General features: G+C 41.1%; 1 non-coding gene across 1 annotated transcript; it reads left to right on the forward strand.

Annotated features, from left to right (window-relative positions):
- Positions 1-26,362: 26,362 nt before the first annotated feature.
- trnae-cuc (transfer RNA glutamic acid (anticodon CUC)) lies at positions 26,363-26,434 on the forward strand. Its single transcript has one exon. It is a non-coding gene; the product is annotated as a tRNA-Glu (tRNA).
- Positions 26,435-72,089: the final 45,655 nt, after the last annotated feature.

Genomic DNA, 72,089 nt, shown 5'->3' on the forward strand with positions numbered 1-72,089 from the left:
AAAAGAACACACACATGCATAACCACACACAAAATGACTTAGTACCTATGCATGTTCTTAACTGTAACTAAACTATATATTTGTATATATTTACATTTATAGTAAGACAGCCGTAAAGTTCTGTAAGGTTTCTTTTCTGCCAACAAATGTTGCAACCTTTTTATGTGCGTTAAATAAAGTGCAATTGTAGATTGGTGATGAACGTATCCTTCAAAACCCGGAAGTTTCTTACTGAATCTTGTCGCCATTTACTCGATCCTTAACTCACACCTGCCTACGCTAGCTAAATTAACACATCAAACTATGTCATGTGTAAGTAATTATGCCCCTGTTAGTCTAACTCTGTTTTCATAAATGAATTAACTCCTTGGAAATAGCAACAAATATGTTTATTGCCTCAAATCAACTCTCTTTTCCACTTCCTGCCTGAGCTGAATCACTCGCCGTGTTACATATCGGCGAGTGCTGCTGCCAGGGTCGCCTTTACCTAAGGGGGGGCCTTAGGTAAAAAAAAAAAAATCAGGATTTTACACAAGAGAACAGCAACAATGCAAAAATATCAACCATCCATCCATTTACCACCACTTGTCCCTCTCGGGGATGCTGGAGCCTATCCCAGCTGCACTCAGGCAGAAGGTGGTGTACACCCTGGACAAGTCTCCACCGCGTCACAGGGCCAAACCCATCCATCCATCCATTTACTACCGCTTGTCCCTTTCGGGGTCGAGCTGGACAATGAAATAATTTTGTTTGTGAACACATCTCCACATCTGTGCAACTGTAACAGACACCAGTCGACTTGAAGAATCTGAGATCTTGGAAATCGCCTTTGCTTTTAGCTCAGTAGTCAGCAAGCTCGCCTCTCTCACCCGCGGCCAGCGTTTGCACCCCCGCTCGGAGCAGTAGGAAAAAACAACACATCTGAGACAGAGAGAGAGTACACATAGATTGACAACTATGAAAGCCAATCATTGCATTCCGCCGTCAAAATCGGTGCCCCCTTTTTGGTGAGGGGCCCCTCGGCTTCAGCTTAGGGAAGGCCGTGCTTGTCGACTCACTGATTGACAGATACTGGGTGAATGAACTAGGAAGTGAACAATGGATCACTGAATCATCGTTCATCACTGCGAAAACTTCAACACCCTTCACTATTTCGATGGAATTGGCGGAATGGAATCCCATCACCAGACTCCACAGGAAATAAATCAGAAGGTATTAAAATGACCAAAGTCTTATTATAATAAATATTATAATACATAATTATAATATAGTAGTGAATTTATGTATTTATCTATATGTCAAATAACGTCCGTTGTCTTAGCAAAATTGAAACAGTCAAACGCATCAGTTTTGTGCAGCAAAATAAAGACAGCCTCTCGCACACGCACACACACACACACACCCCCACACACATTCACTCTTGTATTTGTTACCTTCTTGAGACCTCCGAAAAATGCCTACCTCTGTAGGACCACCCTTTCTGGATATATAAAGATTTGTATTTACAAACCCGGTTTCCATATGAATTGGGAAATTGTGTTAGATGTAAATATAAACGGAATACAATGATTTGCAAATCATTTTCAACCCATATTCAGTTGAATATGCTACATTTTTTTTCAAATAATCATTAACTTTAGAATGTAATGCCAGCAACACGTGACAAAGAAGTTGGGAAAGGTGGCAATAAATACTGATAAATTTGAAGAATGTTCATCAAACACTCATTAGGAACATCCCACAGGTGTGTTGGCTAATTGGGAACAGGTGGGTGCCATGATTGGGTATAAAAACAGGTTCCCAAGAAATGCTTTCACAAGAAAGGATGGGGCGAGGTACAACCCTTTGTCCACAACTGCGTGAGCTAATAGTCAAACAGTTTAAGAACAACGTTTCTCAAAGTGCAATTGCAAGAAATTTAGGGATTTCAGCATCTACAGTCCATGATATCATCAAAAGGTTCAGAAAATTTGGAGAAATCACTCCACGTAAGCTGCATGGCCGGAAACCAACATTGAATGACCGTGATCTTCAATCCCTCGGACGACACTGTATCAAAAACTGACATCAATCTCCAAAGGATATCACCACATGGACTCAGAAACACTTCAGAAAACCACTGTCACTAAATACAGTTGGTCGCTACATCTGTAAGTGCAAGTTAATGCGCTACTGTGCAAAGCGAAAGCCATTCATCAACAACATCCAGAAACGCCGCCAGCTTCTCTGGGCCCGAGATCTTCTAAGATGGACATGTGCAAAGTGGAAAAGTGTTCTGTGGTTTGACGTGTCCACAATTCAAATTGCTTTTGGAAATATTCGACATTGTGTCATCCGGACCAAAGAGGAAGCTAACCATCCAGACTGTTATCGACGCAAAGTTAGAATGCCAACATCTGTGATGGTATGGGGGTGCATTAGTGCCCAAGGCATGGGTAACTTACACATCTTTGAAGGCACCATTAATGCTGAAAGGTACATACAGGTTTTGGAACAACATATGCTGCCATCTAAGCGCCGTCTTTTTCATGGACGCCCCTGCTTATTTCAGCAAGACAACTCCAAGCCACATTCAGCGCGTGTTACAACAGCATGGCTTCGTAAAAAAAAAGAGTGCGGGTACTTTCCTGGCCCGCCTGCAGTCCAGACCTGTCTCCCATCGAAAATGTGTGGCGCATTATAAAGCGTAAAATACGACAGCGGAGACCCCGGACTTTTGAACGACTGAAGCTCTACATAAAACAACAATGGGAAAGAATTCCACTTTTAAAGCTTCAACAATTAGTTTCCTCAGTTCCCAAAAATTTATTGGGTGTTGTTAAAAGAAAAGGTGATGTAACACAGTGGTGAATATGCCCTTTCCTAACTACTTTGGCACGTGTTGCAGCCTTTAAATTCTAAGTTAATTATTATTTGCAAAAAAAAAAAATGTTTATCAGTTTGAACATCAAACATGTTTTCTTTGTAGCATATTCAACTGAATATGGGTTGAAAATTATTTTCAAATCATCGTATTCTGTTTATATTTACATCTAACACAATTTCCCAACTCATATGGAAACAGGGTTTTTACATCATTGATAATATATACAAACTATGCAAATATAAAAAGGTAAAATTTTTGTTAGTTTTTTTTTATTATTAATTGGTTTTTAATCTTCGTTATTTACTTCAAGTTATTACAGTATGTCTCTATATACATTTATTTCTTATTTTTTATTGTTGGCTAGAGGGGGAGCATTTCAATTTCTTACCCACACTTGTTATTTCATATGTTGACCAGAGAGGGAGCACTTTTAAAACCGACATACAGTCAATTTGAAAAATCTTTCCTTTTTGGGACCACCCAAATTTTGATAGATTTCACCACCAGGGGTGCAAATGAGACATTCTCTATTACATTCAATGGTTTTTCCGTATTGGGACCATGATTTTGGTCCTAACTTGTTCACCGGTCCTCATATGGAAGGTACTTTTCCTTGTTGATGTCTCAAGAAGGGTAGAAACAAAATAACACACACACACACACACACACCAAAGTAAAGTACATTTTTCACCGAGAGTAACTAAACAATGTAAGATGATTTACATTACACAAACGTATTTAAAAGTGAAAAAACTAATACTATCAGAGTACATGTACATGTTAATATGTCAGTGTTAAAATATGCAGAACTAAAACTGTTGTGACTATATAGATGTGCTCTGCATATCATTGGAACAGGTGATTAATTAATGCACTGCAGTTGTCATTTTGTGTTATTAGGCGCAAAGCCTCTAATTAATGCATGCAAATAAGTGCAAGATCACACTTTGCCAAAGTATGAGACGGTGCAGTTGTGTGCCGCATATGTGTGTGTGTGTGTGTGTATGTTAATGAAGTAGTGTTGCACCTTTTTCCAAAGTGTGAACTGTAGATGTATGTTATCTGGGATCGCGATGGGAAGTAACGTGTCAAGCCAAGAACATGCATGGAAAAAAAAGGAGCTACCAATAAGTCACCTTAAGGTTAGGCATGACCATAAACAAGGAAATGTTTAATCAGATTGTCAGGGTGACACGCCACAGGCAGCTGGTAGGACATTGCAAGGGAATCTAAAACGCTAATTTTCCCAGTGGCCTTCTCACACCTCTGCCCTTCATATACAGACATTTCCATAAAGTGCACCCCCTGGGGAACCAACAATAATAAACAGTTATTAGTAAATGCATTATGCCAGCACGTCCCTTTTGCCCTCTTGCCTCTGCTCACCGCAGCACCCATCTGAACCTGAAACAAAAGTGTGTGTGTGTGTGTGTGTGTGTGTGTGTGTGCATGTGTGTGTGTGTGTGTGTGTTTCTGACCCATCTCGCTACTGCATCCGTGAGGGAATTGGGCTAATGCTTGTAATAGTGTCACCCATTACAGCAAAAAGCTTTGAATGCTGTGCATTTGCCAGATTCATAACCATTGTGATTTCCCTTGATTACATGGTGCTTTTAGTAATAAAACCATTTCACATGGCTGTTATTCATCCAGTTATTTTGTAGTCTGCATTAGTTTGTGCTTAATTGTTTTGATTAAAAATCTAAAATGTATGATGGCTGGTCATCACTAATTCAACTCTCATATCAGTGATGTGAGAATAGCTGCCTCAATAGCTAGAAAAGCACTCGGAGAGCGGAGAGGTCCTCCAGGCCCATCCATCCATCCATCCATTTTTCTACCGCTTATTCACTATTGGGTCGCGGGGGGCGCTCGTGCCTATCTCAGCTGCAATCGGGCGGAAGGCGGTGTACACCCTGGACAAGTCGCCATCTCATCGCAGGGCCAACACAGATAGACAGACAACATTCACAGCCACATTCACACACTAGGGCCAATTTAGTGTTGCCAATCAACCTATCCACAGGTGCATGTCTTTGGAAGTGGGAGGAAGCCAGAGTACCCGGAGGGCACCCACGCATTCACGGGGAGAACATGCAAACTCCACACAGAAAGATCCCGAGCCCGGGATTGAACCCTGACTACTCAGGACCTTTGTTTTGTGAGGCAGAATCCTGAATCCAGACGGTGATCCTGATCACCCCTAAAATCTAATCACCTGTACCTTACCCCATGTCTACCATTCCCTTAAAAGTTCAATCAAGATCTTCCCAGCGAAACCATAGCAAAACATAACTTACTCAGCTCAGTGGCCTAGTGGTTAGAGTGTCCGCCTTGTGATCGGTAGGTTGTGAGTTCAAATCCCAGCCGAGTCATACCAAAGACTATAAAAATGGGACCCCTGCTTGGCACTCAGCATCAAAGGTTGCAATTGGGCGTTGAATCACCAAAATGATTCCCTGGCACGGCCACCGCTGCTGCTCACTGCTCTCCTCACCTCTCAGGGGGTGAACAAGGGGATGGGTCAAATGCAGAGGACACTTTTCACCACACCTAGTGTGTGTGTGACAATCATTTGTACTTTAACTTTAACCCCCTGGTGGAGGTAATTAAAAAGGGCTATTGTCTAATTACATTTTTTAAACAAAAAATTACAAGAATTCCGCCGGCTAGCTTATGTCAATATTAGTGGTTAAACAGAATATCTATATTCTTAAATGTCTTAGAATTATGAATTAAATCTAATAAATATTGCTTGTCAACTCGAGGAATGTATCTGGTGTTCAGGCTAGTCAGTCACGTGTACACAAACGAAAACAGTCCAAGAGAAACAACTAACAATTCACAGTCCAGTTGTTATGATAGGTTGCATTCAACGAGGGCTGGGCAATGTGGCAAAAAAAATCACTATATTTGATCACTATTTATTTTTTCATATCATCTGACCTTGATTAATATCCTGATTTTTGTATTTAATTTATTGAAGGGGGTCGTCCCGCGCAGGATTATAGCGAGTATTGCATCTCTACTGTGTACTAAAGTAGTATTGCATCTCTACTGTGTACTAAAGTAGTGTCTTGTAACAAACATTTCCACCATGTTTGATTGAGGTAATATATGATAACAGCTGACAACTGTCATTTAGGTCAGGGGTAGGGGACCTATGGCTCTAGAGCCAAATGTGGCTCTTTTGATGACTGCATCTGGCTCTCAGATAAATCTTAGCTGACATTGCTTAACACGATAAGTAATGAATAATTCCGCTGGTTAAAAATAACGTTCAAATTATAAAACATTCTCATGCATTTTAATCCAACCATCCGTTTTCTATTGCACCTGTTCAAGAAGTCGCATTAATGGTAAGAAGTATTATATTTATTATTGGTTAGCTTTAGAATAACCATGTTGTTTAAAAAAATGAGAGACTTATTATACTCAAAATGTTGGTCTTACTTAAAAATGCAGGCATTTAGTTGTATTCAGTGTTAAAAAAATATTATATGGCTCTCATACATTTTGAAATATTTGGCTTTCATGGCTCTCTCAGCCAAAAAGGTTCCCGACCCCTGATTTAGGTGGTATATATAATCGTGCTTACAAGAGATGCAACAGTACAGGTCGCCCACACTATGGTACCTGGTTTTAGGGCCATGGTTTTGCTTCTTTTTCAGCACATTTTGTGGGGGTAAAGAGAACAACTTTTTTGCCTTTCAAAGTTATTTAGTTTTTTTGCTTGTCATCACAAACATTTTGCAGAAAAACAAAGCATAATTGGTGTAGTGAATACTATACGACTTTTAATTCAAGTAAACATTTACCAAACAACACTTTCAAATGGAAAATTTTGGTTTTTTATTATTCAATTACTTTATCAGTGCTTCTCACCTGTGCTTTGGCAAACAGCAGGTGGTGACCAAGATTGTGGAGTTTGCAAAACCCAAATTCTGTATCTTATATTGACTGAAAATACATTTAAGCGCAGTTTGAATTTGAGGTACCGTATTTTATGGACTATAAGGCGCACTTAAATTTTTTTGTCTCAAAACTTGACAGTGTCCCTAATAACCACCTCGAAGCAATTTAGTTTGGTACATGGTGTAATGATAAGTGTGACCAGTAGATGGCAGTCAAACATAAGAGATACGTGGTAAGATGTATGATGGCAATACGACTTAAGTAAACAACACCAACATTTTAAATGTTCCATTGAAAATATAGAACATTACACACGGCCCTCAAAAATCTATCAAAATGTTTGAGTACGACTTTGGTAAGATATGAAGCCGCACCGCTTGGTGGATTGTCGGCGCATCAAACATGAGCATTATTATGGTGTGTGTAAAAGTTAAGACATATTATCTGCCATTTTTTTTCGCAATATTATGCAAAATTTATACAAATTTACAAAAAAAATGTTTTTTTAATTTTTGTATTTTCCCCCACTTGTTTACCTGTATCTCACCTTTTTTGTACGGGGCGCCGGAAGTTGGCAGACCCGTCAGCAATCCTGTTCTGTCTCCCTGTAATGTTTGTCTGATCTTGAATGGGATTGTGCTGAAAATTTTAATTTCCCATCGGGGATTAATAAAGTATTTCTTAGTCTGAGTCAAAGGCTGAAAAGCAACTTTTATTACCTTCTGATCTGTATTTCGAATCTGCATAAATCCTTCGCCTTTGTAGTCGGTAGTCAATAAGCCTCTTATTTTTCTCTAACTTCTTGTTATGGGAAATTCATCCTCTACTGTTGCCATTTGTAATCTAAAGTAGTGTAAAGTTCTTACTTATATCTGTTAGTAAACTCGCCATGAAAGCACTAAAACATACTGGTGTAGTGAGTTTATATTATTCACCCAAGAAACTTTAGTTATTAGAGTTCCGGTCTGACGGTTTTTCACAGGTCACATTTCCGGCTTTTTTTTTTGTTTCCGGATGAGGAGATGCTGCTCCGTTATTGATTTAAGTAAAGTCTGAATGTCATTAAAACAGTTAGCTCCATCTTTTGACACTTCTTCCACTTCTTTTAGCAACATTTATGTAAAAAAAAAGGGGTAGGATTAAATAAGCTCTGCTTCTTCCTACTCCTTTTCGAACATGTTGAAAAGAGAAACTGGAAATTGTGATGTATCATGTTGTATGCTTGCATGTTTGAAATAAACTCAAACTCAACGCAACTCAACTCCCGCCCTTGCATTCTACACCACTACAACAAGGTGAACCACGTAAATAAGACCGCCCACAAAACAGCACATCTGGAAGCGACAGTCAGAAAGCGGCTTGAAGATAATCTGTAAAACATAATTTATGCAGCATTTTGACCAAAGAACCACCATTACATGTTATGTAGGCCACAACGAAGTGTTTTCAATTGAGAAAAAAGATAATAATAATATGACTCTGTTAATGCGCCTTATAATCCGGTGTGCCTCTTGTATGTAAAAAATACTGAATAGACCATTCATCGGCAGTGTGCTTTATAATCCGGTGCGCCCTAAGGTCCGGAAAATACAGTACTTTAAAATGATGTGCAGTATATCAACACATAAAACAAGTATAATGATTATTTCAGGAACAAAACGTTTTTGTTTTTTTTTCATCCAAAAACAAACAAAAAGAACACTAAGTGCCTGTGTGCAGAGGTTTTTTTTTTTTTTAGAACATGTTGTATCGGGCCTTGCAATGAGGTGGCGACTTGTCCAGAGTGTACCCCGCCTTCCGCCCGATTGTAGCTGAGATAGGCTCCAGCACCCCCCGGAACCCAGAAAGGGATAAGCTGCAGAAAATGGATGGATGGATGGATACTGTATCAGAGGAGTGGGATCTTTGAAGACACATAAACATAAAGTCTGAATAAAAATATTTAGATAAAACAATTTTCTGATTAAATAGGTCGGTGTGTGTATTCTCCCAGTTGGGACCAATACAGTCACATAGACATCCTGAGTGCCTGCAAGTCCGCATTCAGGGCAAGATTACTGGTGTGCTACAGCAGGTACTGAAACTAAAGCCGCTGCTCCTTTTAATTGTTGTGTTTCAACTTCTATGTTAGTGTTAGTCATATTTGTTTATTTTGTTCTTCTTGGCTGCACTTCCAGCTGTGTAAAGAGAAGAGGCACAACGCTGATTGAACATTGATTAGGTTGTGAGGAGACTGACTTGTGCGATGGTGGAACGGCAGGTCACGCACATCCACAAACTTTCACACAAACACACACACACACACACACACACACACACACTCACACACACACACACACACACACACACACACACACACACACACACACACACACACACACACACACACACACACACAACCATAAATCCACACACATAAAGGATCACGTGCAGGATTGTACCTAGCATTGGGGATGGCGTGGCGCAGTTGAGAGTGGCCGTGCCTGCAACCTGAGGGTTCCTGGTTCAATCCCCAACTTCTACCAACCTTGTCACGTCCATTGTGTCCTTGAGCAAGACACTTCCCCCTTGCACTTGATGGGTCGTGGTTAGGGCCTTGCATGGCAGCTCCCGCCATCAGTGTGTGAATGTGTGTGTGAATGGGTGAATGTGGAAATAGTGTCAAAGCACTTTGGGTACCTTGAAGGTAGAAAAGCGCTATACAAGTATAACCCATTTACCGTTGTTGTATTTCCACTGTTTACTACCGCAGTAATATCTAACAGACGTATCTGCCATGTTTGATCGAAGAAATATGCTACCAGCTGACCACCATGATCGAAATAAAATTAATCACGATCAACGATTACGACCATATAACTGCCCAGCCCTACATTCATTGAAAGGTAATTTTATTATCCAAATTTTGCCAAATCGCAATCAATAGCTGACAGACAACAAAGCAAAAGTGTGTGAGTTACATACGAGCGTAATTTTTAAAAGCTGAAAGAGGGCGGGATATAATGCTGGTAACTGTCAAACTAGGACTTGGACGTGGATTGTTTTCCCGAGGTGCAAAGCGAATGGAGTGGAAACGGCGTGAAGGTAAAGACATGTATTTATTTTAACACTAACTAAAAACAGGAAAAAACAAAAGGCGCGCACAATGGCGGTACACAAACTGGGCTATTAAAACAAAATACTATCACAAAAGCAATTAACTATGAACTATAAACAAAAACTTACATGACATGGAACTGTGACCGAGCCATGGATCTTTGCAAGGTGCGTAGCAGGTGGTAGACGTGAGAAGGAAGTGATGTTGCTAGAGTGAACAACAGAAACAGACAGGCTTAAATAATACTGTGGTGATTAGTGAAAACAGGTGTGAGACATGAGGACAGAGGCGTGACATGAGGACAAAGTGAAAACTAATGAGTTGCTAAGGTAATAAAAAAAAACAGGAACAGGAACTGAATGTCCAAAAAACAAAACCGAACATGATCGAAACAAAACATGATCCCATAGATGTGACAGTAACTCTTTGGAAAGTTAACATCCTCTTGGCAGCTGTGTGAAGTTTGCAAACATCTCCTTTAATTGAAAGATAATTGAATTTCTGCATGTTCGTCTGTCGTTTGTAAATAGGCTGCGAGACGGTTCAGTTTTTTGGTCTGAGCAGCTGAACGCGTTTGCTCTATAAAGGAAGGAAATAAACAAAGTGACCATCTTGCCAGTCATCCACTATCTTTAGCAAAAAAGTTCAGGCCTATAATGTGTGGTAATGTAGAAATGGTCCTATTTCGGACATTTCCTGAAAGTTTCATCAAAATTTGCCTGTAACCTTCCGGGTTATGTTGTTAACTAACAGACAAATCCCAGTGAATACATAACTTCCTGGCAGAGGTAATTACAATTGATTTGGCACCTGTAAGCCCTGATATGGTATCGTAAACACCGATACAATCATGTTGATTCCAAAACAAAAATACCCAGGCCTCTACAGGGAACAGGTGTAAACAGATGTCTCTAATAGTATTAACATATTTACATCTTCATTTTTTCTCGGCATAATCTTGGGAGTGTTGTCACAATGGTCCTGATGCATCCTGAAATAAGTTTGTCTATTTTATGTGTAATTAATGACTTCTTCCTGGTCATACATTGAATACGTTCCAAAAAAATAAATTTAGGTCGTAATCTCTCATTAGGTGTGATGGGTATGCGATTATGAAACCTGGCCTTATGGTTTTAAGTACAATTTACCAATATATACATTTCCTGACTAATTTACAACAATATCAGTTTTAATCATTTAGCTGTAAATGGAAAATTACCATTATTAATGGGTGTCCATTTTTTCTGTCTACTTAAAATATCTGAATACTTATTGGTGCAGAAATTATGTTGCTCCTAACATATGTAAATAACGCATTCTTCCACCCTACCAGGGGCGCGAACACAAATCCTCACTAGTTGAGATTTAAGCGCAGCAGCTCTAGGAAATGAGTTAAAAGCTCTTTGTCCAGCATTGCTCCTAAGGCAGTGGTTCTCAACCTTTTCTCAGTGATGTACCCCCTGTGAACATGTTTTTTATTCAAGTACCCCCTAATCAGAGCAAAGCATTTTTGATTGAAAAAAAGAGATAAAAGGGTAAATACAGCACTATGTCATCAGTTTCTGATTTAATAAATTGTATAACAGTGCAAAATATTGCTCATTTGTAGTGGTCTTTCTTGAAATATTTGGAAAAAAAGATATAAAGATAACTAAAAACTTATTGAAAAATAAACAAGTGATTCAATTATAAATGTAGATTTCTACACATAGAAGTAATCATCAATTTAAAGTTCCCTCTTTGGGGATTGTAATAGAGATCCATCTGGATTCATGAACTTAATTCTAAACATTTATTCACAAAAAAAGAAATCTTTAACATCAATATTTATTTAACATGTCCACAAAAAATATAGCGGTCAACACTAAATATTGCATTGCTGCTTTTCTTTTCACAGTTCCTATTTTGTTGAAGTATTATTCAATAAATATATTTATAAAGGATTTTTGAATTGTTGCTATTTTTAGAATGTTTTGAAAAAATCTCATGTACCCCTTGGCATACCTTCAAGTACCCCCAGGGGTACGCGTACCCCCATTTGAGAACCACTGTCCTAAGGTGTTGAAAGCTGACGTACACACCACATAGTCACTAGCCTCCATTACATTACATGTACACTCTATAAAAAGGTATATAACGTATTTTCGGACTATAAGTTGCAGTTTTTTTCACAGTTTGGAGCGACTTATGTGTGAAATTTTTAACACATTACCGTAAAATATCAAATAATATTATTTAGCTCATTCACGTAAGAGACTAGACGTATAAGATTTCATCGGATTTATCGATTAGGAGTGACAGCTTGTTTGGTAAACGTATAGCATGTTCTATATGTTATAGTTATTTGAATGACTCTTACCATAATATGTTACGTTAACATACCAGGCACCTTCTCAGTTAGTTATTTATGCGTCATATAACGTACACTTATTCAGCCTGTTGTTCACTATTCTTTATTTATTTTAAATTGCCTTTCAAATGTCTTTTCTTAGTGTTGGGTTTTATCAAATACATTTCCCTCAAAAATGCGACTTATACGCCAGTGCGACTTATATATGTTTTTTTCCTTCTTTATTATGCATTTTCGGCAGGTGCGACTTATACTGCGGAGCGACTTATACTCTGAAAAATACCGTACATATAATTTTGTTGTTATTACAGATCGTTATTTTTTTAATCACACTATGAAGTGATTTAATACCTAAATATTTAAACAGAATTTTTCATATTGGGTTAAGAGGTGGAGTTGCATGAACAGGTTAGGGTCCTCTTTCCTTCGCTGTGTAGTCATATATGTCATTGTGTATCAAAACCAGTAATTAAAATAAAAAAATCCAAATTACATACAATAAGCAATGCTCATTTAGTCATAGAAACGTGTACAAAGAACCAGCTTCATCTTTAAAGAAGTTAAAGCAAGTGACAGACAGATGGAGAGGGAGAGGTGAGCAGACTGTGCCTATAAATGAATGAAAGTTGGGGAGGGGGAGAGGGAGAGTGGCGTATAATTTGTACCCGGCTGCTAAGGAGAGCAGGCTAATTATTGGCTGAACGGGGCAGGCACAGGCTGCTCATGTCAAAAAGGACGGAGCCATTTATTAGGCATCAAAGTGCATGCATATCACAGCACAAAGGAGATTGAGGCCAAGGGGCTGCAAAAGAGGGGTACAGCGTGTGTAAATGGGGGTGGGTAGCTAATGAAAGACACTGAGTGACGCACGATGGGACACTCCTCAGGCCCTGCTTCTGTTCGGAACTGCAGTAATGTGTGCAGATGGTCCACAGTTGCTGCGCTCATAGATAAAAATAAAAAAAAAATAAAAAAAAGGAGACAGCAGTAAATTGTTGAGGAAGACAGCAAAGAATGGAAGGGAGTTCAGACTGAAGCTTGAAACAAAATGAAAATGTAGAGATTAAAAAGGGGCAAAAAAGTGGTTTTCTTGTTGCAGAAATATTTTGGATTCTTTGTGTCTAGCGTCAAAATAAATTGAATGTGTATTCAATTATCAGTATGAACCCATCAACAGTAAAATGTCTTTAAAGGCCTACTGAAATGAGATTTTCTTATTTAAACAGGGATAGCAGGTCCATTCTGTGTGTCATAGTTGATCATTTCACGATATTGCCATATTTTTGCTGAAGGGATTTAGTACGGAACATCCACGGTTATGTTTGCAACTTTTGGTGCTGACAAAAAAGCCCTGCCTCTACCAGAAGTTGCAGACGATGACATCACAAATGTGGAGGCTCCTCACACATTCACATTGATTTAAATGGGAGCCTCCAACAAAAAGTGCTATTCGGACCGAGAAAACGACAATTTCCCCATTAATTTGAGCGAGGATGAAAGATTCGTGTTTGAGGATATTGATAGCGACGGACTGGAAAAAAAAAAACGCGATTGCGTTGGGACGGATTCAGAGGTTTTTAGACACATTTACTAGGATAATTCTGAGAAATCCCTTATATTTCTATTGTGTTAGTGAGTTTAACAGTACCTGATGGTCGGAGGTGTGTCTCCACAGGTGTCTTGACGCCAGTGTCTCAGGGGAGTCGACGGCAGCTATGGACAGCACAAGTTTAGCTGATCTCCGGTAAGAAGCTACTTTTTACCACAATTTTCCCACCGAAACTTTCTGGTTGACAATCCGTTGTGATTCATGTTCGCTTGACCGCGCTCTGATCCATAGTAAGTTTCACCTCCAGGAATTTTAAACAAGGAATCACGGTGTGTTTGTGTGGCTAATGGCTAAAGCTTCCCAACTCCATCTTTCTACTGTGACTTCTCCAATATTAATTGAACAAATTGCAAAAGATTCAGCAACACAGATCTCCAAAATACTGTGTAATTATGCGGTTAGAGCAGACGACTTTTAGCTGTGAGTGTGCAGCTAAAACTCCCGGGAAATTTAAAATTGCAATTTAGTAATCTAAAAAGGCCGTATTGGCATGTGTTGCAATGTTAAGATTTCATCATTGATATATAAACTATCAGACTGCGTGGTGGGTAGTAGTGGGTTTCAGTAGGCCTTTAAATAAAATAATTTTACTTATTTGTCACACCTTCCAGTCAGGACCGAGTTTAGGATCTGATCTACTATGATCCAAATAGTAGTGTTAAACAGTGTGTATAAAATTGTCTATTCTCTTAGTGGGCGTGTTGCGGGTGATCTACTAAGACTGCATGTATGTACAATGTTAATAAGAGCAAAAGCGGTGCATATCGTCTTATTTTAATGAGGATTGTTCGTGTACTACCAGCTTTGCCCATAGAGACAATCATTCCCTTTGCCCACGTTTGCTCTTTACTACTTCCTGCTTTCAAGGACTACAGACGTGTCGGTTTGCTCCTGCTAGCTTACTGCTTTATTTGCTTTAAAATCATTCTTTAGGTCTTGGATTTCTTTTTCTTTTTTTTTCTTTGTGAACCAAGACTGAATATTTTTTTTACTCAATATGTAATTTTTTTTTTTTAATGCTTTTGCAACAACACAATTCTCAACATAGCTGAAGAAGTAACCCATGCAAAGGCTCCCCTTGAAAGCTGTTGGATAGGTCATCACAAAATTGGTGCGCTCCATGCAAGGATTTTTTTTTTCTTGGAAAGTGAAAAAGCACTGGAATATTCCCATTTTGAATACATTTGTAAGACGTCCACATTTACCTCCAGCTCAAAGGGTGAAAAATTTTCCAACGTACAACCACAAACTAAATGATGATAAGTCGTTTCCAAGACTTGGGAAAGACACCTGCAATGGTCTTGGTGCTAAGCATAATAGGCGACATGTACTTTCAGAATCAGCTTTATTGGCCAAGTAAGTTTAACACACATAATTTGACTTGGTAAAATGTGCTCTCTTGTTCAATGTCAATAATAAAAAATAATGATAAACTAAAATATAAGCAAGTACTTGAATAACTACAAACCCCGTTTCCTGAAGAGTTGAGAAATTGTGTTAGATGTAAATATAAACGGAATACATTGATTTGCAAATCCTTTTCAACCCATATTCAATTAAATGCACTACAAAGACAAGATATTTGATGTTCAAACTCATAAACTTTATTTTTTTTTGCAAATAATAATTAACTTAGAATTTCATGGCTGCTACACGTGCCAAAGTAGTTGGGAAAGGGCATGTTCACCACTGTGTTACATCACCTTTTCTTTTAACATCACTCAAACGTTTTGGAACCGAGGAAACTAATTGTTGAAGATTTGAAAGTGGAATTATTTCCCATTCTTGTTTTATGTAGAGCTTCAGTCGTTCAACAGTCCGGGGTCTCCGCTGTCGTATTTTACGCTTCATAATGCGCCACACATTTTCGTTGGGAGACAGGTCTGGACTGCAGGCGGGCGAGGAAAGTACCCTCACTCTTTTACTACGAAAACCACGCTGTTGTAACACATGGCTTGGCATTGTCTTGCTGAAATAAGCAGGGGAATCCATGATAACGTTGCTTGGATGACAACATATGTTGTTCCAAAACCTGTATGGACCATTCAGCATGAATGGTGCCTTCACAGAATAGTTACCCATGCTTTGGGCACTAATACACCCCCATACCATCACAGACGCTGGCTTCTGAACTTTGCGCCTATAACAATCCGGATGGTTATTTTCCTCTTTGTTCCGCAGAACACCACGTCCACAGTTTCCAAATATAATTTGAAATTTGGACTCGTAAGACCACAGAACACTTTTCTACTTTGCATCAGTCCATCTTAGACGAGCTCGGGCCCAGCCAAGCCGGCGGTGTTCCTTGGTGTTGTTGATAAATGGCTTTCGCTTTGCATAGCAGAGTTTTAACTTGCACTTACAGATGTAGCGACCGACTGTAGTTACTGACAGTGATTTTTCAAAGTCCTTCTGAGCCCATGTGGTGATATCCTTTACACACTGATGTCTGTTTTTGATGCAGTACCGCCTGAGGGATCAACGGTTCGTAATATCATCGCTTACGTGCAGTGATTTCTCCAGATTCTCTGAACCTTTTGATGATTTTACGGACCGTAGATGGTAAAATCCCTAAATTCCTTGCAATAGCTCGTTGAGAAATGTTGTTCTCAAACTGTTCGACAATTAGCTTACAAATTGATGACCCTCGCCCCATCCTTGTTTGTGAATTACTTAGCATTTCATGGAAGCTGCGTTTATACCCAATCATGGCACCCAACTGTTCCCAATTACCCTGCACACCCGTGGGAGGTTCCAAAGAAGTGTTTGATGAGCATTTCTCAACTTTATCAGTATTTATTGCCACCTTTCCCAACTTCTTTGTCATGTGTTGCTAGCATCAAATTCTAAAGTTAATGATTATTTGCAAAAAATGAAATGTTTATGAGTTTGAAAATCAAATATGTTGTCTTTGTATCATATTCAACTGAATATGGGTTGAAAATGTTTTGCAAATCATTGTATTCCGTTTATATTTACATCCAACACAATTTCCCAACTCATATGGAAACGGGGTTTGTAATATGTGCAACAGCATCAGTGATATTGTCTAGGATGCCAAGGGTGTCTGCGCCGATCAACATATCAACCAGAGGCCCAACAAGGAAGTACTTTCTTCCAAAACAATAACTACTATCAAGCACACAGATGAGTTAAGAGACGGACAGTTATATTGTCCGATCAGGGAAATCTAATCCACATTCCTTTGAAGAACACAATGTCCAGTGAAGTGAAGTGAATTATATTTATATAGCGCTTTTCTCTAGTGACTCAAAGCTCTTTACATAGTGAAACCCAATATCTAAGTCACATTTAAACCAGTGTGGGTGGCACTGGGAGCAGGTGGGGAAGCTGTCTTGCCCAAGGACACAACAGCAGTGACTAGGATGGCAGACGCAGGGATCGAACCTGCAACCCTCAAGTTGCTGGCATGGTCACTCTACCAACTGAGCTATGCTGCCCGGTGCAACTGTAACTAATCTCCAACACGCAGTACTCAATGTCAGATATTTGAGGAACAAATATTTTTGTTCCACAGGAAAGTTTCACCTCCAGGAATTTTAAACAAGGAATCACCGTGTGTTTGTGTGGCTAAAGGCTAAAGCTTCCCAACTCCATCATTCTACTGTGACTTCTCCAATATTAATTAAAAAAATGGCAAAGACTCAGCAACACAGATGTCCAAAAAACTGTGCAATTATGCAGTTAAAGCAGACGACTTTTAGCTGTGTGTGTGTGCAGCGCTCATACTTCCTAAAAAACCCGTGACGTCTTCCGTACACGTCATCATTACACGACGTTTCGAAGACGAAACTCCCGGGAAATTTCAAATTGTAATTTAGTAAACTAAAAAGGCCGTATTAGCATGGGTTGCAATGTAAATATTTCATCATTGATATATAAACTATCAGACTGCATGGTGGGTAGTAGTGGGTTTCTGTAGGCCTCTAAGTCTGTGGACGGAGGCAGAGGCAAACTATGTATTTTATATACTGTATTTTGGTACATCAAATATATTCTCTTCGTCAGACTTCAGCAATCTTACAAGTTGTTTGTTAGATCTAAAGTAGTACAGTATATTCACCTGTGTGTGCCACATTTAATTAAGTTTCAGGCTTCTACCGAGACATCCATCTTCACGAACTGGCAGGAAGTAAATGTATTTGTGTTTTTTGTGTGTGTGTCTGTTACTATTAGTGCCATACATCATGGGACATGTAAAGCTTTCACTGGTTGGTACAGAGGTCTAACAGGGAATTTGCAGTCAATAAGCGCTGAAGAATTTATTGCTTACCCTCCATGTGGCCTTCTGCTTGGACACTGGCCCACAGAGAGTTTGGAACGTTTATGTGAGAGGATTTTGAGCACCATGGGCTATGGGACAGGCTTCTGGAATATGCCTAGACCACAACATATTATAGTTAAGAGGCATCCTTATGGAATGGCTATCTATGCTTGTATTTGTGTTCCCAGTTTTATTGTGTATAATCAAAGTATTTTAAATGGATGGTGTGACGAAGGCTTGATTAAAACTCGCCACAAGTGGAAATGTGTTTATCTGTAAAAGTGAAGTTTTTTTGATGACCCAATTGTCAGGCTGTGGCCACGGCAATAGATGGATCCCAAGATGCAGAGATGAGGAAGGCATTAACTGAATAATGTATTTGACTGTTCAATAGTTACAAGAACGAAAAAATATCAGTCCTTCCAAGTTTTCGCTGCCTTTTTTGTGATGGTTACACCCTAAAATGTCTGAAGTTCCAACAGCATTTTCACAAAGTTGCGGCAAAAGTTTTAATGTTTTGAGGCTTATTTTTTCCAATAACACTGAATTGAGTTGTGATTTGGTGAATTTGTTATCAATGTTTGAAGTGTTTCTTTTTAGCTTAACATAAAAAAGCGCAAGGATTTCAACAAAAATTGAAGAAAAAAGTATTTATTGATTGATACGGTATTGATGTTTATGTCATTTTATACCCCAAAGACTTAAAAGTAGACACTAGAAGGCAGCAAAAGCACATAATCAGATCTAATTTTCGAATGACTGTACTGTTTGAATTCATTTGAACTAATAGTAATATTTAATTCTAATTACAGAAATAAACACCACCAAAGTCTTCCTTATTGTCTGCTGTTTACTCTGTAGTCTACATGTTACAGACACTTTCCATGTTTATGTGACGCTTAAAAAATGATTGTACATCTTAAAAAAAACATTTATGTTCCAACACATTTTCCCACATTTTAAGAGTATCTGTGAATTGCTGAGTACACAAATTGTGTTGGTAAATGAAAGATGATCATCACATTGTGTAAATGTTGCATCTTTGCAAGGTCAGCATTATAAATGAAAATGTATTTTTAAATTGTCGTAACCGGGTTAAGTATTGAATGAATACTGTACTTTACGAACTATAAGTTGCTGATTTGTTCTGATGCTTTGAACCCTGCGGCTTTTGAAACGGTGTCCCTGATTTATAGATTTTTCTTCACTAACGGCCATGATGTATTGTATTCAACGAATCATTTTCACATTACACCGACAGAGACACTGAAAAGTGTGTTACTGTTTGGGCCATGGTGCCATCTTTTGATTGAGTTCACTCATTGCAGGTTGACAATGTTTCGAGGCAGAATTATATTGATCCATAGCGTTTCTGTTCGAAAGGATTCTTAATTCATCAATCAAAGCAACGTTTGTAGGTTTTACAATATAACTAAACAAGTCACGCTTACTAAACCATCCATGTGTGATGCTTGTAAGAGTGTTTTATGCATATTTGTACAGGCTATGGTAAAATAATCAAGCTAGCATCATTGGCATTGGCAAACATGCTAACACGTTTATAAGTGTCTGCGTTAGTATTACAAACTTACCATAGCATTCTTTTTAGTATGTTTTATTAATGTAAACTCATCAAAATTTCACCGTAGAGTCTGTTTTGATGATTGGAGAGCTCGCTTCTGCAGCTGGTTGATCTATGACAGGGGTAGGGAACCTAAAGCTCTCGAGCCAGATGTGGCTCTTTTGATGACTGCATCTGGGTCTCCGATAAATCTTAGCTGACATTGCTTAACACGATAAGTAATTAATAACTCCGCTGGTAATCACAGTGTTAAAAAATAACGTTCAAAATATAAAATATTCTCTTGCATTTTCTACTGCACCTGTTCAAGGAGTCACATTAATTAAGCATTTTATTTATTATTGGTTAGCTTCAGAAGAACAATGTCATTTATAACAATACGATACTTATTATACTCTGAAAATGATGGTCTTACTAAAAAAATGCACGCATTTAGTTGTATTCAGTGTTAAAAAATATTATGTGGCTCTCACGGGAATACATTTTAAAATATTTGGCTTCCATTGCTATCTCGGCCAAAAAGGTTGATGATGATGACTTCTGTTTTGGTTGATTACTGTCAAACATGATCTTGGACTTAGGTTGTTTCTTCGATGCAGAGGATGATTTGCACGAGCCAGGCGTGAATGTAAGTACATGATGATTTATTACTAAACAAACAGACTTCAACAAAAGGCAAACAAAGGGCGCGCATGATAGGGCGGAAAACAAACTTGGCTTATGAAAAAAACAAAAGACTAGCATAAATGCTGCAAACTACAAACATGAAACAAAAACACTTGCACTGTGGCATGAAAAAACAAAACTTGCACTGAGGCATGAATACCAAAACTTACGTGGCGTGGTCAAACAACAAACAGCAAGGCTTGAAGGTAGGTACATGGAGATGTGGGTAGAGTGGGAGGTTGCCAGACTGACTATCAGGTGACTGTGGCTTAAATACTAGCAGTGATACTGTAATTAACCAGCAGGTGTGAGAACTGAGGACCAGGGCGTGACTTGGAAACAAGGTGGAAACTATGAGTAACTATGGAAACAAAAACATACCAGGAAGTGCAAAACAGAACTGAGTGTCCAAAAAACAAAATATAACATGACCAAAACAAAACATAATCCATAGGCGTGACAATTAGACGTTTTATGCCGTTTTACAAACACCTTTGAAAACATTAACAAAATATTTCAAACTGGTATATATTTGCGGCTTATAGTCTGGTCCAGCTAATATATGTAAAAATATATTTTTCTTCTAAGATTTAGTGGCTGGGGCCTAAATACTGGTGCAACTTTATAGCCAGGAAAATGTTTTATAGTGATACATGTAAAGTAGAAAGTGATAATGATGGTGTGTTGCTAAATGTTTACTACATTTTCTAGAAGGCTTAGCGTTATCGACAGAAAACATAAGTAAGTCTGAGCTATGCAGGACAAATGTGCCATCTGATCATTAAATAGTTAATTTATTGTTTTAAATTGCTGTTTCTGATTCGCCAAAATAAAAAATATGTTTTGATTAGACAGTTAAGTTGCCCGTTTGAGTGCCACTCAGAGACACATTTGATTGCGCAAAATGTGCGGGGAAATTGCGAGCAGTGGACGGACGAAGCTTGAAGGCATGCATAATTTGTGGGGGTTGGTTGAATTTGCAGGTTGTTCAGTAACCAGAGTGTTCTCGGTTTGAATCCCTCTTCCCCCATCCCAGTTGCTGCTGCTTGGAGAGACACTTTGCCCACATTGCCCTATTAGTTCCCCAGTGCTGCACAATGGCTTGCCACTGCTCCTCAAGAGCAGGGGTTAAATGCAGAGATACAATAGCTTTTGCTGTACATGTCACGAATACAGATATCTGCCTTCTCTTTTGTAATGCTCAATCATCAGAGGCAAATGTAAAAGATGAGCCCAAACAATTCTTATTATGGCCGACTAATTATTCTTATTTCCGTTGCGGAACAACCATTTTATAATGGTGCTTCTCAGGTCTATTCTTTAGTTTGTCGATGAAACCTTTGCCTTCTGGTCTCTCCTGCTCAAACACATCACCGAACATTAAATGCTTTATGTATATAAAATCTTTATTGTTGTATTTTTTTTTGGTTATTAGTCCATGCTGTTTTCTTTCACAAACTAGGTTAGCTTACACAAAATGGAAGAGGGGGAAATACAAAGTATGGAAAAAGAGAAAATTATACATTTCTTTATTCAAGGTTACACCAGGATGGAATTTGAGAAGTACCTATTACAGAAAAAAAAATCAAAAGTAAAATTGGAGCCATTTACCTTTAAAGGATGACATCCTAATTCGTGTCCAAAATGCTTTTAGTCAGGAGGACAGGACCGCCGGAAAGGGTGTTGTGAATGTGAACTTGCATTTCATGCTAATGCAGGCGAAATATTGATGTCTGGATTTTTTTATAAGATAACATAAAAAAAATAGATAAGGAAATTTAACATGTGAAAAGGTTTTTTTGCTTTGTTTGTTTTTTACATCTGGTGTTGAATAGGAAACACAAAAGCACTAAGCTTTGCACTTTACTTAAATGGGACTTAAATGTGATGATTTTAATATCCATTTAAAGGCCTACTGAAACCCACTACTACCCACCACGTAGTCTGATCGTTTATACATCAATGATGAAATATTAACATTGCAACACATGCCAATAGGGCCTTTTTAGTTTACTAAATTACAATTTTTAATTTCCCGGGAGTTTCGTCTTGAAAACGTTGTGTAATGATGACGTGTACGCAAGACGTCACGGGTTTTAAGGAAATATGAGCGCTGCACACACACACACATAGCTAAAAGTCGTCTGCTTTAACCGCATAATTACACAGTATTTTGGACATCTGCGTTGCTAAATCTTTTGCAATTTGTCCAATTAATATTGGAGAAGTCAAAGTAGAAAGATTGAGTTGGGAAGCTTTAGCCTTTAGCCACACAAACACACGGTGATTCCTTGTTTAAAATTCCTGGAGGTGAAACTTTCCTATGGATCAGAGCGCGGTCAAGCCAACATGGATCCCTTCCAAATGTCAACCAGCATGTTTCGGTGAGAAAATTGTGGTTAAAAAGTCAGTTATTACCGGAGAAAGGCTGAGCTTTTGCTGTCCATAGCTGCCGTCGACTCCCCTGAGACACTGCGCGTCAACACACCCGTGGACATACTTTTCCAACTATCAAGTACTATTTAACTCACTAAAACACTAGCAACACAATAGAAAGATAAGGGATTTCCCAGAATTATCCCACTAAATGTCTCTAAAAACATCGGAATCCGTCCCAATGCAATCGCGTTTTTTTTTTAAACTAATTTTGTTTTATCATTTTTTTTTCTAGTCCTTCGCTATCAATATCCTCAAACACGGATCTTTCATCCTTGCTCAAATTAATGGGGAAATTGTCGTTTTCTCGGTCCGAATAGCTGTTTTTGTTGGAGGCTCCCATTAAAAACAATCTGAATATGTGAGGAGCCATCAAAGATGTGACGTCATCGTCTGCGACTTCCGGTAGAGGCAGGGCTTTTCTCTTAACACCGAAAGTTGTGAACTTTATCGTGGATGTTCTCTACTAAATCCTTTCAGCAAAAATATGGCAATATCGCGAAATGATCAAGTATGACACATAGAATGGACCTGCTATCCCCGTTTAAATAAGAAAATCTCATTTCAGTAGGCCTTTAAAACACTTGCTTGTGTTCCAGATAATATATTTGATATGCTTTGGTGTAAATTATACTGCACAGTCAATTTTAAAACAAGTTTTTTGCCAATGAAATTCACCCCACCTTTTTCAAAAGTATCACAATTTAACTTTAAAAATGTACACTGTTTATACATCTCAAAATCGTCACAGCTATTTGTTTTTCCCAAAAAGAAACGTCATAAACTTCTAAGTAGATTTACCCGGTCACAACATGAAATACACGCAATCGCTGATTATTTCATACTGTTATGGTTATGCATCTTCATGACCCCAAGATGCGGGGACAAATTCAGATAAAAATATTCAATTAAAACATATGGTGCAGTAGGAAAGTGCACCAAAAGGCAAGATCGACGGAGCAAGCATAAGGAAAGCATTGCTGCATGGAAGTTAATAGCAAAACAAAACACAGACACTCTAAACAGAATACAATGACGCACAAGAAGCTTTCTGATTAGGGATTGCCAGAAGGTCAGTATCCTAACTGTTAAAAGCCTACTGAAATGAGATTTTCTTATTCAAACGGGGATAGCAGGTCCATTCTATGTGTCATACTTGATCATTTCGTGATATTGCCATATTTTTGCTGAAAGGATTTAGTAGAGAACATTGACGATAAAGTTCGCAACTTTTGGTCGCTAATAAAAAAGCCTTGCCTTTACCGGAAGTAGCACACAATGTGTGCGTGACGTCACCGGTGTGAGGGCTCTTCACATCCTCACGTTGTTTATAATCATAGCCTCAAGCAGCAAGAGCTATTCGGACCGAGAAAGCGACAATTTCCCCATTAATTTGAACGAGGATGAAAGATTTGTGGATAAGGAAAGTTAGAGTGAAGCACAAAAAAAAAAAAAAAGAAAGAAAAAGCGACGGCTCCGGGCGGCAGCAGTGTGAGCGTTTCAGATGTAATTTTCAGATGTAACTAGGATAATTCTGGAAGATTCCTTATCTGCTTATTGTTTTAGTAGTGTTTTAGTGAGATTGTGAGGTCATACCTCAAAGTCAGATGGCTGCGGTGAACGCCAGTGTCTTTGATGGAAGCCATGGAGCAGCCAAGCTCACAGCTGCCTTTTTTGACAGCTGCTGCAGGAGGAGGTCCAGTAATCCACTGATGTCTCCGGTAAGAGATCACAATTTTCCCATCCAAAAACATGCTTGTTGACGCAGAGAAACATGTTCGCTTGACCGCTCTGTGTTAAAGCTTCACAACAAACAAAGAAACACCGGCTGTGTTTCGGTGCTAAAGGCGGCTGGAATCCACCTCTTTCCACCAACAGCATTCTTATTTATAGTCTCCATTATTAATTGAACAAATTACAAAAGATTCAGCAACACAGATTTCCAAATTACTGTGTAATTATACGATGAAAAGAGACGACTTTTAGGCGTAAGTGGTGCTGAGCTAATATGTCCCCTCCAACCAATAACGTCACAAGCACGCGTCATCATTCCGCGACATTTTCAACAAGAAACTCCGCGGGAAATTTAAAATTGCAATTTAGTAAACTAAAAAGGCCGTATTGGCATGTGTTGCAATGTTAATATTTCATCATTGATATATAAACTATCAGACTGCGTGGTCGGCAGTAGTGGGTTTCAGTAGGCCTTTAACTGGGAGCAGATGCTTAGCCAGAAGATCGTGTCTCGAAAACATAGGCAGACAGGAAGTAGAATGGAAAATAAGGCACTGTTCAGAAAATAATTGCAAAAACAGGAAGCTAATAATAATGTCCAAAACTGTCATGTGGGATCAAGACAAACCCCATATAAAACACTGTCTTAGCAGCATTAATATCAGGCTTGCGGCACGTGATGACCATGGTAGTCGTGATTCCAGAATGCAGAAGATAGCGAGCAATAGTTTGCAGATAAAAATACATTTATTTTACGGCAAACAAACTAAAAACGAGTCCTGTAGGAAGAGGACTAAAGCGTAGGGAAGGTTATGCAGTACAAAACTAAATTGAACTGGCTATGCAGTACACAAAATGATTACAGCAATGTGTATATGTATATGTTATATATATATGTATATGTTATATATATATGTATATGTTATATATATATATATATATATATATATATATATATATATATATATATATATATAGATGTATATATATATATATATATATATATATATATATATATATATATATATATATATATATTAATATGTATGTCTGCATAGATAGATGGATACACTGCATTGTCTGTTCTAACAGGTACACAAATCCTCATTTGACAGGCCCAACAACAAAAACAACTTACATTAAAAACAAAAAGTGCAGTACATTCAAAGAGGACTATTAAAAAATAAAAATATTTTAAAAAGGGTTCTTTGATTTTGCTCAGAAATATTATTGCAGAGGGAATGAAGGATGTTTGTGTTGATGTTTTTCAGGGGCAGTGGGACTTTGTAGTGTTTGCCAACTGGCAGTAACTGGAAGGACTGATGGAGAGGGTAGTTTGTGGTAAACCAATTATTTTGCTGGTTTTAAAAACGACATGGAAGTGTATGGTTTTGTGTTTGGAGGTAAGTGAGTTGTACTGGGATGAGAGGTTAAAGATGAAATCGTATTCAATTTGTGATTTGTAAACCTTCGTTAAAAAGTGTTTGCTGACAGGAACAGTACCTAGTTTCCTCATAGTGTGGAGGGGCTGTCAAGTGATTATTTTTTAAATTAGATAAATCACACTCTTGAACTGTGACGCTCTTGAATCATGATTAATCAACGGTCATCATTTGCTTGCATAAATAACATTTGCTTAAGAAAGTACCCCACTATTTGGGTACAAAGGCAATTTGGTCATTTGAATGTCATACAGGACTTTTTTTTTTTATGTTTTACTGAACTGCAAGTCATTGATTTGCTCAGAATTTGGTGACAGTAAGTATAGAAATAATTAAGTTGATTAAGTTTTGCAATATCTTAGCAAACTACTTACAAGAGCTCCCTGGTAGTCTAGTGGTTAGGATTCGGCGCTCTCACCGCCGCGGCCCGGGTTCGATTCCCGGTCAGGGAATGAGTCTTTTACCATGAATTGATTGACTTAAACAAGTTGAAAAACTTATTGGGGTGTTGCCATTTAGTGGTCAATTGTAAGGAATATGTACTGAACTGTGCAATCTACTAATAAAAGTATCAATCAATCAATCAATACAGCCGTACGGTAAGGCAGTGTTTTAATATACCTTTTTTGAGCAAAGACACATTTTTTGCGTTAAATAAATACGGAGGCACACCATCAGCAGAAATTATTAAAAAAACAAAACTCAGTTGACAGTAAAAAGTCGTTGTTACAATTGTTAGATATGAATTCAAACCATAACCAACCATGCATCAATATAGCTCTTGTCTCAAAGTAGGTATACTGTCACAACCTGTCACATCGCGCTGTGACTTATTTTGAGTTTTTTTGCTGTTTTCCTGTGTATAGTGTTTTAGTTCTTGTCTTGCGCTCCTATTTTGATATTTTCCTGTAGCAGTTTCATGTCTTCCTTTGAGCGATATTTCCCGCATCTACTTTGTTTTAGCAATCAAGAATATTTCAGTTGTTTTTATCCTTCTTTGTAGGGACATTGTTGATTGTCATGTCATGTTCGGATGCACTTTGTGGATGCCGTATTTGCTCCACAGTAAGTCTTTGCTGTCATCCAGCATTCTGTTTTTGTTTACTTTGTAGCCAGTTTAAGTTTTAGTTTCGTTCCGCGTAGCCTTCCCTAAGCTTAAAGACCTACTGAAATGAGATGTTCTTATTTAAACGGGGAGAGCAGGTCCATTCTATGTCTCATACTTGATCATTTTGCAATATTGACATATTTTTGCTGAAAGGATTTAATAGAGAACATCCACGATAAAGTTCGCAACTGTCGGTGTTAAGAGAAAAGCCCTGCCTTTACCGGAAGTCGCAGACGATGACATCACATGTTGAAGGCTCCTCACATACTCACATTGTTTTTAATGGGAGCCTCCAACAAAAAGTGCCACACGGACCGAGAAAACGACAATTTCCCCATTAATTTGAGCGAGGATGAAAGATCCGTGTTTGAGGATATTGATAGCGACGGACTAAAAAAAAAAACACAAAAAAACGCGATTGCATTGGGACGGATTCCGATGTTTTTAAACACATTTACAAGGATAATTCTGGGAAATCCCTTATCTTTCTATTGTGTTGCTAGTGTTATAGTGAGTTTAATATTACCTGATAGTCGGAGGGGTGTGTCCATGGGTGTGTTGACGCCAATGTCTCAGAGAAGTCGACGGCAGCTTCATGGACGGCCCAAGCTCAGCTTTTCTCCGGTAAGAAGCGGCTTTTCAACCAAAATTTTCTCACCGAAACCTGCTGGTTGACATTTGGTCTGTATTCATGTTTGTTCTGATCCATAGTAAATTTTCACCTCCGGGAATTTTAAACAAGGAATCACCGTGTGTTTGTGTGGCTAAAGGCTAAAGCTTCCCAACTCCATCTTTCTACTGTGACTTCTCCAATATTAATTGAACAAATTGCAAAAGATTCAGCAACACAGATATCCAAAATACTGTGTAAGTATGCCGTTAAAGCAGACGACTTTTAGCTGTGTGTGTGCGTAGCACTCATACTTCCTAAAAACGCGTGACGTCTTGCGTACACGTCATCATTACACAACGTTTCCAAGACGAAACTGCCGGGAAATTTAAAATTGTAATTTAGTAAACTAAAAAAGCCGTATTGGCATGTGTTGCAATGTTAATATTTCATTATTGATAAATAATCTATCAGACTGCGTGGTGGGTAGTATTGGGTTTCAGGAGGCCTTTAAATGCCTTTTCTTAGGGGCACTCACCTTTTGTTTATTTTTGGTTTAAGCATTAGATACCATTTTACCTGCACACTGCTTCCTGCTGTTTCCGACATCTACAAAGCAATTAGCTACCGGCTGCCACCAACTGATATGGAAGAATATTACACAGTTACTCTGCCGAGCTCTAGACAGCACCAACACTCAACAACAACACACAACTTGCAGACTATAATTACTAGTTTGCAAAAAATATCCTTAACCCAAATAGGTGAAACTAGATAATCTCTGAAGGCACACCAGTGTGCCGCGGCAGGGTGGTTGAAAAACGCTGCAGCAAGGAACGCACCATTAAAGCCAAGACTGCAAATGATTTGCGCATGCGCAAATTACTGCAATTCCTGTGTTGTGAGGGTCTCCGATCTGCTCGCACAAGTTAAGCACAGCTGACCGCCTGTGAGATCTTTGGAACAGGGGAGAGGATCACAGCAGCAACCGTCACTGCTCGATGAGGACAGTAATGCTGCGTGTCAAAGTCTCCAAGACACTAAAACGCCTCCAATAACACCAGAAAAAGTCACTAGATGCGTCACTAGTAGCTGTTTATAGAGGAATGGAAAGTCGCTAGATATAGCGACAACGGTGCCAAGTTGTCAACACTGCATGCTGTGACTGTCCGTAAAAAAAAGCATTTTTTAAAATGTTATCTGTGTTAAACGCAGGTAAACTGCCGCCAGCATAGTTTGTTGTTCTCTGTTTGTTGTCCATGTAGCATTCATGCTAGTGACGCCATCCTCACATTTATGTTCCGCTTTAAGATTCTATTTTAAACTTGATGTGCACCGATGACATTTGTTGGTGCAATACTGACTAATTACCCCAGTTGTATCTAAAGTTCCGGGGGAGGATGTTTTGAAGGGCACACAGCACATTGCTCTTACTATATATATATATATATATACAGTGGGGCAAAAAAGTATTTAGTCAGCCACCGATTGTGCAAGTTCTCCCACTTAAAATGATGACAGAGGTCTGTAATTTTCATCATAGGTACACTTCAACAGGCTCAAAATCTCACGATACATGGCCCATTCATTCTTTCCTTAACACGGATCAATCGTCCTGTCCCCTTAGCAGAAAAACAGCACCAAAGCATGATGTTTCCACTCCCATGCTTCACAGTAGGTATGGTGATCTTGGGATGCAAGTCAGTATTCTTCTTCCTCCAAACACGACGAGTGAATTTACACCAAAAAGTTATATTTTGGTTTTATCTGACCACATGACATTCTCCCAATCCTCTGCTGTATCATCCATGTATCCATTTTGGTATAAACTCAACTTGTCGTGTTTGGAGGAGGAAGAATACTGAGTTGCATCCCAAGAACACCACACCTACTGTGAAGCATGGGGGTGGAAACCTCAATCTCAATCTCCTGACGATTGAGGGAACCCCTCATGAAACAGTTCTGTAGAGATGAAGTAGTCTTGTGATTTTTCCCACACGTACATACATATATATATATATATATATATATATATATATATATATATATATATATACACACACATATATTCATTTGACTACTGTATGTGTGTGTATATGTATATATTTATATATATATATATATATAAATGTATTAGGGCCATCAATGTCAACACGTTGTGAAAGTCTCCCTCTATGGTGGGTTCTCCTGGTGCCGATAGATTTTCTGGGAGCCAAGTTGTCAGGTTTTGAACAAAGTCTTTTATTTCAAGCACACACGCCCAAGGATAGTCTGCTTTCAAGCAGTCTTCGCTATTGTGACTTTTTCAGTCTGCTCGTGCATGTGTCTCTTCCTCCCACTCCAATCATGTGCCTCGTCCGGCTGCTGCTAATAAGGGCGACAGGTGTTTGATCATTGCACTACCGGTTGAGTGAACGCTGGCGCGCGCTGCTGCAACTACTCATCGGTTTTATCTCTTGCCTTAAGTTGTTTTGGGTGCTTTTGAAGTTTCTTTTTTGATCATGGCACATGCTCACTTTTACTGCACTTTTAAATGATTATCTTGTCATGGTAATCTGAGAAATACCTCACCTGCTGATCATCGGAGTTTGGCGGAAAACGCCACTTCTCGTTTGCCACCAAATGTGGCTGTGCAGGCCAATGCGAGACCCACATGGTTTGCCACATGTGGGGCAGATGTAGTCCACGTTTGAGAGGGGGGCCCGTGCAGCGCGCTGATGTCGCTGTATACGTTGTTGTTTTCTCCTCTCAGTGGTCTGCTCCTGGAGATGAGCAACGCCGGCGTGACTGCAGTTGCGCCAGGTGTGGCGATCAGCAGCCAAGACTTCCAGTGCGGAAGGCTGGATAGCACAGCGCTTCAGGAAGGTTTTTATGTGGTCCTTGTAGCGTTTCCGCTGACCCCCAGGAGACTTACAGCCTTCCTGGAGTTGGCCGTAGAGGATCTGTCTGGGGAGTCTCTGTTTTGGCATGCGGATTACATGCCCCACCCAGCGCAGATGTCTTTGCGCAAGGAACACTTGGATGCTGGGTGTTTGGGTCCGGTCAAAAATATCCACATGAGGGACCCTGTCCTCCCAGGTCAGACCCAGAATACGTTGCAGGCAGCGGATGTGGTATCTCTCCAGGATTCTGACGTGCCTTTGGTAAGGGGTCCAGGCTTCCGACGGACAAACAACTCTGTAAACAGCTGATTTGGTGGAAACTGTCAGGTTTCTGTTCAGGAAGACCCTGGTTTTGAGCCTACCGAAGGCAGCAGACTCTATACCCAACACGGAAATGGATGTCATTAACGATGTTAGAGGTGGGGGACAGGGCGCTTCCGAGGTAGGTGAAATGTGGAACGATGGTGAGCTGCTGGCCATCAATGTTGAAGACAGGCACTTCTGACTGGTGGATAGAGTGTTGCGCAGTGATCTGTGTTTTTGAAATGTTGGCCTTGAGTCCTAGGGCACTGTACGTGGATGAGACCATGTTAAGTGCACGTTGTAGAGAGTCTGGCGTGTGGGCAAGAAGAGCACAATCTTTAGCATACTGAAGTTCTAGGATCTGTTGTTTTGTAATTTTAGTGAAGAACTGGAGGCGCCGGATTTTGAAGAGACTGCCGTCCAGCCGGAACTGTATGTGGATGCCATCTGTGGTTCCCAGAGCTTTGTGTGAGAAGAGAGTGACTGCTGAGAAAAAGAGGCTGAATATGACAGAGGATAGGACACATCCCTGCCTGACCCCGACTTTCACATTAAAAGAGGGGGATTACTGGCCTCCAATGCGGACACAGGCTCGCAATCCATCATGAAGTTGTCTCAGGATGTTGAGGAACTTTGGCGGAATCCCCAGCCTTCCCAGTAAGTTCCAGAGGAGATTCCGGTTTACGGTGTCAAATGCCTTGGACAGGTCGATGAAGGCGATGTACAGATCCTGGTGGTGTTCCCGGCACTTTTCTTGTACCTGCCTGGCTACAAAGATCATGTCAGTAGTGCTGCGATCCCTTCTGAATCCACACTGTGATTCAGGCAAGATGTTCTTAGAGATGTGAGTAACTAAGCAAGAGAGCATGACACGAGCAAGAACTTTCCCAACAACCGAGAGCAGGGAAATTCCTCTGCTGTTTCCACAGTCGGCTTTGTCACTTTTCCTCTTAAAGATGGTTATTATAGCAGCATCCTTAAATTCCTGGGGAATGGGTTCAGAGGACCAGATGGAGTCAATCAACTGGTGAAGCCGGCGGGTGATGAGATAGCCACCAAGCTTCAGGACCTCAGCTGGGATACCGTCAGGGCCTGGGCTTTTGTTGTTTTTTAGGCCCTTGAAGGCTTTTCTGACCTCAGCAAAGGTAGGCTTGGAATATCCAGGTGGTCGACAGGGAGAGTGGTTGGGAAATTGGTGAACATTTCCTGGTCAGAGGGATTTTTGGAGTTAAGGAGAGTGTTGAAATGTTCAGCCCATCTATTTAGGATCTGGGGTGTGTCCTTATAGAGGGTGACTCTGTCTGCCGATCTGACTGGGGTTATGTTTTTTCTCTGTGGACCATATATGGATTTGACGGCATCATAAAATCCATGGAAATTGTTGGTGTCAGCATAGAGCTGGATCTCGCTGGCTTTCTTGATCCACCAGTCATTCTCCATGGCTCTGAGGGTACGCTGGACTTCGGCTCTTATGAAAGAGAGTCAAGTCTTTAGTGTGATGGATTGTGAGTTGGCCAGGTAAGCAGCATGGGCTTTGTGTTTTGCCTTGAGAAGTTTATGGATATCCGGTGCACTGTTGTCAAACCAGTCCTGATGTTTATGCCTGGTGTACCCAAGGGATTCCTCTGCTGCCTGATGGATGGCACTCCTTAGGGAGTTCCAGCAGGTGTTGATGTCAGGGTCCAGGTGGGTATCAGGGATTGCAGACACATTTTCTACAAGCTGTGCTCTGAGCTGGTCTACAAAGTGCTTGGATTTGAGTGCTTCACAGCTGAGTCTCTTGTTTGGTGGTGTTTTCTTTAGTTGGGGGCAGACTTCCATTTAAATTTGGCTCTGATCATTCGATGGTCAGTCCAGCTGTCCGCTCCACGCATCATAATGGAGATTATCAGGTGATAATATAGTCGAGGAGGTGCCAATGTTTGGAGCAAGGATGTTGCCAGGAGGTCTTAAATTTATCCTTGAGCTGGAACTGGGTGTTGGTGATGATCAACTGATGTTAAGAGCAGAGTGTAAGCCATTATCATTGAGCCTACCAACCCCTTGCAGACCAAGTGTTCCGGTCCAGATTCCACTGTCAGAGCCCACCCTCGCGTTTAAATCCCCGAGAAGTATGATCTTGTCGGTGGGAGGCGTTCCCTCTATGGTGTAATTTAGTGAAGCATAGAATGTGTCCTTGCTCTAGAGGTCTGCATCCAGGGTTGGGGCGTAAGCCCTGATAAGGGTGACATTGCGATTTTTGGTGAGTGGTAAACGTCACGTCATGAGCCTTTTGCTTATACCCACTGGAGACTCTGGGATTTTGTGAAGCAGGCTTGTCCTGGCTGCAAAACCCACTCCATGTAGACAACGGGAGCTTTCTGGATGACCCTTCCAGAAGAAGGTGTAGCCTTCTCCTTCCTCCGTGATTGAGTCTTCCCCGTGTAAGCGGGTTTTGCTCAGGGCGGCTATGTCAATGCTGTATCGGTTTAGTTCATGTGCAAAGAGTGCTTTTCTTCGCTGCGGGCAGCTGGAGAGATCACGCACATCCAAAATTGTGCGGACGTTCCATGACGCTAATGTGAAGGGAATTTTGTTTCTCTTGTGCGTTTGTTTTCGACCGCATAAAGGGATGGCCCGGCAGCTGAGGTAGGCTGCCCGGGCGGTGAGGAACAGACCATTTTTAGGCCACCTTTTCTATGCCCTTCCCACTTTAGGGTGAGCAGAGCGGGGCTAGTCAGTCACGTGCAAAGCTGCCGGGAAGGCATGCTGTTCCATCCCATGCCATAGCGACCTTCACTCGCATGCTGCCTACATGCAGGGTTGAGTTAAGTACTGCCAGTCACATCCTTGACCTGTACCAGGACCGCAGGGTTCGGGGTTGGGGGCGGGGGGGCGTACTGCTGAGGAGGAGGAAAAACACCTGCACGGTGAATTGATTTAAGTGGTGGTAGAAGTGCGCAGTCTCTACCTGCACTGTTTTTTCTTGGCCCCATGTGGCGTCTTCCAGTGGCATGAAAAGCTGATGACGACCTTCTGCCGAATGGGGTTGCAAAGGACTGCCAGAGCACCGGTCTGTTGGGGACTGCCTAATGCAGGTCCTCCCCACATATTTTTCATTAGGTGTTTTCTCCCGTAGCCTATAACCAAGTGGTGAGCCAGTAGGCACTGGACAGTCGTATGGCGGTAGCCAGGATGAAGGCTAAGCTATGCACCCCCGGGGGATCCCTTGCTGTTTAACATGAGGCCGCAAGGCACACAGTTACGGGGGTCTGCCTCAAGGAGGCACAGCAAAGGAAATGGTGATGGAGAGGCTATGTACTGGCGAGGAAAGACTTACGCATTCTGCTTTTCCATCACTTGGTTCTTGTTCAGCTAGCTAGCGGCAGTTCCTGGAAGCAAAAGGCAGCAAGCAGCAGGCATGCAACAAAGCAAGAAGCAGACAGGCATGCGACTATGCTACTCAAGGATGGCTGCACTAGACGCATCACATCACCCTGCGGTTCATACCCGCTAGCCCCGACATAGCCTACCAGCCTTACCAAAGATACATCCACCATGGGTCCCGCAGCAATCACCAGCTCAGTGAAAACACGCCAATAAAATCAATTTGCTCCAAAACACGTCCCCCACCAAGGAGCATTGGCCGGGGAGTCGACCACAAAGTGTTAGCCGGCCTAGCTAGGTCGGCTAACCCAATATATAAAAAAGGCAGCGCTAATGCCAACTTCGGTCTTCTTAACATTCGCTCACTCACAAGCAAAGAAAGGACATCTCGTCCAGGATTTCCTTGCTGGCCATAAACTGGACTTCATCTGCCTAACAGAAACATGGCAACACGTTAGTGATAACTCGGACCTTAATGACTTTGATTGATTGATTCATTGAAACTTTCATTAGTAGATTGCACAGTTCAGTACATATTCCGTACAACTGACCACTAACTGGTAACACCCGAATAAGTTTTTCAACTTGTTTAAGTCGGGTTCCAAGTCAATCAATTCATGGTACAAACATATACAATCAGCATAATACAGTCATCACACAAGTTAATCATCATAGTATATATATTGAATTATTTACATTATTTACAATCGGGGGGGTTGGATGAGGAGCTTTGGTTGATATCAGTACTTCAGTCATCAACAGAGAAATGGACATTGAAACATTGTATGTCTTACTTAGTAGGATATGTACAGCGAGCAGAGAACATAGTGAGTTCAGATAGCATAAGAACAAGTATATACATTAGAAAAACATTTGTTATTTACATTAGGTCATATACAATCCGGGGGGATGGGATGTGAATGGAGGAGGGTATTAGTAAAAGGTGGAAGTTGCCTGGAGGTGTTGTTTTAGAGCGGTTTTGAAGGAGGATAGAGATGCACTTACTTTTATACCTGTTGGGAGTGCATTCCACGTTGATGTGGCATTGAAAGACAATGAGTTAAGACCTTTGTTAGATCGGAATCTGGGTTTAACGTGGTTTGTGGAGCCCCCACCCCCGGTGTTGTGGTTATGGCGGTCATTTACATTAAGGAAGTAGTTTGACATGTACTTAGGTATCAGGGAGGTGTAGCGGATTTTATAGACTAGGCTCAGTGCAAGTTGTTTTACTCTGCTCTCCACCCTGAGCCAGCCCACTTTGGAGAAGTGGGTTGGAGTGAGGTATGATCTGGGGTGGAGGTCTGAAAGTAACCGGGCTAGCTTGTTCTGGGATGTTTGAAGTATAGATTTGAGGGTTTTGGAGGTGCTGGGATACCAGGGGGTGCAAGCGTAATCGAAAAAAGATTGATTGAGAGTTCCCGCTAGAATCTTTAAGGTGCTTTTGTTGACCAGAGAGGAGATTCTGTCGAGGAATCTCGTTCGTTGGTTGACCTTTTTGATTACCTTGGTTGCTATTTTATCACAGGAAAGATTGGCCTCTAGAATGGAACCTAGGTAGGTGATCTCATCTTTCCTGGTGATAACAATGTCACCCACTTTTATAGTGAAGTCACTGACTTTCTTAAGGTTGATATGGGACCCAAATAGGATGGATTCCGTTTTACCTAAGTGTATGGATAGCTTGTTGTCAGCGAGCCAGGTGCAAATATTAAGGAGTTCAGCACTGAGGATTTGTTCTACCTGTGACTTGTCCTTGCCGGATACCAGCAGGGCCGAGTCCTCCGCAAACAGGAACAATTCACAGTCGCATGCTGATGGCATGTCATTTACGTATATTAGGAACAGTAAAGGTCCTAGTATACTGCCTTGTGGGACTCCACAGCTTACTGAGAGGGGAGGGGACACGCTGCTCTTCACCTCTACCACCTATTTCCTCCCCTCCAAGTAAGATTGCATCCAGCTCAATGAGGTTTTATCGAAAATCCGATTGCTCTGAGCTTATCCAACAGTATAGCGTGGTTAACGGTGTCAAAGGCCTTCTGAATGTCCAGCATGACCATGCCGCAGTATTTGCCCGCATCCACCTCATGTTTGATGTAGTTGGTCAGATAGAGAAGGCATGTGTCAGTGCTGTGGTTAGTTTTGAAGCCGGATTGGAATTTGTACATTAGTTTATTAGTAGCAAGGTATCTATCGACCTGTTCATAAACTATTGTTTCCATTACTATGGAAATGGAACTGAGAATAGAAACAGGTCGGTAGTTACCAGGTTGTAATTTGCTTTTTTTTTATAAAGGGGGATTACGCCTGCTATCTTGAAATCCTTGGGTACTTGGCCTTGTTCAATTGAGAGGTTTATTACAGTATACAGTGGGTACAGAAAGTATTCAGACCCCCTTAAATTTTTTACTCTTTGTTAAATTGCAGCCATGTGCTAAAATCATTTAAGTAATTTTTTTTCCTCATTAATGTACCCACAGCACCCGATATTGACAGAAAAACACATAATTGTAGACATTTTTACAGATTTATTAAAAAAGAAATCTGAAATATCACATGGACATAAGTATTTAGACCCTTTGCTCAGTATTGAGTGGAAGCACCCTTTTGAGCTAATACAGCCGTCAGTCTTCTCGGCAATGATGCAACTAGTTTTTCACACCTGTATTTGGGGATCCTCTGCCATTCCTCCTTGCAGATCCTCTCCAGTTCTGTCAGGTTGGATGGTGAACGTTGGTGGACAGCCATTTTGAGATCTCTCCAGAGATGCTCAATTGGGTTCAAGTCAGGGCTCTGGCTGGGCCATTCAAGAACAGTCACAGAGTTGTTCCGAAGCCACTCCTTCGTCATTTTAGCTGTGTGCTTAGGGTCATTGTCTTGTTGGAAGGTGAACCGTCGGCCCAGTCTGAGGTCCATAGCACTCTGGAAAAGGTTTCCGTCCAGGATATCTCTGTACTTGGCCGCATTCATCTTTCCTTCAATTGCAAGCAGTCGTCCTGTCCCTGCAGCTGCAAAACACCCCCACAGCATGATTCTCCCACCACCACACTTGACTGTAGGGATGGTGTTGGGCAGGTGATGAGCGGTGCCTGGTTTTTCCACACATACCGCTTAGAATTAAGGCAAAAAAGTTCTATCTTTGTCTCATCAGACTAGAGAATCCTATTTATCATAGTCTGGGAGTCCTTCATGTGTTTTTTGGCAAATTCTATGCAGGCTTTCATGTGTCTTACTCTGAGGAGAGACTTCCGTCGGGCCACTCTGCCATAAAGCCCTTACTGGTGGAGGGCTGCAGTGATGGTTGACTTTCTTGAACTTTCTCTCATCTCCTCACTGCATCTCTGGAGTTCAGCCACTGTGATCATTGGGTTCTTTTTTACCTCTCTCACCAAGGCTCTTCTCCCCCGATTGCTCAGTTTGGTTGGACGGCCAGCTTTTGGAATAGTTCTTGTCGTCCCATACGTCTTTTATTTAAGGATTATGGAGGCCACTGTGCTCTTGGGAACTTTTAGTGCAGCAGAAATTCTTTTGTATCCATGGCCAGATCTGTGCCTTGCCACAATTCTGTCTCTGAGCTCTTCAGGCAGTTCCTTCGACCTCATGATTCTCATCTGCTTTGACATGCACTGTGAGCTGTAAGGTCTTATATAGATAGGTGTGTGGTTAATCAAGTCCAATCATTAGAATTAAACACAGCTGGACTCCAATGAAGGTGTAGAACCATCTCATGGATGATCAGAAGAAATGCACAGTACCGGGGGTAAATATACAAGTGTCACAGCAAAGGGTCTGAATACTTATGCCCATGTGATATTTCAGTTTTTCTTTTTTAATAAATCTGTAAAAATGTCTGCAATTCTATGTTTTTCTGTCAATATGGGGTGCTGTGTGTACATTGAAAGGAAAAAAAAATGAACTTAAATGATTTTAGCACAAGGCTGCAATTTAACAAAGAGTAAAACATTTAAGGGGGTCTGAATACTTTCCGTACCCACTATATGTGTGATTATTGGGGCAATGGTGGTGGCAGAGTCCATGAGGAATCTGGAGGGGATATTGTCAAGGTCGGTGGCCTTGTTTGGGTGGAGCGCGCTCAATTTATTAAGCACCTCGTCAGTTGAGACCATTTCTAATTTGAAATTGTTGTTAATTACTCCTCCCGGGTTTGTTTACACTTACAAACCTTGCGCCACTGGTCGCGGAGGAGGTCTCACTATGATCTATCGCAAGAAGTGGAAAGTCTCACCGGTGTCTTCTACTGTCTTCTGCTCCTTTGAATGCACAGTTTTGCAGCTATCTGGACCTACTCCCATAATCATTGCTGCTGGTTACTGTCCACCAAAATAAAACAAAAGATTTTATTAGTGATTTTCCTGCTTTTCTTGCTCATCATTCTTCACTTTAAACTAATATTGTACTGCTGGGGGATTTGAATTTTCACATGGACAGCACCAACAGTACAATCGCCAGTGACTTTTCATCCTGTCTTCAAAGCTTTGTTCTGCAGCAGTACATCAACTTCCCTACCCACTGTAAAGGACACACACTGGATTTGGTTTGCTGTTCAGGTGTAAATGTTGTTAATGCCACTTCCAATTCACTACCTTACTCCAATCACCTGCTATTATCTTTTAATGTCAAATAAAGTTTTTCTACAATTACCTTTTCCTGTTTTCGCAAAATCAATTACATCAACTCTGACAATCTTTCCACGGCCATTGACACAGTGACTCTCTTTCCTCTGCCGATGAACTGGTTGTCACGATTTAACAAGCCCACAGACCCAAAATCAGACAAGAGAAGCATGTGACGGATAGGCGTCGTCGGCTGGAGAGGAGGTGTCTGGCAGGCAGGCAGGCTTAGAGGAGGTAGGCACTGGAGGCAGAGGAAAACAATGGTGAGTTGAGGAACAAGATACCAGGAACAAAAGGCACAAACGAAAGATCAACAAGATTATCAAAATACTACGAGAACTGGCGAGAAGCATTACCACTTGGAGAGCTGTGAAACGATCTGGCAGCGTCGTGTAAGGAGAGCAGGGCTTCTGTGGAGTGGAGGTCATTAGTAGATGGCAGGCAGGGGGGTGAGCTGATCAGCGCCAGGTGTACCAGGTGTGCCAGACTGGGAAGCCAGGAACCCAAACTCCGCCCACACATGACCACCCCCAGACAGACAAGACAGACACACAAGACACTGCAGGAACTGTGACACTGGTCAGCTACTACAACATTAATCTTCATCTACTGGTCATGCTGGCTCCAGAAAAAATCTGAAGCGTTTCTGTTTCACCAACTCTGCCCCCTGGTTTACTCCCACACTCCGCAAATTAAAAACAAAGAAACGCCAACTTGAACATCTTTACAAAAAAACTGGTCTCACTGTACACAAGGACATGTACATCCAACACATTCAACATTACATAAACTGCCTAAACAATACCGACGTACAGTCATTGAAGAGGAGTGGACCAACATTCCACAAACCACAATCTACAACCTGATCAACTCTATCCTTGGGAATGGCGTGGTGAGGTTGGCAGAGTGGCCGTGACAGCAACCTGAGGGTTCCTGGATCGAACCCCACCTTCTACCAACCTCGTCATGTCCGTTGTGTCCCTGAACAGGACACTTCACCCATGCTCCTGATGGGTCGTGGTTAGGGACTAGCATGGCAGCTCCTGCTATCAGTGTGTGAATGGGTGAAAGTGGAAATAGTGTCAAAGCGCTTTGAATACCTTGAAGGTGGAAAAGCACTATACAAATATAAACCATTTACCATTCACGCTAAGGAGATGTGTTTCACTGTGTGAGGCAAATAGTGGTCACACCAGATTCCGACCCCTCCAGAGCCCCAATAAAGCAAAACTGCACCTTTCAGTGTGGCCTTTTACTGTGGGCAGCCTAATAATAGCCAAATAATGCTGCTGTTTATTAAGCATCTTGATATGCCACACCTGCGAGGCGGGATGAATTATCTTGGCAAAGAAGAAGTGCTCACTAACACAGATTTAGACATATTTGTGAACAATATTTCAGAGGAATAGGTATTTTGTGTATATAGTAAAAAATGTAGATACTCCCAATTTGAGCTAGACTTTTCTTGATTAGAACATTTTGCTTGTATGCTTGTGTTAATGGACACAGCAGAGACTATACACAATGATTGCAGGTGTGAGCTGACAGCTGCCTCTGTCAATCAACTGCTTCAGACTGGCCACACCAGTCAATAATGACTATGTAGGGGGGTGGGTCCCCTCCTCTATATAAATGGAGCAGCAGGTGAGACTCAGGTGCAATGGAGCAGATTGGAGGACAGCGGAAGAGTGCTGGGCCCATAACTCAGAGTTTGATTAAGCGATCATCTTGCCAACTATGGAGGGTCTCTGTGCAATCATGGGGACAAGGGCCTTCAGATGACTGCTGCCAGGAGTGGAGTTTCTCCCTAGGTCCTTTAGCAAATGCTTCCTGTGTGTTCCAGTCAGCAGAAGAATCCAAAGTGTACTGGAGGCTTTTGAACGCAGTTAGCAGTAGCTTCTGCCCAAAGCTGTCAGTTCACTGCTTATTGGTGTAGCAGCTCGCACTTGGCGAACCTGACCTTAAAACATACAGGCTGCTGGCTATACTTCTTGTTCCCAGGTGTGGGCACCTACAACAATAAATGACCTGAAGAAGTCTTTACAACTACACTAACTTCAGAACTGTATAACGTTAGAGTAATCTGTAGTTACAATTTCTCACTGTTTCTTTCTCTTTATTTATTCCAACTGATTGTGAGGGAATTTTTCCAAACATGAATGCAGTACAATCTCTGATAAAGCCCAAATTTCAGGGGAACTCACCAATACACTGTAATATTTAGACTTAGACTTCTTTTTATTGTCATTCAAATTTGAACTTTACAGTACAGATAAGAACTAAATGTTGTTGCATTAGCTCATGGTAGTGCAGGATAAAAAAGCAATAAGGTGCAGATATAAATAAATACATTACTGTACATATATATATATATATATATATATATATATATATTGCACCTTTGCATATGCATCCACGTTTATGGATGTATGTTACATTGTCTTTATATTCCAGCGAGTTAGTCCATTTTTGGGGGGAATTGAGGGGATTATTTTAATGCGTTCAAGAGTCTTACGTCCTGAAGGAGGAAAACTGTTACAGAGCCTGGATGTTCTGCTACAGAACCTCTTTCTAGAGTCCAGCAGTGAAAACAATTTTTGGTGGGGAGTGGGAGGAGTCTCTGCAGATTTTCTGAGCCCTGGTCAGGCAGCGGCTTTTTGCGATCCCCAAATTTACCTCTAATATGGACCCACGCGTGCACAACGCACTCACACACACACACACACACACACACAGACATGCTTGTACATACACACACCATCTTTTCCACCACACAGCAGAGTGCTGATTAGATTAGATTAGATAGTACTTTATTTATTCCGTCAGGAGAGGTCCGTCAGGAAAATTTAAATTTTCAGCACAATTGATTGATTGAAGCGTAGCAACAATGATTTAGTAGAAAAAAAAGGATGTAGGATTTATAATATCAGGATTTGATCAGAGACACTTGGTTATAGCCATCCATCCAAAAACACCCCCCATCAATATAATATGAATCACTCCCAAACATGTTCCATTCATTTGTGATGCAAATGAACAAGTGCTTTCTATGTAGTACTTGTCAGGTCTAGGTCCTAAATGGCTGTCAAAGTGTCCCACCTTGTTGGATTATCCTCTCATCCATCTCCTTTTCAGGTGGGATGCATGATTTTTGATCTGCAATAAACTTCCAGGGAGAAGGAATGCGACGAAGCAGCAGACCACTCGATGATGTAAACATAGACACACATGGAAGTAATCACGACCACGCTAAATACTTTCTGTGTTAGCGCTTAAAATAACAATATTACCAATACTTGGTAAAATTGGTTCAGGTCAAAAATTTTAAATTCAATTTTGTTGAGGTGACAACTTGCCCGCCCGAATGCAGCTGAGATAGGCTCCTCCAGCACATCCCGCAACCCCGAAAGGAACAAGCGGTAGAAAAAATGGATGGATGGATGAATGGCACTTTTTGAATGGTTATTTTTCGTATTTTATGGGCGGAACAGAGGAGCTCCCATTGGCTCCGCTGTAACCAGATTTTTATTTACACCTATTTAATATTTACAATGCATTTGAAAAAAATCAATTTGTCGCCATGTCTTTAATAAAAATTTTGAATGATAGGCAACATTAAAAAAAAAGTGCAGATGCTCTTCAAGTCTTAAATATTCATAATCAGTCCCCACAACATTTCAAAACCTCCCTATATCAGTCCCAATTGTTTTTGCCACAAACTTTTCTGGTTGAATTTTATAGTCTTATGTTATTAACGTGACATTAACATGTTCTTAACCCTAACTAGAGCCATCTCCCACAACGATGTCAGAATCTTCCCAAACATGTCCGATTGGTCTGTGCTACATCTATGCAGCAAAAATGTTTGGTCTGACTCTTATAGTTTTTAACATTTTGTGATTCACCCTTGCGAAGTTGGCACCCCCACCTTGTCCAAATCTCTCCAAACGTGTCCCAATTGTCTATGCTACATTTGTCCTGGTTTGTGCTGAATTTTTTTTTGTTTGAGCCATTATTTATTATTTATATCTGCACCTTATTGCTTTTTTTTCTATCCTGCACTACCAAGAGCTAATGCAATGACATTTCTCTCTTATTTGTACTGTAAAGTTCAAATTTGAATGACAATAAAAAGGAAGTCTAAGTCTAAGTCTTATTGTTTTAAAATTATTAGCGTTTTATAGTTTCTATGTTATTAACGTGTGATTAATGATTGGTAGACATTCGGGGAGATTTGGACAAGGTGTCTGCATGAGGGTCAGTTTGCATTCACATTTTTTTGTAATAAAAACATTTGGCCAAAAACAATCAGAAATGGACATCCTACCATGCAGTGTGAGAATTAGGATATTTTTTTTGTTTTAGCTTGCAAGAAAGCAAATTATGTATGTTGTTTTAACACTTGTGTCTTTTATCCTATTGATTTGTAAAGGACTTGGCAGTCATATTCTATTAGAAAGTGAGGCACCCTCACTGTCTCCCTGACAGGCAAAACACTCAACTGGGCAGTGACCCGAGGACCATCTGGCATAAAGCCAGGAAACTAACCTTTGCAGTGATATATTTGCTTCTTTTGCAGAACCTACAGTACAGTCACACCATATTCTGGGTGGTTTTGTGTATCTTATGCCAATTCCGGTTCTGCTTGCAAAAACCCAACATTTGTATTGCATAGCAAGCAAACATAGTTGACCATCTTGCTCAAAATAGTTTAGATATTGAGTACCGTATTTTTCGGACTATAAGTCGCAGTTTTTTTCATAGTGCGACATATACTCCGGAGCGACTTAAATGTGAAATTATTACCACGTAACCGTAAAATATCAAATAATATTATTTATCTCATTCGCGGAAGAGACAAAGAAAATGTCAGCAATCGTCACACACACACGTCAGCAATCATCACATATACGTCAGCCAATAAAAATTTGGCGGGGGAGGGTCATGGCAGAAGTGCATTGTGGGTCATGGAATGCTAACTGCTATATGCTATGTGCTACTGCCGTAGCTAAAAAATGAATCATTTCATCGTTGACAGTAACTTACAAAAACTGAGAAGGGCTGAACAAAAATTGGACCGAAAAGGAAATAATGTACTGCAGATTACAAGCTGGACGTAGTGAAATATGCAGCAGAAAACGACAAGAGGAAGCGGCGCATACCTTTGGAGTTGGCAGAGTTGTTTAGAAGCGACATCGAGGAAGAAGATTTCATCGGATTTATCGATTAGGAGTGACAGATTGTTTAGTAAACGTATAGCATGTTCTAAATGTTATAGTTATTTGAATGACTCTTACCATAATATGTTACTTTAACATACCAGGCACCTTCTCAGTTGGTTATTTATGTGTCATATAACATACACTTATTCAGCCTGTTGTTCACTATTCTTTATTTATTTTAAATTGCCTTTCAAATGTCCATTCTTGGCATTGGATTTTATCAAATAAATTTCCCCCCAAAATGCGACTTATACTCCAGTGCGACGTTTATATGTTTTTTGCCTTGTTTATTATGCATTTTTGGCCGGTGCGACGTATGTTTCGGAGCGACTTATAATCCGAAAAATACGGTATATCCAGAACCAAGCTTCAGTAACAGAGGGTCTGGAAAGAGCTGGTAAAATGTGATTGTGACACGTAATGCGGACAAAATAATAATCTCTGGAAAATTGCTTACACTCTTCATACATTAAAGAAAACCAACAAATCCCAACAAGCAAGCACTTGGTGATGGAAGCATGACAAAACTCTCTTTAAGGAAGAAAAACAGTCAGGTTAAGACGGAGAGACAATGCAAACCTTAAAGCTTGATTAGAGCCGATTTAGTCTGTCCTGACCATAAACTCTAAGCAAAAATAAAGTTTTAAGTAAAGTCCAAAGGAAAATAAAGTGGCTGTACCCTGAAATGAGTCAGGAAAATGGTTTCACAGAATAGAGGCCTGATGGGTAAAGGCTCAACCTCCTCAACCTTTTTTAAGATTCATAGGTCTGATTGGTTGCTAAAATACCACACATTATTTAAAGACCGATTATATAAAATTAACCTGTCTTACCTATTTGTACCCATTTTCGTGGCATCAAACACTTGATCAACAGTACCTCACCATTTTAAGGCTGCAAAAACAGGATGTTCTCAAAGGGGAAGTGGCCACTGTGCTGCGGGTGTCATGAGAAGGGAGAAACAGAAAGACCAGAAGAGTTACAGCGATTAACTAAAAAGCACAGACTTCCGCCGGACCCCATCTCTTGCAAAATTGAATAAACAAATTGAAAATTCTTATCAGTTATCCAATCTCATGGTCTCTGTATGCCTCTAGCATACACACACTGAGAAGTTGAGTGTCACTGTGGGGTTGCATGATTGCGGTAGACGTGATCCCAGAATGCGGAAGATAGAACATTTTTAATGTTCCAAGGAGCCAAGTACAGCTAGGAAGTGCACTTGACACAAGACTTACACAGAATAACAAAAGAGTTAAGCCTGGTGTATACTCTTGTATCACGTAACGTTCATAAGTGACGCTGTATTGCCCCCCTCTTACGTACCTCTTGTGAGCCTTGCATGCACCTCCCAAAAATCCTAGCTCCGTGTCGTTGACGACACAGACCGCAGAGCTGTGATTGATCGGCTTTTTGAAGAAGAGGCTTCCGAAGCACAGGAGAGCAGACATTGTGTTTGACATGCACAAAATGTAGTAAATAAATATAATGTGCTTGTATTGTAGCACTTGTACTATCTCCGTGCGCTCTAAAAAAAATTACTGAATTTGTCGCTTTTTAGTTTATTTTGTAGTTGCGTTCAGAAAAGTCACAAAGTATCACATTCTTTTTAACTTTTATTGCCAAACATCAATAATACATGACCATACACATTAAAAGGTGCCATATGTTGTAATGAGGCCAGAAATAGTACTGAAATCACGATCCAAATTATGCAGTCTCCTCCAACTCTCCATAAGTGAGGTTGGCAGATACGCAGCCAAATCCAAATCCTACTCCAAGGAACTTCAAATGGCAATCGACGAGTACTACGCTGTGAATGTGTCCTGTGAAAAACTGTCAGACTGGAACTTTCTAATAAGGAAAGTTCCTTGGGTCAATAATGTAAACCTACGACACCGGTATGTTTTAGCACTTTCATGGCAAGTTTACTGACAGAAATAAGTAAGAACTTTACACTACTTTACAGTACTACACTAGAAATGGCAACACCGGAGGATGCATGTCCCAATCAGGAAGATAGAGAAAAAGAAAAAGCTTATTTTGAGGACTAATGCAGATCCCAAATACACATCAGCAAGTACCAGAAGGTAATAAAAGTTGCTTTTGTATAATATAGCTAGAAAAGAAAAAGATAATACGTCTTACCTTATACACATACCATACTAATACACGTATTTTGAAGCACAGTACAATCCATCAAGCGGTGCGGCTTCATCGCTTACCAAAGTCGTATTTGAACATTTTGATAGATTTTGAGCGCTGTGTGTAATGTTTTATATTGTCACTATATTTTCAATGGGACATGTACAATTTTGGTGTTGTTTACTTGAGTCGTATTGCAGTCTACACGTATTTCTCATGTGTGACTGCCATCTACTGCTCACATTTATCTATTCACCATGTACCAAATAAAATAGCTCTGAAGCACAACCAAAATTATTTCGTACATTAGCCGGGTTTTAAGGTGCATTGTCGAGTTTTGAGGAAATTAAAGGATTTTGAGTGTGCCTTATAGTCCGAAAAATACGGTACTATATCTTCACCGCCTTCAATTGTCTCCATCTTTAAAGGCATCCCTGAAACAAATCCTTGTTTTGTTCCTGGCTTTGTCATGAATAAGTTGAGAATCGTAACGACGCCTTATAGATTTACTAAAGGTCTATTTCTCAGATGAACGTGTGCTTTTTAAAAGTAAAAAAAAAGTGTCAAAACCTTTAATGGTTTTATTACATTTTAAGTTCATCCTGAAATTTGCCCTGGATAAAAGCCCTATGTTTTGTGAGTACATGGTTGGATTTTGTTCAAATATAAGAGATGGTAGGAGGACATACATTTTAGGTGAGTTGATTAGAAGTTGGCAACACTGTGTTACAAATGTTGTTGTTCAACCAACATATTTTCTATTTTCACATTATAAAGTAGTTTAATCATTTCACAATGAGGTGTTTTTTTTTCAAAGAAGCAGAACGACACATATAACAGTTTTCTTTTCTTTTTTTGCCAGCCTGTGCTCAGCCAGGTCTTAAGCCAAGACCAATGACTCCTATTAGGGAGTGTGGCAGGCCAGCTGACAGGCGAGTCAATATCCATGAGAAGGCCACTTCATTCATGATACCTACTTGCTGAGAGAGATTGAGGGGCCAGTGAGCATGGCCCTTTGCAGATCACAGGGGAGCATAATGTTCTTAAAAAAAAAAAAAATAATCAAGTGACTGAATGTCGATGGCAATGTTAGGCTATTATAATGAAATTTAAGGCGATGTTAACACTGCAGGGAATACTACTCAATTATGATTTTTTTTTTTTTGATTCAATGCTATCTTTTTATGTAGTCCTTTACATAACAAAAAGGAAAAATCATTCTATATGTAAAAAGAACAAGTGTCTGCAAAGTGATCTGCAGAAAAACATGATCTCACACACTGATTTGTGTTAAATATGAAGGAATGTGATCTTTGTCATTGGTGAACACAACCAAAATGTCCAGACCGCAGTTGCATCGGAAACATATCAGATTTGGAACCACATACCGTATTTTTTGGACTATAAGTCACAGTTTTTTTCATAGTTTGGCCGGGCGTGCGACTTATACTCAGGAGCGACTTATGTGTGAAATTATTAACACATTACCGTAAAATATCAAATAATATTATTTAGCTCATTCACGTAAGAGACTAGACGTATAAGATTTCATCGGATTTAGTGATTAGGAGTGACAGATTGTTTGGTAAACTTATAGCATGTTCTATATGTTATAGTTATTTGAATGACTCTTACCATAATATGTTACGTTAACATTCCAGGCACCTTCTCAGTTGGTTATTTATGCGTCATATAACGTACACTTATTCAGCCTGTTGTTCACTATTCTTTATTTATTTTAAATTACCTTTCAAATGTCTACTCTTAATGTTGGGTTTTATCAAATAAATTTTCCCTAAAAATGCGACTTATACTCCAGTGCTACTTTATATGTTTTTTTCCTTCTTTATAGTCCGTAGCGATTTATACTCCGAAAAATACTGTACTCAAAATCGTAAATGTACTGTTCACATTGATGTGAAATGTCACAAATGGGGAAAAAAAATATCACTGACTTATTTTGCTTCTGAGAGCTACTCAGAATAATGATGAGTCATTCTTTATCTGATCGGAAATATATTAATATCCTAACAGTCGGTATCCCAGTGAGTGAGGACATTGTACATTAAGTTATGTGTAATTATGCCTGTCTCACATGTACAGTGTGAGTGTGACTAATCAGTGACGCTGTTCATGTCACAAGGTGTTGGTGACGAACCCCAAGATGCAGAGAAGGCAGGTTTGGTACAGGAAAACATAATTTAATGTCCACAATTAAGAAAAACCAAACAAACCAGGAACTAGGAACAGGAACCAGAAAACAGAACAACTGGAAATAGCTAATGGCTAACAGGATTTGGCTAATAGGAAAACACAAAGCTAGGAGACAGCAAAGTCGTCAACGACAAGGACAAGTAGTGACGACATCGACAATGACAATATTCCAGCACAGACTGAATGGAAAGTCAGGTTTAAATAGCGGCTGGCTGATTGACACTAGGTGTGGCCAGGTGCCAATCAGCCGCACCTGAGGGGAAAAAGCGCTCAGGGAGACAAGCAGGAAACAAGCAAAATAAAAGTGATGACAGGAAATAAAGACAAACAGAGGAAAAACTAAAAGATAACCAAACTGTCAGGGACAAACCTGACAGTTCAAGGAAAAAGTAAACATTGTGATGCATTTAAAAATAATAATGCATCAATGAGTAAAATATGTAAACACTACATGTCATTAAAAATGTGCCTGTTACTATATTAAACATATACTTGATTACAGTGTTGATGGAAGTGTTTGGATGTTTTTTTAAGCGCTTTATAGGCAGAATAGAGCGACTTCCATAGGCTCCATTGTAAGCTGACACTTGCTCACATATATTTATTTTCTTTCTTTTCTTTTCTTTTCTTAGTTTATTTCGAACATGACATACCTACAACATTATACATCAGGCAATTTCATAATTTCACAATACACAATACATCATGTCGGAAAAGGAGTGGGAAGAAGCAAAGCTTATTTAATCCTACCCCTTTCCCACGGCGGAACACCCACAAATATATACATTCATTCACTGACCTTCTTTACAGCAAAATATCAAAATGACATCCGTGAAAGAGTAACACAACAGTTTTGTAATATGTACTTAATTAATTCATTCATTATTAACATACTGAGATGAAGAATATCTTATTTCCAATAAGGTTGAAAGTGTTTCTCATAATTCGTCTTCTTTGTACTTTGTAAGCACTATTAATTTAAACATCCTCTTAAACTGGATCATATCAGTACAACGTTTAACTTCTTTACTTAATCCATTCCATAATTTAATTCCACATACTGATATCCTAAAGGTTTTAAGTGTTGTACGTGCATACAAATGTTTTAAATTAGATTTTCCTCTAATGTTATATTTCTCCTCTTTAGTTGAGAAGAATTATTGTACATTCTTTGATAGCAGGTTATAATTTTCTTTGTACATCAATTTAGCTGTTTATAATTTTACCAAATCACCGAGCTTTAATATTTTTGACTCAATAAATAAAGGGTTTTTTATGTTCTCTGTTGCAAACATCATGTATTATTCTAATTGATATTTTTTGTAACACAGTTAATGAATGTAGCGCACATTTGTAGTTGTTTCCCCATATTTCTGCACAATAACTCAGATATGATAACACTAGCGAGCAGTAGAGAATATAAAGTGATTTTTGGCACAGGACGTATTTTGCTTTATTCATTATTGAAATGTTTTTTGCCACGTTATGTTGTATGTTTTGTATACGAGATTTCCAGTTAATTTTATCATCTATTATTTCACCCAAAAATCTGGTTTCCTTTACCCTTTCAATATCTACTCTGTCTATTTGTATTCGTGTCTGATGCTCTTTTCTACTGTTACCAAATAGCATTATTTTAGTTTTACTGAGATTCAAAGATAGTCTGTTTTTATCAAACCATAACAGTTCAAGATGCCACCTCAGTAGAAGCATTTAAGTCTCACCTTAAAACTCATTTGTATACTGTAGCCTTTAAATAGACTCCCTTTTTAGACCAGTTGATCTGCCGTTTCTTTTCTTTTTCTCCTATGTCCCACTCTCCCTTGTGGAGGGGGTCTGGTCCGATCCGGTGGCCATGTACTGCTTGCCTGTGTATCGGCTGGGGACATCTCTGCGCTGCTGATCCGCCTCCGCTTGGGATGTTTTCCTGCTGGCTCCGCTGTGAACGGGACTCTCGCTGCTGTGTCGGATCCGCTTTGGACTGGACTCTCGCGACTGTGTGGATCCATTATGGATTGAACTTTCACAGTATCATGTTAGACCCGCTCGAAATCCATTGCTTTCGTCCTCTCCAAGGTTCTCATAGTCATCATTATCACCGACGTCCCACTAGGTGTGAGTTTTCCTTGCCCTTATGTGGGCCTACCGAGGATTTCGTAGTGGTTTGTGTTGTGGTTTGTGCAGCCCTTTGAGACACTAGTGATTTAGGGCTATATAAGTAAACATTGATTGATTGATTGATAATTTGTTCATTTCTTCCGTTATTATTTGTATTATCTTCTGTGTGTTCTCTCCTGAACAGAAAGCAGTTGTGTCGTCTGCAAATAAAACTAACTTCAAGTCCTTTGTAACTTTACAAATGTCGTTTGTATAAATATTAAACAATCTTGGAGTCAGTATTAATCCCTGGGGCACACCATAAGATATATACAACCGTGTTGACATATTTTCACCCATCTTCACATATTGCTTCCTGTTGGTTAAATAGCTTCTTACCCAGTTCAATACCAAACCTTTGATGCCATATCGTTCTAGTTTTTGTATTAATATATCGTGTCAAATGCTTTTGTTAAATCCATGATTACTGCGGCTGCACGTTCTTTACCGTCTATCGCATTGGTAATTTCCTCTGTTATTTTGATTAATGCCATTGATGTTGAGATATTTGCTCTAAATCCAAATTGATTCTCCTTGAGTCCCACTTTTGTTGATGAATTTTTCTAATCGGCTATTTTTCCATGATTTTGGAGAATTGTGGAAGTAATGAAACAGGTCTGTAGTTAGTGAACTGGTGTGTATCTCCATTCTTATGAATTGGTACAACTTTTGCAATTTTCATTTTGTCAGGGAATTTTCCGGTTAGAAATGATACGTTACTGATACTGGTTAGAGTGCATAAAAAAGAAAACTGTGTGTGCTTGTTATACATAAGCATTGTAAAGAAAAGGCAAGATTCCCCCAAAAAGTGCAGTTCCTTTTTAAGTCTGTGAAGCACTTGGTATTGAATTTAATTGATGTATTCAAAGCGCTTTATCGATAAAGTTTGATCCAATTAAAACATTCGGAATTGACCTGCAGGGTGCCGTGAACATAGCCAAAATGGGCATATTTCAGACTAAGTTGCAATTGGTGTGTGAACGACTCCAGCCGTCACCGTGTGGGTTGCACGGACCATTTAGGAAGGACATTGCGTCGAGCCGGTTTGACACTTTTATTTTTTCAAATAACTTGTCTGCATCGATTTTCAGCGCGTCCGCCTCCGTTGCTCGTCTCGGCCGGCTTTTCGGCTGCCGGTGATGTCGTCTTCCCCTGGGGCTCATTCTTCAATCGTTCGTGTTGTCTTGTTGCTTCTGCTTTCCTGCGGACACTCCAACTCTCTCTCGCTCCTTCCTCCTTCTCCCCTCTTAAACGCTGTGAGGAGACAGGAAGATTGAGAACCGGTGTGTGTGTCACGCACCTGATCTTGATTGTGGCGGCGTCGCTCCAGGCACGCCCCGCCTCTTTGTTCCGCTGCATACTCCGCCTCCAGGACGTCATCTTGCGTGTCCCGCCCCGCCATCGGCCCGTCGGCTCCATCTCTCCACATGGTGATCTGGAGAGAGTGCATCTGCTGCGTCCACATGGACTGCCATTTTGGATTGGTCACGATTAATAATACGTAAACTGTGGTTAATCTGATTAAACTGACAGCTCTAATAAGGATATTGTGTTATGCAGACACGCACTGTAACAAGTCTTTGAGTAAATATTGTGTTTACAGAAAATGTTTATGTTTTGAAATAAATAATGGGAGCGTTTCTGTCACCACAAAACGTCATTAACCGAGGACCCGTTCATTTCCTGCATTTTTTAAAAGAACTGATACACAAGTAGTTAAAAGGGTCATAGTATGATTTTTTTCTACATTTAAAACACTTCCTTATGGTCTACATCAGTGGTTCTCAAATGGGGGTACGCATACCCCTGGGGGTACTTAAAGGTATGCCAAGGGGTATGTGAGGTTTTTTAAAAACTTTCTAAAAATAGCAACAATTCAAAAATCCTTTATTAATATATTCATTGAATAATTAATAAAAATGCAACAATGCAATATTCAGTGTTGACAGCTAGATTTTTTGTGGACATGTTCCATAAATATTGATGTTAAAGATTTATTTTTTTATGGAGAAATGTTTAGAATTAAGTTGATGAATCCAGATGGAGCTCTATTACAATCCCCAAAGAGGGCACTTTAAGTTGATGATTACTTCTATGTGTGGAAGTCTTCATTTATAATTGAATCACTTGTTTATTTTTCAACAAGTTTTTAGTTATTTTTATATCTTTTTTTAACCAAATAGTTTAAGAAAGACCACTACAAATGAACAATATTTTGCACTGTTATACAATTTAATAAATCAGAAACTGATGAAATAGTCCTGTATTTTACTTCTTTTTCTAATTTTTTCAACCAAAAATGCTTTGCTTTCATTAGGGGGTACTTGAATTAAAAAAAAATGTTCACAGGGGATACATCATAGAAAAAAGGTTGAGAACCACTGGTTTACTTTACAGGTGGTTCTTTGGTCAGAAATTTGCATCAACTTCGTCTACATCTTCTCCCTGTCAGCCATGCTGTAGTTTTTAGCACTTGCGTATGGTATCTACTGACAGACATAAGTTTGAACTCTGTGCTAGTTTGTATTAGAAATGGCAATAGGGAATGATACATGTGCAAGTACGAGGCAGTCTGCTCCTCAACAAGAGGATAGAATAAAAGAAGGAACTTATTGATTACAGCGTCGGGCTACATTGGCGGATTCGCACAAAGATTTTGGGGTTATTTTCTACCATATATGGTGATATCCGCTGACGTCACCGGGCAGAAAAAGTTTTAGGAAAGAGCAGATTCCAAATGGCTGGATGGATTAAATATGAATGGTACATAGTCTGTATTAGGAAGGCAAGATTATTTAAAGTTAAAAAGTTAAAGTACCAATGATAGTAACACGCATATAGGTGTGGTGAAATTTGTCCTCTGCATTTGAGCCTTCTACTTGTTCAATACCTGGGAGGTAAGGGGAGCAGTGAGCAGCAGCGGTGGTTGCACCCGGTAATCATTCTTCGGTGATTTAACCCCCAATTCCAACCTTTAATGCTGAGTGCCCAGCAGGGAGGTAATGGGTCCCATTTTTATAGTCTTTGGTATTGTTATGGGTCACACTCCTGCTTCCTCTCTTCCTGCTATGTCTCCTCCTGCTGGGCGTCCGGACAAGCACACCACGGGCCACTCCCACATGTGCTCTCTCTCCGCTGCGGGGGTGCCTCCTCGCACCTGTAAACACTCACCAAACTACACACCTGCCTGTGATGAGCGAGCTGCCTTCAAGAGCAGACGCAGCCTGAGATCCGACGTGAGAACGTAGCTTCACGTACCCAGTACAGTAAGCCCACACGTATCTAGCTCCTCTGCATGTGCAAACTATGTCCCTGTGCTCCTTTCCTGTTGTGCTCATTGTCTCCTGTGTTGTGTCGTCTTCCAGCCTCCCGCCATCCTTCCTTGTCGTCGAGTTGTGTGTCTCGTCACCTTGGACCTCCTGTGGATTTTCTCTTGCCTTCCTGGACATCGACCTCACGCCTGCCTAACGACCACGAAACCAAGCTCCTGCCCTTGACCATCTGCCTGCTCCCCGACGTTCGATTCCGCCTTGCTCCTTGCTGGACTTCCGCCTGGATCCCAACACGCATCCTCAACACCCTCTGGCAACCATACTCAGATAAGTCTCACACTTCGTCACACTACATCTCTTTGGTTAAATACACATCTCACTCACACACTAAACTGTCATTAAATACGCTGACAGCTAACGACGTCATCGTTCCTCTGCCGTCTTTTCTCCCGTTGTACCGTCACGGTACGTTCTCGCTTTGTTAGAACCAGACGGCAAAGACGCGGCACGTACCCCGCTCCCCTCCCGAGGCTCCCCGGTTCCAAGAACGCTTTTGTGTTCTTGAGAATAAGCTGGATGGTGCTTTTGCTAGCATGTTGGCTCGACTGGATTTGATCTCCCCAAGCTCTGCCGCTCCCCCGGAGCGCGTACTAGCCGCCCCCGCCGCGGCAGCCCCCACACAGCCCCCGTCTTCCTGCGAGCCGAAGATCGCTAGCCCTAAGGCTTTCGAAGGGGATTTTGAGTTATGTCGTGGTTTCCTGGTCCAGTGTGATATGGTATTTCGTCATCAGCCCTCCCGGTACACTTCTGACGGGTCCAAGATTGCCTTTATTTTTTCTTTATTGACCGGAAGGGCTCTCCAGTGGGCCACAGCAGCTGTGGACCGCAACCTTGGCCTCAGCATGAACTATGCTGCTTTTCGCGTGGAGTTTAGGGCAGTTTTTGACCATCCCTCCGATGGAGGAGACGCCGCCTCACGTCTACACTCCCTTCAGCAAGGTTCTCGTTCTGTGGCAGAGTACACTCTTGAGTTCCGCACCCTGGCCGCAGACAGCGGGTGGGATAACAAGACCTTGTTGAGCGCCTACCGTCGAGGCCTCTCCGACGAGATCAAGGACGGATTGCTGCGGGACCAACCTGCCTCCTACCAGGACCTCATTCAGCTGGCCCTACTTATGGACAAGAGACTCAAGGAACGAGCGGCTGAACGAAGACTTTCAGTCCAGGAGAGGACCAGAAGGACGGTGTGGGGGAACCGTACCGTTTTTTACTCTCCTAGCGCGGCCAGAGGTGGGGATGAAGGCGCCCACTTGGTGGACCAGTCTGGGTTTCTCCCTGCACCAACCAGCGGGATGGAACCCATGCAGTTGGGCAAGACTCGACTGGCCACGGAGGAACGGGAAAGGAGTTTCCGTCAGCGCCTCTGCCTCTACTGTGGTTGTGCGGGTCACATGATATTGACCTGCCCCACACGACCAAAAGACCAGGCTCACAAGTAAGGGGAGTACTTGTGAGCCACACCACCTTTACCCGGAGCCACTGTGACCCTGGTATCCTTTTCCCCGCAACATTGTCTTGGGAATCAAGAGGACTGAAGGTGGGAGCGTCTGTGGACTCTGGAGCAGATGTGAGTTTCATGGACCGTAATTTTGCCTGTCAGGCCGGGATTGAGCTTCTGCCTCTGGACAAGCCTTTACCAGCTCAGGCCCTGGACGGGCATCCCCTGGGTCCCATCACCCACCGTACAGCACTGCTCACACTAACCCTGTTCGGCAACCACACGGAGCAGATTAGCTTGTTAATCCTGAATGCCCCTGTCGCTCCTCTTGTCCTCGGCCGTTCATGGCTTCGCCAGCATGACCCCCATATTTCCTGGATCTCTGGTAAGATCCTATCCTGGAGCACGGCATGCCATGCTAACTGTCTCAAGGCAGCATCCCCTGTCTCGGAGAGCCCCAAGCTTAAGTCATCCCCATCTGACCTGTCTGGGGTCCCCGCGGTTTACCATGACCTTGCAGCTGTATTCAATAAGGCCCAGGCACTATCCCTACCCCCGCACAGACCGTACGACTGTGCCATTGATCTCGTTCCTGACGCAGTACTTCCTTCTAGCCGCTTGTACAACCTGTCCATACCTGAGAAGAAGGCTATGTCTAACTATATTACGGAGTCACTCTCTTCAGGTATCATCACTCCCTCCAAGTCACCGGTAGCCGCCGGATTCTTCTTTGTCGGCAAGAAGGATGGCTCCCTAAGCCCTTGTATCGACTACCGAAGACTCAACGCCATCACAGTCAAGAACCGGTATCCCCTTCCTCTCATGAGCTCCTCCTTTGAACCTCTTGCTCCTGCAACAGTCTTCACCAAGCTTGACCTCCGCAATGCTTACCATCTTGTCCGGATTAGAAAGGGGGATGAGTGGAAGACAGCCTTCAACACACACCTTGGCCACTTCGAGTACCGGGTTATGCCCTTTGGCCTAACCAACGCCCCAGCTGTCTTTCAAGCTCTAGTTAACAACGTTTTAAGAGACATGCTAAGGAAATTTGTGGTTGTTTACCTGGATGATATTCTGGTCTTCCCTCACAACATGCAGGAGCATCAGCAGCATGTCCGACAGGTCCTACAGCGCCTCCTCGAGAACCGCTTGTTCGTCAAGGCAGAGAAATGTGAATTCCATTCATCTTCTGTAAACTTCCTTGGCCACATCATCGAGAAGGGTAACATCCGAGCCGACCCCAAGAAGGTCAAAGCGGTTATGGAGTGGCCTCAACCAAACACCCGTACGGAACTGAGGCGATTCCTAGGCTTTGCGGGATTTTACCGTCGATTTATCCTCAACTTCAGTAAGGTAGCTGCACCTCTCCACGCACTAACATCTACAATCATTGCATTTAGGTGGAACAAGGAGGCAGACGGGGCGTTCCAGAACCTCAAGAGGAGCTTCAGTTCCGCCCCTGTTCTCGTACACCCTGACCCGGATGTGCCGTTCACGGTAGAAGTGGACGCTTCTGACTCCGGGATTGGGGCAGTCTTGTCCCAGCGTTCCAGTGGGAGTAATGTGTTGCACCCTTGTGCATTCTTTTCTAGACGTCTCTCTACAGCCGAGAGAAACTACGATGCAGGGAACCGAGAACTGTTGGCAGTCCACGAGGCGCTGGTCGAATGGCGACACTGGCTGGAGGGGGCCAAGCATCCGTTCCTGGTCCTGACCGACCATCGCAACCTCATCCACATCCGATCCGCTAAAAGACTGAATAACAGGCAAGCTCGCTGAGCACAATTTTTCTGTCGATTCGTATACACTCTCACCTACAGACCTGGTTCACGCAACGGCAAGGCGGACGCTCTTTCTCGAATATTCTCAGAGGAACCTACCGTTAAGTCTACTTCCGAGACCATCCTTCCCCCTAACCGCATCATCGGGATGGTAACTTGGGAGATCGAGGGCCTGGTCAAGACGGCCCTACATTCCGACCCTGGTCCCGGAAACGGACCCCTAATAGGCTGTTCGTCCCAGAACCTTTAAGGGCCAAGGTACCCCCGCTCCTCCACCTCCTAGAGTCCTCGAGGATGGGGACCAAGTCTGGACAGTCAAGGAAATCCTCAAGGTTCGGCGACAGGGGAGGGGTTGGGTCTACCTTGTGGACTGGGAGGGCCATGGTCCTGAAGATAGGTCCTGGGTACCGGCCTCTTACATCGCCGACCCCTCCCTTATCAAGGACTTTTACAGAGCTCACCCCGAGGCACCCCGAAGCTCGCCGGGAGTCTCGCGTAGGAGGGGGGTGTTGTTATGGGTCACACTCCTGCTTCCTCTCTTCCTGCTATGTCTCCTCCTGCTGGGCGTCCGGACAAGCACACCACGGGCCACTCCCACATGTGCTCTCTCTCCGCTGCGGGCGTGCCTCCTCGCACCTGCAAACACTCACCAAACTACACGCCTGCCTGTGATGAGCGAGCTGCCTTCAAGAGCAGACGCCGCCTGAGATCCGACGCGAGAACGTAGCTTCACGTACCCAGTACAGTAAGCCCACACGTATCTAGCTCCTCTGCATGTGCAAACTATCTCCCTGTGCTCCTTCCCTGTTGTGCTCATTGTCTCCTGTGTTGTGTCGTCTTCCAGCCTCCCGCCATCCTTCCTTGTCGTCGAGTTGTGTGTCTCGTCACCTTGGACCTCCCGTGGATTTTCCCTTGCCTTCCTGGACATTGACCTCACGCCTGCCTAACGACCACGAAACCAAGCTCCTGCCCTTGACCATCTGCCTGCTCCCCGACGTTCGATTCCGCCTTGCTCCTTGCTGGACTTCCGCCTGGATCCCAACACGCATCCTCAACACCCTCTGGCAACCATACTCAGATAAGTCTCACACTTCGTCACACTACATCTCTTTGGTTAAATACACATCTCACTCACACACTAAACTGTCATTAAATACGCTGACAGCTAACGACGTCATCGTTCCTCTGCCGTCTTCTTCTCCCGTTGTACCGTCACAGGTATGACTCGGCCGGGGTTTGAACTCACGTCCTACCGATCTCAGGGCGGACACTTTAACCACAAGGCCATTTGATGAATATCTCCGCCATTTCTCCATGGTTTGATTCAACATTTTTGGGACACACAAACGCAGGTACCGCCAGGTAAGGAAAATTAGATTTTGCATAATAGGGCCACTTTAAGACAAGTTGCTCCAAGCTCGTCATCTCTGTCACACACACACACACACACACACACACACACACACACACACACACACACACACACACAACACACATTGATTTGATGCACTTGTTTTCAAAAATGTTGTGGTGCTCAACAGCAGGTGTGTGTTCCTGGTGAAATTATGATTCTGCCCTGGATGACATGGAAGAGCAATCTGTGTAATAGAATTATGTGGAGAGGCCACTCCAAATTAACATAATATGGACTCAAAATGTAAATGATGTTTCTGTGAAATGCAATGTGTTCTCTCGCCGCTCTCTGTCTCGTTCCTCGTTTTAACTCCAACGCACTCACAGGTAGACACACCTGCCTTCACTCTTACTGTTTCTGAGAAGCTGATTTAAAAAAAAAAGAAGTAAAAAAAGAAGTCCTGTTTCTAGATGGACGCACACACTGCCACACATTTTGGGCCCAAATACTTGAGAGGTGTGTGGTTTGCTGACACGTGTGAAGCTAAATGCCAACGTACCATTTAAGAGAGAAAGGGCAGCAGCACATCCAACCTTTGTAGTGTGTCATTCAGTGGTGTTCACGGCTCTTCATATATAAAAATGAGGTTTCCTCCGTCCCAGGGAGCAGGAAATCTCTTTCACCCCATCAGGCAAAGAAGCGAAGGGGATGTTAACAACCCTTCACAAGTCTGTAGAATTGAAAAAGGGCTGACGAGGTTTGTTTTGTTCTTTGACTTTACCTGCTTTTAATGTAACAATGTGGAGGAAAGTATATCACACTTGCCTCCTTTCCTGTTTATTCCAGCCTTCCTCACCTTTCCATTCTATTAATATATTGATGATTAGGACTTTCAGAATTCATCTTTTGCGTTTAGCCATTCGGAGAATTTGATAAAGCTGCGATCCATGCCTTCACCTTCGAATTACACACCGGAGGGGAAAGGCCACCTCTTCTTTCACTAAGTGCCTCTTCCATTCATTCACATGACAGCAAAGTAGTATGTCTTTTCCGCACTGTAAAATGCCAGATCTGAAAGCCATCCTTTCGTTCATGTTTTGAGTAAGGTTGTATGCCACACTTAATCCAGGAGGTATTTAACAGGAAAATAAGAGTGCCTCCAATTTAGATGTCCCAAGGCATTTTTCTTAGGAGCTTTATTTCCATGAAATTACCAATAACCAACATTCCTTGGAAAAAGCACACCTCCTAACTTATTCACTGAACAAGCACAATGTGTTTTTTTATTTATGATTTTAAATATTTAGATTGAAATCCATTGCATAGTTTGTTGTGTACTATATATGTAGGGACTGGCTCCGCATTATGTACAGTCGTGGTCAAAAGTTTACATACAATTGTAAAGAACATAATGTCATGGCTGTCTTGAGTTTCCAATCATTTCTACAACTCTTATTTTTTGGTGATAGAGAATTTGGAGCACATACCGTATTTTTCGGACTTTAAGTCTCAGTTTTTTTTCATAGTTTGGCCGGGGGTGCGACATATACTTCGGAGCAACTTATGTGTGAAATTATTACCACATTTCCGTAAAATATCAAATAATATTATTTATCTCATTCACGGAAGAGAATGTCAGCAATCGTCACACACACGTCAGCAATTGTCACACACACCTCAACCAATTAGAATTTGGCGGGAGAGGGTCATGGCAGAAGTGCATTGTGGGTCATGGAATGCTAACTGCTATATGCTACATGCTACTGCTGTAGCTATTAAAATACATAATTTCCTCGTTGGCAGTAACTTATAAAAACTGAGAAGGGCTGAACAAAAATTGGACCGAAAAGGAAATCATGTACTGCAGATTACAAGCTGGACGTAGTGAAATATGCAGCAGAAAACGACAAGAGGAAGCGGCGCATACCTTTGGAGTTGGCAAAGTTGTAGAGGCGACATCGAGGAAGAAAATGTCATCGTATTTATCGAATAGGAGTGACAGATTGTTTGGTAAACGTATAGCATGTTCTATATGTTATAGTTATTTGAATGACTCTTTCCATAATATGTTACGTTAACATACCAGGCACCTTCTCAGTTGGTTATTTATGCGTCATATATCCATCCATCCATTTTCTAACGCTTATTCCCTTTGGGGTCGTGTGGGGCACTGGTGGCTATCTCAGCTACAATCAGGCGGAAAGAAGTGTACACCCTGGACAAGTCGCCACCTCATCGCAGGGGCAATATAATGTACACTTATTCAGCCTGTTGTTCACTATTCTTTATTTATTTTAAATTGCCTGTCAAATGTCTATTCTTGGTGTTGGATTTTATCAAATAAATTTCCTCCAAAAATGCGACTCATACTCAAGTGCGACGTATATATCTTTTTTTCCTTCTTTATTATGCATTTTCGGCCGGTGCAACGTATACTCTGGAGCGATTTATAATCCGAAAAATACGGTATCTTGTTGGTCACAAAATACATTCATGAAGTTTTGTTATTTTAATAATTTATTATGGGTCTACTGAAAATGTGACCAAAGCTTCTGGGTCAGAAGTGTACTTACAGCAACATTATTTTTTGTGATTACATGTCCCTTGGCAAGTTTCATTGCAATAAGGCGCTCTTGGTAGCCATCCACAAGCTCCTGTCAAGCTTCTGTTTGAATATTTGACCACTTCTCTTAACAAAATTAGTGCAATTCAGCTGAATGTGTTGGACTTGTTTCTTCAGCATTATCCACACGTTTAAGGCAGGACTTTGGAAAGGCCATTCTAAAACCTTCATTTTAGCCTGAATTAGCCATTCTTCTACCACGTTTGACGTGTGTTTGGGGTCATTGTTTAGTTGGAACACCCAACTGTGTCCAAGACCAAACCTTCGGGCTGATGATTTTAGATTGTCATGAAGAATTTAGATGTAATCCTCATTTTTTAAATGATAAATGGGATGTACTTGTATAGCGCTTTTCTACCTTCAAGGTACTCAAAGCGCTTTGACACTACTTCCACATTTACCCATTCACACACACATTCACACACTGATGGAGGGAGCTGCCATGCAAGGCGCTAACCAGCACCCATCAGGAGCAAGGGTGAAGTGTCTTGCTCAGGACACAACGGACGTGACGAGTTTGGTACTAGGTGGGGATTGAACCAGGGACCCTCGGGTTGCGCACAGCCACTCTCCCACTGCGCCACGCCGTACTGTCCCATTTGGATTATAGGCCTCACCTTTTCTCCTCCAAACATATTGCTGGTTATTGTGGCCAAACAGCTCAGTTTTTGTTTAATCTGACATCACACGGACAAAGATAAGACCTTCTGGAGGAAAGTTCTGAGGTCAGATGAAACAAAAATGTATCTGTTTGGCCACAACACCCACGTCAAAAGTGGTAAAAGAATGGCTAAATCAGGCTAGAAATAAGGTTTTAAAATGGCCTTCCCCAAAGTCCTGACTTAAAAACATGTGGACAATGCTGAAGAAACAAGTCCATGTCAGAAAAACCAACACATTTAGCTGAACTGCACCAATTTTGTCAAAAAGAGTGGTCAAAAATTCAAAATGAAGCTTGCCAGAAGCTTGTGGATGTCTACCAAAAGTACCTTATTGCAGTAAAACATGCCAAGGGACATGTAACCAAATATTAACATTGCTGTATGTATACTTTTGACCCAGCAGATTTGGTCACATTTTAAGTAGACCCATAATACATTCATAAAAGAACCAATCATTATATCACAAAAAACTAAGACAGCCATGACATTGTTCTTTACAAGTGTATGTAAACTTTTGACCATGACAGTATTTGTATACATGCCCACCGAATTCACGTAAAATCAAACTAATTTCAATAACCTTTGTTGCACGTGACATCTTCTCATTATTTCTTTAAATACATAAACATAAAATCTAACTAACAATACATGTAATATATCAAAACACAATGCTACTTTTATAGAAAGGAAAAGGAAAACACAAACTACACCTTCTGATGCTGTCTGAAACAGGTCCAGGATGGTATGCTGATGCAGCACATTTACACAGTACTATGGCCAAATTCATGTAGCATGTGAGGTATATTTTTTTTCCCCAATGTTGCTCGTTCTCCACTTTTTTCAAACATTAGAGCGTTGATGAATTAATGTTCCATTATATTTTCCAGTTTTTAAAGTAACTTAAGCGTTTTAATGATTCTGATTACTTCTGCCTACAATTGTCCGTTTATCAAAACTAGAGTAAGTAATGATGTGACATACAACTTTCTTGCTCTCCTTGTGGCATATGTAAGTATCATTCTTCATGATTTTTGGCAGCACATTTGGGGTACATGCTGAATAATTTATTTGGAGCAATCAGATGCCTCCCTGGTGGCGATGATTAATCTGTGTGCACTGGTCTGCGGTAAGGTGTGAACTCTTTCTGCCCAAAAAAACAAAATAGATTCTGTTCTAAACCTTAGAGGAAGTGGCCGCTGGTTCACTTTTTGAGTTGTGTTCACATTGCTCTGAAATATAATTCAGATTAAATTTGGACAGATGCATTGTCAGTCTCTAACTCTGGTCATTTTTTCAGAAATCAAAAGGCATTTGTTTTACTTCCAGCACTTCTAGCATCATGATGGTGGAGATTAAGGTGATTGTTCTTCAAAATGTGTCCGACTCTTTGTTGTGGCTGATGAAGTTCAACATAAATTGAGTCTTTGGATGGTTAGATGTTAAACCTTGTTTCCCAACGCCCATACTGATGCCTACATCACCACAGCATCAGATGCAGATCAGTCAGAGTGATTCAGTTTTGACAGAACCAATTGGATCTGATCACTTGCTAATTACAGTGTGGACAAAGGAGCTTCCAGATCTAATTTTAGTAAAACTTTGATTTTACCTGCAGTTCTAAGGCGCTGTCTGAAAACACCCATGTAATGTAAATGAGCCGCTACTTCTTTTATTTCACTTCAAACCCTGCGTTTTATACAATGCCGCTGCTAATATATGGATTTTTACGGGTTCATAAACTTTACATGCCGCCAATAAATTCAGCTTTATCACACCGATTGAATTGCACAACTGGTCACGGTGGACCATTTAAATTGTTCACATTAAATCAAACACACACAACAACTCAGTCAGCCCTTTAGCGCATTATGGACTCACCTGCATCATGGAAAAGACTAGACAAAATGCACACGACGTAGCCCCCAAGCAGAAGACCGCCCTTAATGACCTCTCAAGTAGGTTGCTGTTTGTCATGTTACAGGCACTGTCTTTTGTAAAAGGGGAACTTCACTTTTTTGGGAATGTTGCCTATCGTTCGCAATCATTATAAGAGACAAGAAGACGAAAGTATTTTTTTTTTTGCATTTTAACTTGTAAAAATTGGTTCATTCTTGGTGGCTAGCAATCAGTGTCGGTCATCATACCCTAAAAGAGTAGTTAGTTATAGTTACAACTTACTTCTAACAAAATTGCTTGAGTTTGTAAAACAGTTACTTTATTGTAAGAGTAACTAGTTACTCTGCCAAGTAACTGAGACATTATTTTTCATTACGTTATTTTATACGCTATTACATTCAATAACATCTTTGTTGTCCAAGATATTTATATTAAATGACTGAAGAATAAAAACACTGTATAAGAAGAGTTCGCATGTATCTTAAACTAATAGATTGCAGTGTACCATACAAGACACCACGTCGTGGGGGACAGCGTGGCGAAGTTGGTAGAGTGGCTGTGCCAGCACCCTGAGGGTTACTGGTTCAATCCCCACCCTCTACCATCCTAGTCACGTCTGTTGTGTCCTTGGGCAAGACACTTAACCCTTGCTCCTGCTGGGTCCTGGTGAGCGCCTTGCATGGTGGCTCCCATCGTCAGTGTGTAAATGTGTGTGTGAATAGGCGAATGTGGAAATACTGTCAAAGCGCTTTGGGCTCCTTAAAAAGGGGTAGAAAAGCGCTATACAAGTACAACCCATTTACCATTTTACCACGTGCTGTCCATATGTATAATTACAAATAGCTGTATCTTACATAATGTGTGATGCATTGAATTGTTGTGTCTGTTATAGTTCTTGGACATAACAATGAATCCACATGAAAATGGTGTTGTGGGTGCTTTGAAATTATATTTTTTGAGAACAGCCTATAGTGTCGGAGAATCCAGCACCACCGCTTTGCCCTGTTGGTCTAGCAAACCACTACTTTTTGAGAACAATGACGTCGCTACCCTGTCACTGTCATGTGACCAGAATAACAACAACATAGCCCTGCAAGCACTGTCCAGTAACAAGAACATCACGGTTGGACAACAGAGCTATGTTTGTACAGAAGTTGCTGCTATCAGCACGATTGCAACAAAACATTTGTTGTCTCCCATCAACTGGAGAGACACATACATAAGTATACGCTTTGGATCCTCCACTATATTTGACATATATAATATATTTTTACACCCTAACAGATCGGTTGAAAAGCTCTGTCATTTGGAAGGACCTCTAAGTAAAGCCGCTGCTCCTCCACATCGAGGGGGGCCAGATGAGGTGGTGCGGGTACCTGGTCAGAATGCCCTCCGGACACCTCCCCAGGAAGGTGTTCAGGGTGCGTTCAACTGGTAGGAAGTTAAGGGGAAGACCTATCATGGGAAAATTGCTGGGATTCCCGGGAAGAGCTGGACGAATAGCTGGGGAGAGAGAAGTCTGGGCTTCTCTACTTAGGCTGCTGCCTCCTGCGACCCAACTTCGGATAATCGGGAGAAGGTGGATGAATTATATTTTGTCACGTTTCTGACGCAGTAGAGGTTTAAAAGGGATCTGAATTTTTGCCTATCGTCCACAATCCTTATGGGAAGCAAGAACGCGTTTTTTTGTTTTCTTTTGCAATTTGCAATAATCAGCTTGTTCTAGGTGGCTAGCAATTCTGCGAATTTTAGCATTAATCCATTCAGCCACCTAATCACACTAAAAATGCATCCACAAACTGCCAACAATACTTAATTCATGTTCCATTACCTGTATAATAACCAAGCTTTAGGGACATTATTATTATAAGAGTTAACACTGAGGAACTGTTTATGCTAGCGTAGTAACACATGGCCTTGCGAGGGCATTAGCGGCAAGCAAGCTTCTGCGTCAGCAGCTAAATCACTTTTGAGTAATGGTAGTGCACAACACAATACGACAGAACACCAATCTGTACTGACTGAAAAACATGAAAAATTATATTACAGTATATGTAAAGTATTAGCCCACATTTCATGTTGTGTTTGTACAAAACTAGCGTGACAGTGTATGTAGTTGTTCTAACAAGCATGATGTGCTGCATGTATCATGATCAATATTATCAATGTCACTCAATGGACAGTTGTCCAAATGGTCAAGCTGGTCGGTAACGTGTTCAGTTGATATTGGGAAAGTGGAAAGAAAGTTTGCCCCACTGCAAGTTTGTTAGCAGGTGTAAACAGTTTGTTTTTCACTCTGATTCAGTTTCTTTGAGCAGTGTTTACTCGCCAGATACAAAAAGCCTCCCATCGATATTTATTCTCTCGCTCAGCTTCTATAACCAGTAGTTCATCCTCCGTATATTCAGGTTAAAAAATATAAGGTTGTGAATCTTTATTTGTCCAAAAATATTCATCTTGGTCTTGTATTACCAATTTTGCCATGACTAGAACAGACACGCGTTTGTTGACGGAAGTAGGAAGTGTCTTGCTATTAGCAGTTAAATCAAGAAGCTACGGTAAAACTTAAAATGACCAAAATATGATAAATATTGTATATATTACATATTGTTATGAATGTGTTTATTACTACATTATGTATATACTTGCAGTGTGTATATAAAACTTTGATGGAGGGTTTCGAAATTGTTTTAGAGGGTTTTGAAGGCTACAACAGTGACTCCCATTAGCCGCGTCACGGAAGCGTTTTTTTTTTTTAAATCTTTAGAATCCTTACATAACCATAAATTAGTGTTCTTGTCTTTTGTTATGATTGTGAACAATGGAAAAAAATCCCCCAAAAAGTGCAGTTCCCCTTTTAATTCCCACTCAGTAAATCTGTGGATGTGTGTCTAACTGGTTGCCAGGACGTAGGCAAAGTCAGCTTGAATAGGCTCCAACTCTCCATTACCCTCAACAGAATGAGGAGTATGCTAAATGGATGGATGACTATTTTTACAAAATCAGATGAAAAGGAATCCGGTAACATTTTCTCAGAACTTCAAGCTTAAATATTATGGATGTTCAAGTGTATGTTATCACATTAGGTCATTTGATTATGTGTGAGCATGCTAAGTACTTTGTATTTGCCTTGTTGATCATATTCATACAATGTAAAACAAGGAAAGCTTCAAGGTAGTGTGTTTTATGTTTTTTTTTAATCTTTCATTGATATATTCCAGGGTTACAAACATAAAAGTGGGGAATGTGCACTAGTTTGTGTTTGACATTCTACCATTTAGAATTTCACCTTGATTACACAAATGGAATGACTGGCGAGTTGTTCAAGACATGTGGCTTAATGATATTTTAGTTTTAGTTTTTTTCTTTTTAATTAAGCACACTGCTTGTATTTCAAAAACCTTTGACAGTGTATCTAACGTTTACATAACATTTATGAGTGTTTTAAGAGACCTTGTCATGTCACGATGGACAATCGATGGCTTCCTACTGGCATTAACATCTGATCAATATAATTGATTGGCCAAGTAGGAAGACTTCACGAGTTTTATCCTTTGCACATGTTTGAGGTTTTGACTTGCAAAACACAGTCTATACATAATGAATTTTTGGCAGCACAGGGTCATATTGTAATTATTCCTTGATTATTAATATATAAATATATAAATAATTATCTATGGGATTTTGATCCATTTCTTTGACTTAAATAAGGTATTAGAATGTTTTAGTGAGTTCTGTGTATAAATAGTATTCTTAAAATATTTAGGCATTAACGTGCTGATTAAGTACAATATCATAGAATTTAAGACTGAGAATAATCACATTTTCTTTGTTTCCACTGTAACAAGTGCAATGGAATTGGAGCTTCATCCCTGGGGGGTTTAAATATGGATGGATATGTGTGAATGTCATAATACACGTAAAGTAAAATATTATTCTTTATGAATCTTGGGTTTCTGACAGATATCTAAACACAAGAAGGCCAAATTATATTAGTACATATTTTAGCTTTTTATTTTAAGGCCTACTGAAACCCACTACTACCGACCACGCAGTCTGATAGTTTATATATCAATGATGAAATATTAACATTGCAACACATGCCAATACGGTCGGTTTAGTTTACTAAATTACAATTTTTAATTTCCCGCGGAGTTTCTTGTTGAAAACGTCGCGGAATGATGACGCATGCGCATGACGTCTCGAGTTGGAGGGCACATATTAGCGCAGCACCATTTGAAATTCAATACAACAGTATGTAGTACAAACAACTACAGTAGTTTTATGAAGTAATGTAATATTAACTTACAGCATTCTTTTAGTTCTACGATATCTTCTTCGAGCTGCTCCTCCATCAGCAGCATAGTACATTCTATTGTGTTTTGTTTTTTTTATTCAATATTTTTTATTTCTGGGCAGCACGGTAGACAAGGGGTTAGTGCATGTGCCACACAATACGAGGGTCCTGGTGAGTCCTGAGTTCAATACCGGGCCTGGGATCTTTCTGCGTGGAGTTTGCATGTTCTCCCTGTGACTGCGTGGGTTCCCTCCGGGTACTCTGACTTCCTCCCACTTCCAAAAAACATGCACCTGGGGATAGGTATATTGGCAACACTAAACTGGCTCTAGTGTGTGAATGTGAGTGTGAAAGTTGTCTGTCTATTTGTGTTGGCCGTGCAATGAGGTGGCGACTTGTCCAGGGTGTACACCGCCTTCCGCCTGAATGCCGCTGAGATAGGCTCCAGCACCCCCCACGACTTCGAAAGGAAAAAGCGGTAGAAAATGGATGGATGGATTTCCTATTTCTACTGTCTCATGTGTGCTGGTTTGACAATATGGAAGTAATACGAAAAAAAACAAGTTCCTTGAATCCATATTTTCATGGATAAGTGTCCACCAATTTACTGGTCGAGCTACGATCCTACCCTCACCCATAGTCATGAGCTTTAAGTAGGGACCGAGGGACAAGACCTGCGAGGCGAGCCGTTGCTCCTTTATGTCGAGAGAAGCCAGTTGAGGTGACTCGGGCATCTCCTCCGGATGTCTGCCTTGTGGGATGCTCCAAACATGCTCAGCCAGAAGGTGGCCGTAGGGTAGATCTAGGATACGCTGGAAGGTGTTTTGTCTTGCTGCTGGCCTCTGAAAACCTCCTTGTTTCTCCGGTTGAGCCGGAAGAGACCGGGATATCTGAACCTCTCTACTGAGACTGCTTTTCCATTGATAAGCTTAAGAAAATGAATGTCCGCAGTTTAAAAATAATAACATCTTTGTTTGGAGTTTTCTTCTCCAATGGTTGGAAAACAAAGGTATGTCACTCTCTAGAACTAGAAGCTACTGCTAGAGTTAAAATACACGTTTTGGGAATGCCCCTTATGGGGGTCATTTTGACAATCTGTGCCATGTAACGGTGGAGAGGCTCAAGGCTCAAATTTAAACTCGCAACTTAAAGGCCTACTGAAACCCACTACTACCCACCACGCAGTCTGATAGTTTATATATCAATGATGAAATATTAACATTGCAACACATGCCAATACGGCTTTTTAGTTTACTAAATTGCAATTTTAAATTTCCTGCGAAGTGTCCTGTTGAAAACATCGCGGAGTGCTGACGTGTACGCGTGACGTCACGGACTGTTAGGAAATATTAGCGCTGCGCACACACACAGCTAAAAGTCGTCTGCTTTAACCATATACTTACACAGTATTTTGGATATCTGTGTTGCTGAATCTTTTGCAATTTGTTTATTTAATAATGGAGAAGTCAAAGTAGAAAGATGGAGTTGGGAAGCTTTAGTCTTTAGCCACACAAACACACGGGGATTCCTTATTTAAAATTCCCGGAGGTGAAACTTTAATTTGGATCAGAGCGGTCAAGCGAACATGAATCCCGACCACTTGTCAACCAGCAGTTTTCGGTGAGAAAATTGTGGTAAAAAATCGCCACTTACCGGAGATCAGCTGAGCTTGTGCCGTCCGTACAGCTGCCGTCGACTTCCATCAGACATTGGCGTCAAGACACCCGTGGATACACCGTTCCGACTATCAGGTACTATTAAACTCACTAAAACACTAGCAACACAATAGAAAGATAAGGGATTTCCCAGAATGATCCTAGTAAATGTGTCTAAAAACATGTGAATCCGTACCAATGCAATCGCGTTTTTTTCTATTTTAATTTTTTTTTGTAGTCCGTTGCTATCAATATCCTCAAACACGGATCTTTCATCCTCGCTCAAATTAATTCCGTCCGAAGAGCTCTTTTTGTTGGAGGCTCCCATTAAAAACAATGTGAGGAGCCATCAACGGGTGACATCATCATCTACGACTTCCGGTAAAGGCAGGGCTTTTCTGTTAGCGACCAAAAGTTGCGAACTTTATCATCGATGTTCTCTACTAAATCCTTTCAGCAAAAATATGGCAATATCGCTAAATGATCAAGTATGACACATAGAATCCCCGTTTGAATAAGAAAATCTCATTTTAGTAGGCCTTTAAAGCATAATAAAAAGATGAGAGACAGTTTGTGTCTCAAAATACTCGCAAATTGGGGTACTAGTAAGTCGTGGTACCGTTGAAGAACTTTCAGTTTTGGTTGATTTTGGCGGCGCCTGTAGACCAAATAAGTAATGTTTAACCAGAAGACGGACACTTTTTCCATGTGTATTGTACAAGTAGCGTCAAACTGACATGATGTCCGCTATAATATTGGCACAAATATTTTGTCTCTAATAGCTGTGCTGATGTTAAACAACAAACACTATCAAGAAATTTTCTTGGATTGCACTACAAGTATGACGCTACTACCATGAATGTTATCGCGAAGGATGCAGGTCCGAAGCAAAGAAAAACCGGCGGGAGAGTTTTAAAGATAGTAGTGTGGAACTGCGAACAATCAAACTGGTGGATATTTTTTGCTAACACGCAACTTTCCTATAATTGACATTAGCATTATCATTTTGATTTGAGGCAGCACGGTGTAACAGAGGTTAGTGCATGTGCCTCACAATACGATGGTCCTGAGTAGTCCTGAGTTCAATCCCGGGCTCGAGATGTTTCTGTGTGGAGTTTGGATGTGGGTCCCCTTACTCCCACTTCCAAAGACATGCACCTGGGGATAGGTTGATTGGCAACACTAAATTGGCCCTAGTGTGTGAATGTGAGTGTGAATGTTGTCTGTCTATCTGTGTTGGCCCTGCGATGAGGTGGCGACTTGTCCTGGGTGTACTCCACCTTCCGCCCGAATGCAGCTGAGATAGGCTCCAGCACCCCCCCCCTCCCCCCGCCCCCCCCCTCCTCCCGCCGTGGCCCCAAACGGGACAAGCGGTAGAAAATGGATGGATGGATGGATTTTGATTTGAGCATCAACATTTAATTACTAGTTTGGCAGGAACAGAGCCAGGGCAGCATCCGTCTGAAATTACTCCTCATCTTTGAGATTACACCAGCGAGTGAAAGCCAGGGCAATGTTGTTTCTGACTGTCCTTTTTTATCCGGGTTGCCTCAGTTTTTCTGTTTTGTTTCCTCGGACAAAAATTTTCGTTTCTTTGGTTGTTTTGGAGCTTTGGCCATGATAGCAGTATTTGCACAATCTTTTTCTTTTTTTCCGAAGGCCCGCAGGCGTTCACTTCGACTTCCCTCTTTTTAATGAATGGGTAAAAGGGGAGTGGGGTATGTGCAAAGCAAGACAGCGCATTTGTATTTTTTCGCATGGCAGGGTTCTAGCCACACTCCTCAAAGTCGCTAAGTGTCAGTAAAAGCGATACAGTCCCCCTCAGGCTTTGACATAAATGTAATTCTACTAGTTGTAAGTCCATGTATCGTCCCAAAAGTTATGAAAATGGTTTATGAAAGTTAAAGTTGCTGCTTTAAAATTGTGTGTTTGAAGGTGGAATGGTGTGGCTCAGATGGTGGCGTGCCAGTGCCTGCAAATTGAGGTTTACAGGTTTGATTCCAGCTTACGCCACCTGAGTCACGGCCATTGTGTCAATGGGCAAGACACTTTATCAACTTTGCTTCCAGTGCAGCTCCCACTGGTGTATGAATGTGAATGAATGGTGGTCGGAGGGGCTGTAAGCACAAATTGGCAGTCAAGCCAGGGCTACCCCAAGGCAGCTGTGGCTACAATGTAGCTTATCATGATCAAGTGTGAATGTAGAGTGAATGAATGATGGGTTCTCCATTTTCTGTGAAGCATTTGAGTGTCTAGAAAACTAAAAATAAATCTAACCCTTTATTATTATTATTATTATCCATCCATCCATCCATTCATTTTCTACCGCTTATTCCCTTTTGAGTTCGCGGAGGGCGCTGGCGCCTATCTCAGCTACAACCGGGCGGAAGGCGGAGTACACCCTGGACTAGTCGCCACCTCATCGCAG

This window comes from Nerophis ophidion, linkage group LG09 (assembly GCF_033978795.1).
Source record: "Nerophis ophidion isolate RoL-2023_Sa linkage group LG09, RoL_Noph_v1.0, whole genome shotgun sequence".
Classification (NCBI taxonomy): Eukaryota; Metazoa; Chordata; class Actinopteri; order Syngnathiformes; family Syngnathidae; genus Nerophis; species Nerophis ophidion.